Below are 60,948 nucleotides of genomic sequence, written 5' to 3' on the forward strand. Positions count from 1 at the left end.
TCCCCCCAAACTCCTGCACCTATCACCTTGAAACTTGCTGGGCTTTGTGGCCTCACCAGGGGCCACCACCCCTGCAGTTTTGACCCCACTGTGGCTTAACACATACACGACATGAGCTTTGCTTTCAAGAATTTGGGGTGCAGTTCCCCCCAAACCCCTGCACCAATCTTCTTGAAACTTGGCAGGCTTCGTGGCCTCAGCAGGGGCTAGCAAGCCGGCAGTTTTGACCCTACCATGTCTTAACACATACACGTGACACAAGTTTTGCTCTCAAGATTTTGGGGTGCAGTTTCTCCAAACCCCTTGCATCTATCTTCTTGAAAATTGGCATGTATTTTGCCCTCAGAAGGGGCTACCATTCCTGCAAGTTTCATCCACATCTGGCCAGAAATGACAAGGTATAGCCTGTTTCAACCTTCCCCATTATATCCTTCGGGCAAAACGTCGAAACAGGGTCGAAACAGCAAAATGCTTCGACGGAACAAAATGGAACAGCCATTTTGACTCAAAACAAAAGTCAAAACGAAACACTGTTCTGTCAAAATGTCAAAACCCTGGTCAAAAGCGAACATTTCCATTTTGCACAGCCCTAATGTTCACCAACTGGTACAAGAGCTGTTAGATAATGTCAAGGATGTGGCATGCTGTGCAGAACAAGCAGGTTTCATCTCCCGGCCCCAGGTGATAAGGCGGGCCAGAGGAAGAGTTGGTAGCTCTGTTCTATGCCCTCAGGTGTGGGAGCATAAGGGTAGCTGGGGCACAGATGAAGCCCTGTCTTGTGCCTATAGGACAGATGCATCCCCAGGAGGGGAATCTATGTGGACAAGCTGTCAATGCACCCAGAAACTGGCTCCAGATCTCCATCATCCCAGCCTGGGATCTTAACTACATGTGCTTTCCCACCACAGCTATTCTCTGGGATTCTAGTGGTACATCAAATTCCCTGAGGAAGGCCAGGAAGGGGCAGCATGGAAAGCTTAGAGGCCTGGCAATGCAAGGAATGTGGCCGTGTCCCTTCCCATCAGCTGCCCTGCAGATGTCGAGGGAAAGAAATCTTACAGCCCCTAGTTTGGGCACTATTGAGTGAACTGGGGCATTGAGTAACATGCCTTTCACTTACAATCCTGAGCCAACACCTAAGAAACCAAACCAACAATCACAGGAGCCAGTCTGACCTGCCTAGTACAGCCCTTACGTCACCAAGGATGCTATGAAGGCAACTTCATGAGCCTGAGCTGCTTAAGTATTGAGCTGTCTGTGCTGACATGCCTGTATCATTACGCACAAGTGACTCTTGCCTTATGTATTTATCATTTCCTTTTCCTTACACCAGTAAATAAATAAATAAATTGAACCACACTTACAGGACATCCTGTTCTTGGATCTGAGCCCAGACCAAGCAGGCAATAGGCCCTTCTCTCAGCACTGTGTATATGGGACATGGTCTAAAGCATGAGAAAAAAGGGAAGCTGGAAGATGAGACCTGGAAACAAAGCGGGATAATTGATCCAAAATACAACCACCCATGGGCAATGGAATGACTCCCATCATGTGTCAGTAAGGTTTAGAGAGGGTAAGATCAGACCCCGCACCATGAAATAAAAGGCAAGATTCCTGTGTGAAACACTAGCCTCTCCACTCCTGAACTGGCAAAAGGGCCAAGGAGTGCAGGTCCTTGGAAATCAGGAACATGGAGTAAGCCCAGTGATAAGCTGGTAGCAAATCTGATACACCAAAGAGAGGGAAAGTGCCTTGTGAGTGCAACTGAGTTGCAAATGCAGCCCCTTTTGTCCAATTTCCATCAGCCAGAAACAACTCCAGATGAAAGGCTAAAAAAGAACCCAGGTTATTTAGTCTGGAGAAGAAACGGCTGAGGGGGGATTTGATTACATTCTTCAAATGCCTGAAGGGCGATAACAGAAAAGATGGAAATGAGCTTTTCTCTGTGGGCATAGGGGACAGGACTAGGAGCAATGGCCTCAAAGTGCATCAGGGAGAACTGAGGCTGGAAATGAGGAACTTTCTGACTCAGCACTGGAACAGGCCCCTGGAGAGGTGGTGGAGTCTCCATCTGTGGGAATGCTCAAGAGCAGGCTGGACAGACACTGAGGCTGGGATGGTTTAGTCCCATCTTGACCCTCTAGAGGGCTGGACTATATGACTTCAGGAGGTTCCCTCCAGCCTAATTTTTCTATGATCTCCACTTTGTCTGGAGGCCTCAGCACTATTGAAATTCAGGCCTATAATATCACTGACAGTCAGACATCTTTGGGTCTGATCCCATCAGGCAGTCCCTGCACTGGAGGCAAAGAAGCCTATTTAACAGCTCTGCTTAAAGTGCATTCTGGATGCTGCCAGCCCAGCTCAGGAAGAACGCACGGACGCCATCCTGCCTGCAGCGAGCAGGAAGAGTGCGCAGGGTCAGTCACCCCCTTGCTCTTCCTGAAGGCTCAGCAAACAGGAGTGGAGGTGGGATGCTACCTACAATGGCAGGCAGATGTTCAAAGGTGCCCACATAGAACCGCATCAGGGCTGGGCAAAAAGGAAATGAGATCAGAGGGAGGCCGGGTTCAAGATGGAAGAATGCTCCACGGACATGATTAAACCCTGCCAAGGAAAAATTGAGATGCAAAACCACCAATAGCTTCCAACTACTGAAACAAGGGGAAAAAGCACAGAGAGGAACACTGTTCATCAGCCTCTTCCTCAATCTGGGGCAGACAAGGACTTGGGGTGTTTTTCAGGGAAAGGTTATGCTGTCACCTGAACTCTGCATGCCTTTCTCCAAGCACTAAAACCCTCACAGGACAAGACAAGCAAACTACCCCTTAGGGCCGCTCTTTTAAACCAGGTCAATGCTTTTGTGGTAGGATCAGACCAGCAGACCATGCCAGCACAGGGTTACAAGAAGATACAACTTGTACCAGCTGAACTACACTGTTGCTGGGACAGCTGATTCCAGTCACTCCCCGAGCAAAACAAAACCATACCAGTAAAACCAGAGTCTTCCAGTGCAACCACATTCACACTAGGGAGTTTTGCTGACACACCTATGCTGGTCACAGCTCCCCTCTGCACACACCTGCCTCCTACAATCAGGGATGGGATTATAGGGGTGCTTGTATACATTATCAGGTTTCTCTAGCTAAAGATATTCCCTAGGACACTGAGGTTTATAACAAACCCGGCAAACTTTTCCAGTCCTAAGTTGATGACAGAGCTAACACAGAAAGAGTTTGCAGGGCAGATCTAGGTTTGGCCACTTATCTTTTCACCGTGAGAATATTTTTTTCTCCCTAGGGCGTAGATCTAAAGTGCCTGGGCACCTCTTTCCCACCCAGCCCAGCCCTGATATAAAAGTTACACCCAATTTACTCCATTCTTCTTGTGCCACTCAAGCTCTTTTTATAGTTTAACACATGGATGACTCCTTGAAACTTGCCTGAGCCCTGGCAGGGAACAATACATTCCATTCAAGCTATTTCGGGCTTTGGTTCCATAGATCAGATAAAGCGTTTCCTTTGAGCAGACAATCAACAGACTTGCTGGCCCAAAAGGGCCTTTTCTTCAGCAACGAAGAATCTGGCCTTGCTGGGAACTGAACTCTTGGCACCAGAAGCAACAACATAATCACAAGCAAAAGAGAGCTTAAAAAGCAGCATAGCAATCATCCAAGCAACGCAGGGCAAGCCCTGGTACATATTTTTCTTCTGGTATCAAGCCTTAAGTACATACACAAATGCTGGCACAGTACATGCTTGGCACCCGCCTAGAACAGTATGTCCCTGCCCAGGAGCAAAACGCACTGAAACCTGAACGCCTGCCCTGTGTTGGGAACCAACTGACTGATTTTTTAATCATTACACTGGTCTCCCCTCACCCAATTGGAGAAATGCATGCATTCTTTCCCAGGCCCACTCTGCCACGTGTTTCGACACATCTATGAAACGGCCCTATCCCAGCCTCTGTCATTAAGGCAGGGGGAAGGTGTTGGTAGCGTGTTGTTGCTCCATCTGGCATCCAGTTTGGGTCATGCTCAGATCCTCTTGAGCTAAAATCAACAGGAATTTTGCCAGTTGTTCGACTTTCCAGGGGACTGGGTCAGTGCTCCCAGGAACACATGCACATAGTCATTAAATTAAACGAAGGAATATAAAACAATGATCTTAACACAGTAAGATCTGTGTTAAAAGGTACCTCTCCCATGGTATATTTGCATGAACCCACGTTGCCATAAAATTGACCATAAACCCGTCATGTTAGCCTGGCTTCAGCAAGCCATGTCAATGAACTGCCATGCTGGGACTTAGGGATAAGATCCAATCACAAAGGGAAGGAAATAGTTATTAAGCCTTCCAAAGCAAATCTGAGGGGTTCATTGCAGCTGCAGGAGGCTTGTTTCCCAGTCATGACCTCCATTGCATAAAAAGTGCCATTTACCAGGTCAGCCCATAGGTCCATCTTGCCAGAGTCAGGCAGCAAATGCTGAAAGGGAAAGAGAAACCTGGGTATAATCAGAGTTTTTCCCCCCACTGTTCCTCTCTCACTTGCAACCGCCAGCATTTAAGGTCTAGGAGCACAGTTATTTCATTAAATACACACAAAAAAGGAAGGGAAAAAAAAGTTAGATTCAGAGCAGCAGTGCTGCCAAACCACAGGGCACTACATGAATGGCTGGGACCTTGAGTCTCAAATACTTGCATTCCTCCAAGCCACAGCTCAGGAACCTCAGGGGAGGCCTAACTCACTGCCAGTCCGACCCAAGGAAGTTCTGGATGAGGCTTAGCTACTGCAAGTTGGAGATCTTGCTACCATCTCACGCTATGCTGAAAAACAGCAGATGTGTCCTGATAGATCAGACATGAGGCTGGTTTCTCCAGCAATCACCAGAAGGTCCATTAAATGGGCAAAAGGAACAATGCCCAAACCCACAAAATTCCAGCGAGATGGCCTTTGCTCCTGTACCATCCTGTACTGAACCAATTTAGCACTGCTGGATGAGTGTAAAAGGCATACCGCTACCCCCCAACCATTCCTCATTTATAGACACACAGGCCAAATTTCAATCGTGCATAAATAAAAGAAACCGAGAAGCACTGCAATCTGGCTACTCAAGGGTGACAGAAGAGAGACAGAAGAGACTGCAAATGCTGGCCCCAATCCTGCAGCTGTAACAGAAAAAGATGCCCGTGTGATGCTAGATAGCAAAGCAAACAATACGCTGCCATGCGTCAACCGATGCATCTCAAGCAAAACTTAAGGAAGTTATTCTCCCGCTCTACTTGGCATTGGTGAGGCTGTAGCTGGAGTACAGCATTTAGTTCTGGGCACCGCACTTCAAGGAGGATGTGGAGAAGCTTGAGAGTCCAGAGAAGAGCCACTCGTATGATTAGAGGCTTGCAGAGCAAGCCGTATGAGAAAAGGCTGACAGATAAGGAACTGTTCAGCCTAGAAAAGAGAAAACTTCAGGGGGATTTGGTGGCATCTTGCAAATATATCAGGGGTAGACGAACAACTATTCACCAAAACACCCCAGGGAAAACTAGGAACAAGTCATAAACGCCTAGGTTTCAGACTGGGTACAAGGAAAAACTTCTTCATGGTTTGTGTGACCAGACTCTGGAACAGACTCCCAGCACGGGTGGTGCAGGCACCTCCTCTGGAGATCTTCAAAAGGAGAGTGGACGGACACCTTGCTGGGGTTATTTGACCCCAGCAGTCTTTCCTGCCCAGAGCAGGGAGGCTGGACCCAATGATCTCATGAGGTCCCTTCCAGCCCTAAACTTCTGTGAATCCGCAAGATATGGCATCTGCATCTCATCCCCCACCCAGCACTTTACAAAAGCTAGCTCACACAGGCTCTTTCCATGCCAAAGCCTGCTACTGTGCCCTGCGCTAGGCCACGCTCTGGAGTTCAAGCTCTGCTAGGGCTGCAGAGACAGTGCTATGTTCTCTCGGACCAAACCCAATGCAAAAAAAACAAAAACCAAAACCCAGGTCTCAACACTTCCTTGCAGAAAACTGTGCATCTCCTGAAGAGGAGGTGGAAATTACACTTGGGGTCATTTTTGTCATCCGGTTTCACACAGACTTCGGGACTGCAAGTTCCTTTTTTTCCAACCCTCCGCAAGGGGAAGAACCAGACTCAAGACGAAGGACGGCTGCAAAGGTTAATGAAAGAAAAATGCAGGGATCAGCTATTAAAAACTCTCAGCAAAAGGTTTCTCTTTTAGTGCAGTTAAAGGTCATACTGGAAATAAGGAGACGAATTGTTTGGATGGAAGATTGCAGATGATTTCGGGAACATTTCTGCGGGCAACTGAAGGCAGGGTTTTGTTTACAGCTGGATACAGCGAACACTGAAAAGCTTCTTCTGCCCTCTGGCGCTCACAAGAAAAAACAACCCCCTGCCATCGCATTTCTCTATTTCACTGTTCCTGGCCCTCTTGGTACCTCTCCATGGCAAGTCCCATCCATTCCCCTGCCCCATGCATTCTGCTAGTGCAAAATGCTATCAGAAAGGCTAGTCAAGACCAAACCTTCAGGTATCTCCATCTCTTGCTGCCTTTGAGAAAGCCTTACTGAGACACAGGCAAGTCCAGATTGTTTTGGGTCCTTGCTTGTGTCCTGTCCACAACAAACTATGCTTTGAGTTCGAAGTCCTTCCCTTGCCCCCATCCAAGAAAGTGCCTCGGCTATGGTGGGGGGTGGGCATGGCCTGCCATTTCCAGCATGCCTGTAATGGATATTCCATCACAAACCATGACACAGCATCACCCTTTAAATATAGCAGCTTGGCTCAACAGGCTTTTGTTGCCACCACGAACAGCTGCTTTCAATGAAAAAAATAGAGGCTTCCTTGTGTTTTAAAAAAAAGAAAGCACAACAGTGTCTTTTCTGTTAGCTCACCCAGCCACCGATCATCAACATTTCAATCAGAAACATGTGCTGCTTCTTTATAGCCTGGGTAGGAAACTGCCAGCCATTTTAGGTAAGCTTTTCATGCCCTGCAACTTGGTATTGCGTACTTTATTTCTCCTTGGATGCCAACTAGTATACATACAAACTTCAAGGCAAGTTTAATTTGAGTTCTCTCCCTTTTATACCTTGATCCAGCACAGCCGAGCATAAGCAGTGATGTTAAAACTAGTGTTTAAGTGAACACCCCAGCCCCACAACCTGGAAAGCAGGACTGTGAAAACCCAGATCTAGCAAAGTCACCTGTGTCGTGGATCTGGGCCACTGTTCTTCCATTACTGGAGATTCTGCTCAGCTATCACTGTACACAAGTCATTTACTATGTTTTAGCTGCTCAGGTGGAAAGACTGGCCTATTAGTCATTTTGCTACCTCACAACATCCTAGGAAATGAATGGGAACACTGCACTATTCACCTTAGCCATGGATGAAAGACTGGACAAATGCAAAACGTTTAGTACTCGGATGCTAAAACCCACATACACATGCCCTTTACTGCATTAAGGCAATTCAGTTTCCTCTCCCAAACAAAAGGTTTCCAACCCCATCTTGCTAATGAGGTGGGTAGAGAGAGTATACAGTACAAACACAATCGTGCTTGTGTTTAACCCGGAGATCTGTTTCATCTTCAAGAAGGGAATTGTGACAAGAAGCAGAACCTTTGCATCCAAAGCGGACTTACTGCTCCTGTCCAATGGAGGTTGCCGCCTTCCTCCATCTCCATACTTCAGACAGCAGAACAAGGCAGGCCTTTGACATCTGCAGCGCAGCAGAGGTGATCTGGAAGGAAGCCACCATGAAGTACACAATGCTCCCTTTTCTATCTTTCCCCACTGATCTGGTTTTGTGGCACCAAACAAAAAGGACTTCAGTTCACATTTGAGACAAGATTCCTTTATTTCTTGGTAAAGCAACTATTCTTGCTGTTTTTCACCCAGTATTAGAAAGATCACTGCTTCCTCTTGTCTGTATAAATGCACTTGGTATTTCCTGAATCCTGAGCAAGGGTGGTGGGGAAAGCAGGTCAATGCACATTCATCTTCTGTTTCCCCTGTTTATCACATTTGCCCACAATCAGCAGCGTGAAGGCTTATTGGAGCAGCTGACAGGCAGCCAGCAATGCAGTAGTGTAAGGTTTTTCTTTTTTCCCCCTCCCCACTGCATAAAACAAAGCCTAGAACACTAGAAGATCAGAGAGATGAAGAAGATGTAAAAAATTATATATATATATATTTTTATATATACATATATATTTATATATATAGATATATATACACACACACACACACACACACATATATATATGTGTATATATATATATAGATATATATATATGATTCATATCTATTTACAATGCAGCTGGGACAAACAGTAGAACATTTGAGGAGATTATACAAGACACCATTAGCGTGCCCCCACCCAACTGTTCCCAGACTGCTTCAGAACCTGGATAGAAAGCATGAGACGGAGACTAAAAGCATGAAGTTGCGTGCTCACAAGATGGAGGGGGTCCCGCCATCTCCTTGTCACCCGAGATGACGCTCCTGTCACTGTGACAATAAAGTGGTTCTCTACAGCCTCAGAAACGTGGTTGTATATCGGCAAGATGTGTCCAGCTTGGGTACGGGGGTTAAGTCACTGCTCTTGGGAACACCCTGCCTAAAGCAGAAGCAATATCATGTTTTTCTTCCCACTGAAGGCTTAGCAGCAGCAGAGTATCATCAATTTACGGTGATCTCTGAACAGATCACTCGGCAATTCTCAGTCCTAAACTCAGAGCAGGAAACCTACAGTCTTTGCCAGATACAGAGCTTCAGATATCGTCACTGTTCACTGGGTTTTCTTCTGTAGTGAGATATTCCATAGCAGTGGGGGCCAGCCTTTTTGGCATGCATGCCACAAATTGAGCCCCACAGCCTCTCCAAGTGCCACTCCGGTCCCCTTCCTTGCCTGATCTGCTGCTCTGCTTGCTGCTCCCTGCCCCTCCCTGATCTGCCACATGCTGCAGGTTGGCCACCCCTGTCCAACAGAATAGAGATGCACAAGATTCCCCTACACACAGTTTCCAAGTTAACCCAGAGATTTAGGCTCACTCTTGATCCAGCAAGCTGACCCTTGAGACTTTAGAGTCACTGGTTCCAGCTACATGCCTTCTAAACCAACACAGTATTGCCTCTGTGACAAATATCCTTGGCTGAGATTACAAGCGCACTTTGATTCAGAGTCCCAGGTGAAACGCTGCTTTTCCTGTGTCGCGTGGAGACATACTGTACATGCATTATTGGCTGGGATCTTGCATTCCACAGGCTGCAGCCATGGCCTCAACAGTTTTTTTCAGGCCTGAAATAAAGACAAAGGCAAAGAAAGGGGAAGGCAGGGGTGGAAAGAAGGAAAAACAAACAAACAAACAAAAATACAGAGCTGTTGTGTCCTGCCATCGACTTGCAGTTTGTGTCCACTCCCATCCTCCATTCCCCATGGTGATTTTTAGCCCTGCACTCCTCTGTTTTTCTGTGGGTTCTGGAGAGTTGGAGCTGCTATTCACCTTTCTGAGCTACAATATAGAAACCTAACCCTTATACTTCCACCTCCCTAATCCTGCATGGCCTTAAACTTCTCTATGCCTCAGTTTCCCCAACTGCACAATAGGGCTAATGCTACCTCCCTGTTACAGGGGTGCTTGGAGGATTGATGCATTAAGAATTGTGAGCAACTTTGACGCAGCAGTAATAGGGCTGGAACAAAAGGCAATTTAAGTGCAGGAGCCAGCTCTCATTTAAGCAAAGCGGATGGCATAACACACCGATAGTCAGGAAGCATGGCTTCCTCTGAAAGTCTGGGGGAAGGAATACGAATGCCTTCTAATGACCCCTGCTGGACACACTGGTAAGTGTGAGCATGAAACAGTTTCCAAGGTGCTGACTTTTAAGAGCCATGATTCTGTCCAATTGCTTTCCAGAGTTTATTTATTAACCATTCAGGATCTCGACTGCTTCTTTAGCTCCCGGATCCATAAACATACCCCGTGGGCCCTGTCTGCCATCACTCTACTCCCAATTTCTTCTTCCACCACAAGTTTCTAGACACAGAATCTCTTCATACCCTGGATTTTGCAGGACATCAGTCCCAGGCTGTTTCAGAGCTACAAACAGCAGGCCACTCCCTTGGGGAAGTTTTCTGCTTTTAGGAAAGCTTCTTCCCTTTGCTAATGAGAAGGCAAAGTTCAAAGAGATGGGCTGGTTTAGACAGAGCTCAAGGAGAACTAGATGCAACCAGGTGAGAGTCCTGCCAGCCCAACATCTCAGATGCTAACTGCTTCTGCCAATGATGGGGTTTTAACCATATGCAAAGTAAGGCAGCAAACCAGCTTGATATGGGAAGGGACTAGTCAGCTCACTAAATCACCAGCCACACGCCCATGGTGATCCGCACATCTCACTTGCTTTTCTCTTTCTCTGTCCGTGCGAGTGCTGTGTTCAAATAATTAGGTTAATTCTGGTCACCCCAGCCCTATGATACAGTGAAGTTCAATCCATTTAACAACATCAACAAAAAAAATTAAATGAAAAAAACCATCAGGAGTGCAGGTTTACCCTGCTAGCTTGCTGGTTACAAGTGAGGACTTTCTCTGTGGGAGATCCTGGGGCGTTGGGATATGGTCTCCTGTCACCAAGTTCTTGTCTGGCCCCGCGCTTGGCAACTGCTTGTTCTTCATCTTTGCCTTGGCCATGTTGTAATCGCCAGAGTCAAAGTACTTTTGCTGAAAGAAGGACAGCGTTTGGGTTACTGCAAAGAGCCGTCAGGAAGCACACAACCTACAAATTTAGCTGGAAGATGCAAAACCAACCAGCCATGAACACACTCCCTTGATCCAACACCTCTAGAGTCAAGTCCTTGGCTCCTTTGTTTCTGCTACTCAGTTACTTATTACAAGGAAGGATCTGTTTCTCCCCATTCTGTCTTTCAGAAATGTGGCAGAATAAATGGTGCCTTGTACCACATGCAAGAAAATACAGCACCTTACCCACAGGTAGAAGTTCAGCTGTTCTAGCCACACGGGTATTTTGTCATCAGGGCTGCCATTTCATTCCAGGTTTGTGAAGAACCTGCACAATGGGGTTCTGGCCCCATACAAGGCCTGCTTGGATGGTACAACTCTCTCCACCTGGGCCCAGACCCTAATCACACCAATGAGATGAGCAGGAAGAATGCAGTCACACTTGAGCAAGTGCCTGAAAAACCATTCAAGATGAAGGTGGCTGGGTCTAGCCCTCCTCTCAGCTTCTTGTGACTCAGCCCTGAAGCAAAGATGGCAACAGGGGACAAAAGCAGATGCAGTAACAGGTTTTTGAGGACTCTAGCAACTGGTATGGGGAACACTTCTAGGTACCTAATAAGTGGATCTGGCCGTACACCTTCTGTTGGTCTAGCTAAGCCAGAGATTCTCAACCAGGGCACTGTGGACCCTGGGGTGCTGCAAGATCCTTTTAAAGGTGCCTGCACAGTATCAACACTGTGAATCACCTACACACAATTCACAAGATAAACCCAGAGATTTCCCGTAGGATCCCACAAGGTTGAAAACATTTCTGCCCTGTAGGGGCCTTTCCAAGTCCTTGGCAGGAGCAGAACTGCCATTATTTTTCCATACTCAAGAAACAAGTGAAAGCAAAGCTCTGGGATTTTCTGAGGCAGCAGAACAGCAGCTCACCAGGGAGCAGGTCTACAGCTCCCTGGAGTTTGCCAGGGAATTGGTCGAGGCCACATGCTCCTGGTGTATGGTTGTCATGGGAGACTAACTACCCAGACATCTCATGGGAGGAGCGCTCAGCCAAATCCGAGCGGTTGCAAAGCTCTCTCTCGTGAGTGGATGACCTCTATGTGACGCAGGAAGTCTATGGGCTGACAAGAAGTAAAGCACTGCTTGACCTCATACTGGCAACCGGGGATGACCTAATGAGCGACCTAATGATTGAAGGGGAGCTGGGTGACAGCGACCACGAGCCGATCACCTTCACCATCTGCCATAAAGCTGGCAAGTCAGTCAGTAATACAGAAGTCCCCGACTTCAGAAAAGCCAACTTTGAAAGCTAAGGATGCTTGTCAGAGGGGCCCTAAAACACCACAACCCAATGGAGAGGGGAGTTCAGGATGAGTGGTTGCTCCTAAAGGTAGCAATCCTGGATGTGCAAGCAAAGTCCCTCCCGTCTTGGAGGAAAGGCAGCAAAAGGGCACAGCAGCCCCCTTGGCTCTCCAGGGAACTGGTGGACCTCCTGCATCTTAAAAGGAAACCCTACAAAGGATAGAGGACTGGAACCGCCACCAAGGAGGAATACTCTGCTCTGGTCCAGACCTGCAGAGAGCAAACCAGGAAAGCCAAGGCTGCGATGGAACTCCAGCTAGCTACAACTATCAAGGAAAATAAAAAGTCCTTTTTTAGATATGTGGGGAGCTGGAGGAAAAGCAAAGGCAATACTGGACCCCTATTAAACCAGATGGGGCAACTGACAACTGACGCCCAGGAAAAAGCAAACTTGCTAAATGGGTACTTTGCGTCAGTTTTTCATCAGCTCCATGGGACAGCCCTGCCCACTATGGGTCAGAGAGGCCCAGGTGAGGGAGATTCCTTGCCCTCCATTGAAGCTGACCTCGTGAAGGAACACCTTGACAGGCTGGATACCTACAAGTCAGCTGGCCCCGATGGCTTACACCCAAGGGTACTCAGGGAGCTGGCGAGCATCATAGCTCAGCCCCTGGCACGGATCTTTGAGAGCTCTTGGTGCTTTGGTGTAGTGCCTGATGATCGGAAGAGGGCCAGTGTGGTGCCTATCTTCAAGAAAGGGAGGAAAGTAGATCTACAAGCCCATCAGCCTGACCTCTATCCTGGGGAAGGTCTTAGAAAAGATTATTAAAGAGGCCATCCTTAACAGACTAGCTGAAGGCAATATCCTGAGGGATACCCAGCATGGGTTTTTTGCGGGTGGTCTTGCTTGACCAATCTCATTTCCTTTTATGACCAGGTGACCTATCACCTGGACAAGGGAGAAGAGATTGATGTCGTATATCTTTACTTTAAAAAAAGCCTTTGATCTGGTATCCCATGATCACCTCTCAGCTAAACTGGCTAACTGCGGCCTCAACCTCACCATGATCTGCTGGTTGGGGAATTGGCTCCACGGTAGGACCGAGGGTGTGGTGGTTGATAAGAACCAATCGTCTTGGTGCGCTGTGACCAGTGGGGTCCCTCAAGGCTCTGTCCTAGGGTCTATACTATTTAACATCTTCATCAGCAATGTGGACATTGGTGTCCGAAGTGGACTGGTCAAGTTGGCTGACAACACCAAACTCTGAGGTAAAGCATCCACACCTGAGGACAGGAGGGCGATCCAGGCGGATTTTGACAGGCTCATGAAATGGGCAGACGAGAACCTGATGGTGTTCAACACCAAAAAATCCAAGGTTCTCCACCCTGGGAGGAAAAACTGCAGCATGCTTATAGGCTCAGTAGTGCTACACTGGTTAGCACTACAGATGAAAGGGACCTGGGGGTCATGGTTGACCACAAAATGAACATCAGCCTTCAGTGTGATACTGCGGCTAGTGAAGTAAGCAAAACGCTGGCTTGCATCCATAGATGCTTCTCAAGCAAATCCCAGGACGTCATTCTCCTGTTGTACTCGGCCTTGGTGAGGCCACAGCTGGAGTACTGCATCCAGTTTTGGGCTCCACAATTCAAAAAGGATGTGGAGAAGCTTAAGAGGGTGCAGATGAGAGCCACATGCATGATCAGACCTTATGATGAGAGGCTGAGAGCCATGGGGCTCTTCAGCCTGGAAAAGCACAGGCTCAGGGGTGATCTGGTGGCCACCTTTAAGTTTATTGGGGTGCTCATCAGGATCTGGGGGAACTTCTGTTCACCAGAGCCCCCCAAGGGATGACGAGATCGAAAAGTCACAAACTCCACTGCAACCAATTTAGGCTGGACATAAGAAAGAACTTCTTCACTGTCCAAGCCCCCAAGGTCTGGAATAGACTTCCGCCGGAGGCGGTTCAAGCACCCCTTTGAACACCTTCAAGGCACATTTGGATGAACAGTGATCTCAGTTTGAGCCACTGGCATTCAGATGCCTCATGTCAAAATAACTACACAAGTTTCAAGACAATGGGAAAAAAAAAAAGCAAAGCCCATAGCTTTGAGCACATCACTCAGGGCACTGGGACTGGGAAGTCTCCTGACTGCTGGCTGCTAAGGATACAGTCCTCATAGGCAAGACCCTGGTGCCACATGGGCTGGGGGCTTCAAGCACCAGCCTCACGTCTGGAATCCAGATCCCCCCCCAACCCAGGTCCCAAGGCGGATGGATAGAGACACTGGATGTAATAGTGACAGGGCCAAACCCATGCAGATGGCAATACCTGTTCTTAACAAGGCCACGACTAGACCAGCATGGGAGGACTCCGTTTGGAAGCAAGGCACAGCAGAGATGTCAACAGCGCACTGGGCATTGGTGAGGCCCATGGAAACCGCCAGTTGGCTTGGTAGAAATTCATGCTTAAGAGGGAATTTAGTGCCCATACAAAGGAAAGGCACTCTCAGGTCCACCCTATACCATGATATTGATCTGCCTAGTTCTCTGAGCAGCTCTGCCTGGCCACTGAAATATTTCCTTAAGGATTAAGTGGAAGGTAGTCAGGGAGGACTGCTCACAATTTGCTGGCATGCCAAAAGATACAGGTTTCTGGCCCAGTTTGGCCTGCAGATAGAGGCATGAATGCAGCTAAGCTTCCAGTTCAATCCAGACTCTCAGTGAGGGGACAGATCTCACTGATCTCCTTGGAGGGTTTCAAAACCCAGCTAGACAAAGCTTTGGGTGGGATGATCTAGATGGGGATGGTCCTGCTTTGAGTAGGGGGTTGGACTCCATGTGACCTCCTGAGGTTCCTTCCCACCCTAACTTTCTATGATTCTCTGACTAGTTTATGGGGTCCTGCCTATACCAAACTGCACTTCCCTTTATACCACCCAGTGTGGATATGTTGCTCCTAATACAAGAGCAATGAAAAAGTACCCCTTTCTGTAGCCTCTTCATGAGGAAGTCTGACCCTCCGGGCTTCTGTCCTAGGTTGGGATATTTGGCCTTTAGCTTTGCTTCTTCTGCCCTCTCAGGGATGACGGCTTCCTTCTCCTGTGTGTCCTGAAAAACAAAGAGCCACATCAAAGCCATTCTACCCAGCTGGCCTGTGTCTAATTAAGGTGTGGTTCCCTTCTCAGCTCAAACCTCCTTTGAGAACACAGTGAACCCTTTCAGAGCTGACCATGAGGAGTGTCTTGTACAACCTCTGCACATAAGGCAGGGAAACACATCCCACGAGGTGACAGGCACAGACAAGAAAGCATCAGCAGACAGGTCAGCAAGGAGTCAGTCCTGTCAACTCCCATTAGTCGGGTGTGGGAACATCCAACTTGAAATTTTTCATGCCATGGGGCCTGGGCTGACATCAACACACACCTGGAAATTCAACACATTACAAGCAACCCCACCAGGGGAATAATGGAGATCAAGCCCATCCAGCAGTAATTTCCAGCCCTGCTGCCTTGCACTGCTGGAATATAGTATAACCAGACCTCCTGATCAGCAAGTGTCAAGCATCTATGACACATTGCTAATCATGGACAGTTTAATAGATGCATGATGGATTTAAAGTGCCCCATACAAGAGATTTATTGTAAGAAGTGATCACAGGACAAAGGGCAAGTCAACGCTGCCCAGCACGGGGAATTCCAGGAAAACAGAAGGCAGTACACAGACTAGAAGTCCACCCTACCCACACAGCCAGAGTGCCGTCTGTGTTGGAGCCACCCGAGTGACATGCTGCAGAGGACAGCTTGGGGCAAGACACTATTTCACTGCCCCAGCCTCACTCTCTCTTTGCCCAAACAAGGCTGTTTCAACTGAACCCCACTCCCACTAGCCTCCTTCCTCATGCCACCCAGTGCATGTCCTAACGAGTTTGTTTCTAGCCGTATAAATGAGAGGACATGGCCCTGCCCCCTAATATTAATGCTGGCTGACTTGACATCAGTGGAAGCCACTTTGTCAGCACGGGGCGATGGAACATAGAGGTCTTCGTCAGCAGAAATTTGGTACTCTTTAAAGGGATGAGGTCTGGTGCAGAGTGACATCAAAGGGCCACACTTCAGCATGGAAACCAGCAACATCAGAGAGCCTGAGATGTGACTGACAGGCTGGTAACTGGACGGGGTGAAGGAGTTTGGGGACAGAGTTGGCTTGACTTCCCTACACTCCAGAGGAACTGGGAAGCAGAAGGGGCAGGAGAGGGTCAGAGCCTATTAGCTGTTTTCAGATGGCATGAGTCCCCTTGCCAGTGGCAGAGCTGGGCACATTTACATACAGCCCTGAGGTTGTTTGGAGCCCATCCATAATCAAAACAAGCAAGTGGTCAAAGTCACAGGTAAGAGCAGCTTTTGATGTGTCCAATATTGATGCTCTTTGCACAGACCCATTTCACTGCATTATCATGAAGGCTGCTATTACAATGTGAAAGGCCAGATCCTCATCACCCCCTACCAACAGCCCAGAAGCATCACGGGTCCTTCCTGCATAAAACAGAGTGCCTAGCCCCCTCACTTTGGGCTTGTCTATATTACCAAGCCTCTGCCAAGACAGCAATGCCACCAGAGGCCCCTAGCATAGACAGCACATGCTGAAATCAGAGGAGCTGGCTGGAAGGGACCTCCAAAGGTCATATCTAGTCCAACCCCCTGAGGCAGGATCAGCCCTATCCAAACCATCCCATACAAATCCACTGTCTAACCCGTTAGAAAACTATGTGGTCAATCCTGATACATGACAAGACATCATACCTGAAACTGCCACAGGTGAAGTAGGGGAATCAGTGGCCAATGTCCTGATGCTGCAAAGCTTGTTAAAGTATGCAGTGACACCACCTCCCCAAATGTTGTCAGCTCCAGGGTGCAATCCACCGCCTCCACCCTGAACAGCAAAGCACTGTAGCTTGCACTGAGCATTATTCTTGGAGTATATTTATTCCCCAGCAGTTCTCTTTGGTTTGCTGGAGAGTCCAGCAGACTCAGCAGATCCGACCACCATATCCGTCATTTCAGAACCTGTGAATAAGGCTTTGAACTTAGGGGCCCACAGCCTGAAACCCTGATAGCGCACATTACCGAATCTAGCGCGTCCCACTTTGTTAGGGCTTCATCGTTCATCGGACTTGAGGGTCAATAAACAGCGGCCAGCCAGAAATATAATGGTACAGCCTGTCCCAAGAAATCTTGCTACTCCATTATTTGTGGCAACTCTGCTGTCTCAGAGGCCACTGGCCCTGTTGATCCAGGCCTCGAAGATTTAGAACAGGGACCTGCTTAGGGTCTGGACTGAGAATGCTTAGAGTTTGGATCGGGTTTTCTCTGCGTATGGGAATAAACCAAGCTGTGTCAGCCATGACCCCTCCACCCACAGCACTGACTACAACCCACTGGTCACTCTCTTCACCAGCCACAGACAAGCTAACCTGTGCCTTAAAGATTCTGGATAATGTGGGTGCCCTCTGAGCATATCTGCCATCTTTACTTTCTGGTCTCTCAAGTCCTAGGTGTTATAGAGAAGAATACAGGTGAAGTGACAGTGCTAGAAGCATTGCTGGTTAACAGATCAATCAGAAGCCAGATGTGTCCATAATACAGAAATCCCACGATCAGGCTTCCATCACTGGCTTTTTCACCAACTGAGATGGCCAGAGCTGCTGAAATCACGCAGCTCCAAGCATCGCGCTAAGTCCAACACTGTTCGATGGAGGCAGCTCAACCTGCTCTCACCCCTGGCACGGTCAAGGGGGTGTCTTGGGGTCTATAGTCCATGCCATGTGAGGAAAGGGGAGATCCCTCCCCACACTTTTGACACCCATGAGTCGTCTGAACTGTGACCCTGAACAGCTGCCTGGAGGTTCATTGCGGAGCTCTAGTCACTAGTGTCCATCCAGCCAGACGTTTTACCCATCAGCATCGAGTCCAAGGGGGCTGGAAGAGCTATTTCCCATCTGGTCTTATCAGTGTGCTCTCATTCAGGGATAAAGATGGAAGGAGACTGATACAATTCTGCTCTGGGATACAACAGGAGTTTACTGGCAGACAGTCCAGGTGACAAGCCTGGTTTGAGAACAGCTGTCATCCAGACCCCAACCTGATCCCACCTGCTGCCATCAGGCATTTCTAAGCCACATCTCCACATGCAGCTGGGACCCTGCTTTCCTTCCCTTACTCAGGCCCAGAACTAATGGCTTTGCTGAAGTTTCTAAAATAAGATCAAAGGCCAACTTCCAGCTAGGATTATTAATATCACCGAGCACTTCGGGGTGGCACCACTGTGGAAGCAAGTGGCTGCAAATGGACAGAGTAATCCTACTTGACAAAGCATGATGTAACCTGCAATTCCTACTGGGGGGAGACTCGAGCTACCAGTCCCCACAAGAAAGCTGCATCTTGCCCCAGAGCTGAGCTATACCCAGGGACTTGGAACCTCCTTGCCTTCATGCCAAAGGAGCTTAATTCCCATCTCTGCAGTTTGTCCTAACCCATACTAAGGAGAACCAGGCCCAAGACTCCCTTTTAGTGAACAGCAAGGTGGATAAAAATCAACTATTTAAAAAAAGAAAAACAAAATCAGTTTTAAAATTTGAATCAGATTTTTTATTTTTTTTTATTTTTAAGATGCTAAATAAAACCTATATAAAAGGATGGATTTAAGATATCTTTGAGCTTTAACAGATCATGGAATAGGGATTATAACTTCTAACTATATACTATTTTGAGACAATATATTCATGTAACCTTTTTAGAAAAGTTTTATAAATAGGTCACAACAGGCCATGGATTATATTATAAACCCCCTCTTACGGGGTTCCCAGAGGCTCCTCTATAGATTATTAAAAATTAAAGAAAACCACTCTACCCAATGGGACTCAGTGCTCAGTCTAGAAGTTCCCATAAAGTATCTCTGTGCTGCTTAGTGTCCGTTTTCAAACTCTGGATTTGTGTCTCCAGAGATCATAGGAGGACCAGGTGCTTTGGATACATGTGATATCTTTTATTAGACCAACTAAATAGCTGGAAAAAGTGTTCTTTGCAAGCTTTCAGGCACATATGCCCTTCTTCAGGCATAGGGAGTGTTTGTCCTCTGCAGAGGAAACATCCTTGTTAACAGCTGTTTAGGGAAGCAAGAGAACAGACTTGATTACCCACCCATTAGCCCTCTCCTCCCTCTGCAAGCTTGTGTGCACACAATCAACCCCTTACGCCACTCTAGAAGTACAAAAAGTTTCAAGAAGATAAATGAATACAGGATATTAAACAACAAGAAAGCACTTTTGTAGAAAATGATGATTAAATTGCAGCTTCCCAACCAGTGATTTAAATCAATTTGATTTAAAATCAAATCCACCCTGGTGAGCAGGATGCACACAGCTTGGCTTCCCCCCACCCAACACCTTTAAATAAAGCCAGCCTTGGCAACACCCACAGCACATTTGTTCTGTTGCAGGCATATGGCCTGGTCGTTAATCCTTTGCTGACTTCATCAGCGCACAGAATTAACAGCACCAGGGCTGCCAGGCTTCCTGGGGGACCTGTATCACTCAACATTTGCACACAGGTGGCCATGACACTTCAGCTGCACCCATGTTCATTTGCAATCAAGGAGGCTCGGCAGATTGGTGCCCAACCAGCAGCCCCCTCTGCTCCCACCCACATGTACCCTGCTCAATCCCACGGCTTGTATCCAGCAGAGCCTCTTCAAGCATTAAAGCCAAACAGGCTTCTCACAATCTTCATCTGACACTCTCACTCCCCAGCTGTCAGGACTGAGTGGGAGTTTGGATCTGGGTGCTACCTGGGGTCCCAAGACTCCTTTCAAGCAAGCTTTGCCAGCCTTCTTCCAGTCTTGGCTCAGGCTGTGGGAAGTGAGGGCTGCACCCCTCAGAACCGCCTGCAACATGCTGAGGAGTAAAAATTGCCTGCGTGATAAGAACTCAGAAGCCCCAAACCTGTGATCTAGCAGCTGTCCTTCAAACTGCAATAACCAAACAGAGTGGTCTACTGGAGTGTCGTAATCAATGTAACATGCAAAGACATCTGCTCTGGGCAGCACATCACAGTGTGAGAACCGGACAGCTTCCAGTAAGGCCCCAAACAGGGAAGGACTCGCAGCCTCCAAAGCTAAAAAGCACCTCCCACCAAACTGGCTGCAGCAGGGCTCAGGCCCAAGTTTAGGTTTTTGGATCAGAACACCACTCAAAAGCCGCATGGGGCTATGCTACAAGCTGGGCTTTCATTTCATGCTGACCCCAACCTACTGTTCTTAAAAAAAAGACACCCGTGGAAGTTTTAGCAGGAAGGATTTTCCCCGGGGTTAAAAACCAAGAGCTTCTGCGTTTTGCTGGTTGCCACTTGGGGCTCGGAAAGAATCCCAGCCCCCCCGACCTCACAGTCGCTAAAAATGTTACAGTAGTTTCTCCTCCTTCCTTACAAGCACTGAGTGTTGGTTGCAGCCCAGGCTGAGGACTACAATCAGGCTGTGCTGATGCTCCTGGTGGGACTCGAACCTGGAGGTTCCTGGCTAGAACGTCTTGCCCCTCCACTCAGGGTCAGACCATTGCCACACTGCGGTCAGGAAGGAATTTTACCCCCTGGTCAGGCTGGTATGGATCAGGCAGAGGGGGCTGTCTTCCTTTGCAGCAGGGAGCACAGCCTTCTTCATGGATCACTAGAGTGCATTTGACAACTCTTGCAGCAGCAGGATAGTGCCAGCCTTCATCCCCCAGATTTACCTGGGGCAGGTTCAGGGGCTCTGGGCCTTGTAAAAGGACAGCAGGGTTGATTATGTAGTCTTAGGACTAGGTTAAACAAGGACCCACATGGGATGGGTTGGATAGGGATGATCCTGCCTGGAACACAGGCTCAATGACCACGGAAGTCCCTTCGAGCTAGACTTTTCTAAAAGAAAAAAATCATTTACTTGAAAACAAAAATCCCCCAGTACAATGTGGGCACTGCCACTATACAAGATGGAAACATCAGGGCATTTCTGAAGAGAAAGTAGAATTCCCCGCTCTCTCTCTCTGCAGCTACCGCCTCCTCTCTCCTTCATCTCTTCTCTCTTGTTACCATGCACTTGGAGAAGCACAAAGAAAAGAACAATGTGAAAGACAATGCCGCTTTGATAAGCCCCGGTCTTTAAATTAAATAAGACTCTGCTCATGACACCATGGGCATCACTGTGAGAAAGCTGATGACTCAGGGAAGCTGCTAAGACATTCAAAACAAAAGGCAGAAGAATTGTGCAGGATAATTTTAACTCAGCACAGGGAGGCGGTGTCAGTACAACCCCCCTACCACAGGTATAAAGCTCCCTCTTCTCAGTGCCTGCAACCTTCTGCCAGCTCAGCCCCCTCAGTTCTGCTCAGATAAACTCAACAGCTTGCATGCCAAACTTTCCATGCAGCCCTTGCCACCATGCTAACTTTGTCACCCAAAGGCCCATATGTGGGTAGCTGTTATTTTGCAAGCCTAGACTGGTCTTTTGGGACAAGTATCCCAGCCATGTTTGTCTTTGCATTCCTCCTTCCGAAGCCCCCAATCTCATCTCCATCTCACTTCAATCTGGTCTCATCATGAAATATTTATGGAAAAGTCAAGTCATCAAACAGAGGGCAACTGAACTGACCTCTACTGAAGAAACTAAGCCTGGCCCTTCCCTGCATTGTTAGTACTCCTCTTACCTCCCACTGGGTTGGGCATCAAAAGGGAGACAGGCACTCATTACAAGGCATTTTGCATATATGCAAAATGTGATTTTAACAATGACACAAACCTCAGATTCAGGCAGGACATTGTTTATGCTCTCACTCCCTTTCCAGAGAGGCAATGCTAGTCTCTGGCTTTCCAGCGATCCAAGAAATGTATATTTTTAACACCTTCCAACCAGGATATACCCCCAGGAACTCCTAGGGTTTCCTGCTGTTTGTACCATCACTTATTCAATATTTGTTTAAACAGATTAAAAACACATCTGCTGTTTACTTCAGGCCAGAACTTAAGACACCCTCAGCTGTTTCTAAGTCTCCTCCTCCCCTCTCCAACGATCCAGGCTTGTTTTTCTTACCCAAGCAAACCTGTGGGAAAGATCGTGCATGTCATAATAACTGACAGGCTATAATGACTAAACATTAATTTAGAATGAGAAGGTGCCAGCTTGGTTGGCCTCTGGTAAACAGGTGGGGCATCGACACGTGCTCCATTCCCAAGCCAACAATAGCACCCTCTTCAGAAGCAACAAAAAGCTGCAATGTTCCTGGCAAATGAAGTCAGATTTCTTTATAGGACAGGCACAGGCAGGGCAAGCTTCTCACATGCGTTTCCAGGCCTGCCAACGTGCTCAAGCCTTCCCCCGAAGGAATCTGCTTCCAAGAGGAGGGGCGGTCCCGTTACAGGCATTAGGTTCCTGAGCTGGGCAGGAGACAAACAGAAGGGGATGAGAGAGGTCGAAGGATCTTGGGGTTGACCCCAGGGCTTTCTGCTACCTGAAAAAAGTAGGATTACAGGGACTCTATGTGAAAATCCACCCACCCACAAGGAAGCAGACTGCAACCAGCACTCCTTTCACGCATGCTAACAGACATCCATGTCATCAGCACTCAGTTGACTCCCGGCCTGTGGTCCAGAACTAGAAAACTTTCTGCTGCCGTCCACCACCACAGCACAGCCCAAGGCTCCCCGGCCTGGTCCCCCACTTGACCTGCTGCAGACCAGCAGAGAAGGCCTTCATCTTTGGGGGGGGGGGGGAGTAGCAGGAATTCCCCTCACAGCTGTCAAATCTCTTGTAACTGTCTCCATCCCAAACCCACCAGCAGCTGTGAAAAGCCACATATATCCCATATTGCCCTGCCACAGTCTGCCTACCTCAGGGGTGGGCAAAATACAGCCTGCAGGCTGGGTGTGGCCAGCCAGGCCATTCTATCCAGCCCCCAGGGCCCCTAAAAAATTTAAAAGATTCATATTTGTCTGCCCCTAGCTGCCTGTCATGTGGCCCTCGACAGGCTTGTCAAAACTCAGTAAGTAGCCCTCTGCCAGAAATAATTGCCCGCCTCTGCCTGCCCTGGATTCTAGAGCCCCCCACTACCCCACAATCTCCCTCCCCTCCTAGGTTTACACCCAGAACACAGGATTCCCTCACCCCCACTATCCCACAATCCCCCTCCCCTCCCAGGTCTGCACCCAGGCCACAGGGCTCCTACACCCCCACGATCCCACAATCCCCCACCCCACCCCCACCCCCACCACAGAAGCCCATCTACACCACCAATAACCCCCGGAAGTTCCACCCCGCCAGGCCGACAGCCAATGAACGAGCGGGATTACCAAGAGCGACGGGTCACTGACCAATCAGGGCGCAGCGCCGAGCGGAGCGACAGCCGGCGGGCCAATGGAAGCCTGGCGCGGGCCGGCCCAGGTTTAGCACCTCACCTGTTTCTCGTCGCCCGCGTCTCCGGAGCGGCTCTCGGGGCCCAATTTGTCCGACATGGCGGGCGGGCGGGGAGAGGACAGCAGCGCAGAGGGGCGAACGGGGCCAGGGACCGCTGCTCGCTCTCTCCCCAGCGCCCGTCACTTTCACTGTGAAGCCAAAATGGCCGCCACCGCCCCCCTTACGTCTCCGCCTGGAGATGGACAAGCAGCATGCCCAATGACAATGCGCAGGAGGCAGGGGTGACATCATACCTACCCAACCAGAGCCCTCCGGGGGCGGGGCACGAGGGGGGACGACAGAGGGGGAGGGCAAGGGGCCAATGGGAAGTGAGGCAGACGCATAGTGGGCAGAGCCGGCCTTGGCAGGTGACGAGCGCTTCCCCCAGCCAGTAGAAAGCCGCGGGGCTCAATATGGCGGCGGCCTACAGGAGGAGGTGCTCGGGCGGGACCAGCCAGCGCCCCCTTTCGGGTGGAGGGGCCGGGGCCGGGGCCGGGGCCGAGGCGCCTCGGGAGTCCTAGCCCCTCTCCTTGGGCATCCCAGGAGCCCCTGTCCTGCTGTAGGAGCCGGGGCACAGCCGGCCTAGGCCCTATGTGCTGCCTGGAGAGCAGCTACCATGGGCGCATGCCCCCCAGGGGTCCTGGCCACCCCTGGCCCCTGTTCCCAGGACTAGCCAAGCCCAGGCTTCCTCCCCTGGAAAGCTCCCGGAGGCGAGGCAGGGCCGGTCCTGTTTGCTGCATTTGTGCAGCGCCCGGCGCCACGGCAGCTACCCCAGGGCAGCTCTGCCAGGACAGATCCCCCCAGGAGGGCATAGCTTGAGCATCGGAGCTTCTTCGGGGCCTGGTGGATCTGCCCCCCGTCACTCAACCTCTCTGCTGCCTGCTGGAGCTCCCAGCTGGCGAACACACCTTGAGGAGTCCCCACAAAACCTGGCTGCCCCGTTTGAAACCCACTTTGAACCGGAAATTGGGAGACAAGAACTGAGTTAACTCTGGGGGCTCTTTCATTCCAAGGGGTTTACTGCTTGTTCACTCATCTCTCCTAGCGCTCCCCCCAGCCCCCCCCCCTTTTCTTTCCCTCCCAACCCGGATGTGTTTTATATTGTCATTTCTCTTTTCTCACGTACTGCATTTGCATCACGTGGGAAAGTCGGGCTGGAAAGGACTTTAGGAAGTCATCTAGTCCAGCCCCTGGTCAGGGCAGAATCATCCTTCCAAAGATAGCATCCCATGAAACCGAGCTTCTTCTCACGAAACCTCATGCTGTATATTGTACACACACATGTACATACATGCATATATCCGTACATATACATACTCGCATAAATACACGTGTGTTTGTGATATACATATACATGCACATGTGTAGACAAAGATGTACGTAAACATATATGCATACCCACAAATGTACACACACACATGTACGCACACACCATCATCATCAAAATCATCATAGAGAAGTAAGGCTGGAAGAGACCTCAAGAAATCATTTAGTCCAACCAGGGATCATATATACATATGTATATGTATACACATATATATATATGTGTGTATGTATATATATATGTATGTATGTGTGTATATATATATATGTGTGTGTGTATTTATCTATATCTGCTTTGGTTAGTCTGTAAAGTGCAAATCTACCCTGCCTTCCACTTGCCCCAGCCTGATGGTCTCCTGGTTTAATGTGACATGCCATGGCACTAGATGGCGGCATTGGCACACGTTCCACGATCTCTTCACTAGAAGGGGGTTCCTTGCTCTGGGATCCTGTGCACAGAGGAGCATCCCCTGGCCAGGCTTTCCCCTCCCCTACAGGAGACAGAAAACCGCTCCCCCATTTTGCCGTGAACTTTAAACCCCGGCTCCCACCAGCCTGGCAGCAGCAGCAAAGCTCCCAGGGCTAGATGTGAAGTCACCTGTAAGATGGTGACAGTGGTGGGGGGACCCATGGAGCTGGTGCCATGCTCACACGCAAAGGTGTGAGCAGAGCCACGCAGTGAAACACTGTGTGGGGGCTGGGAGAACTGGCCCCTTCCCATACTCTCACCTTCACGGGCTTCATCCTTGTATTGGCATCAACCCACTGCTGACCCCTCCGGAGGTCTTGCAAACAACCACAGACCCTTGGAAAGATGCGGCTGCCCCCGGGTGGTGACAGATGCCCCAAGCCCCTGTCCTCCCCCTTCAGCAAACACTTACCTACTGCAGAGGCACTCAGTGGAACTCACCGCTGCAGGAGACCAGGAAGCTCAACGTAGTGCCTGGGATTAAATCACTAGAGCTGGCATCACCCAGGGCTCAGGAGGAAACCTGGCATCTTGTTTCAGGGCACTACCCTAATGTGCCCCACCACACAGCTCCCCACCCCGGGCATTTTGGGATGGCTTTTACCTCATTGGAGGCCTCCAAGTCACCTGGTCACCACCATGTAGATACAAAAATCTCACTGCTACAGAGCCATGGGCCTCAGGTATTAAGCGCCTCCTCTACCTCTGTGCATGGGGTCTTGGCTTCTGAACCTCCAGGGGACACAGCCAAGCCCCAGGTTCGTAATCCCAGAGAAAGGAACGCCCTGCAGCTCGCGGTGTGACCCTTCCTTCAAGGAGATCCTAGAGTCTGGCTGCTACTACTGCCTGCTGGCATTTCTGCTCAGGGCAGGAGCCTGGAGTGAGTGGGCTGCTTCCCTCCCTGGCTTCCTAATGAGAAGCTCACCTGCGTTTCCCAATGACTCATTTCAATCTGGACAAGAGTTGGGGGAAACAAAAGAAATGTCCATTGTTGCCCCATGCAGTGAGCCACAGAGCTGGCTAAACAACTGTCCTCCTTTTGGATTTTAAGGAGGAAAATATTATACACATGCACACATATATATACCCTCAATTTTCCCTCTCTGATCAGGCTGTTTTGGCCCACCCCAGAAGCAGTGCAGTCTTGCAGCACGCTGCAGAGAGCAGAGCAGAGCTGGGGGATCCAGTGCTTTGTTCCATTTAGCTCAACATGAATGATCAGCACCTGGAGTCAGTGGCTTCACGGAGAGATCATGTCATGGGAGCATAACAGACTCACCCATGCTCCCAGGCCCTCGCACCACTCTCCAGACATCATCTCCCCCATCCTGGCTTCATTTTTCCCCCTTACCTGCCTTTGGTAGCATCTGATATTTTCCACCTGGAGGAAGGCAGCTCTTTCCCAGTCAAACCAGTACAGACCCTTGGTGTCAAGTGCTGTTGGCCTAAAGCTGCTCTAAAACCATGACAGAACGAGCCAGGCTGCTACAGGGCACTTGACGCTGCCTCCACGCCAGGGGCTGTACATGGAGCAGGATGATTTCAATTCAAAATCCCAGCCCGGGGATCCCAGCTCCGCATGCAGCCGTTTCCTGCTGCTCTCAGCATCCAGCTGGGCCCCATTGCCCGCAGGGTCCCACCTCCCTCCCTCCTTGTGGAAATGAACCCACAGAGCCGGGAGGTTTATGTCAATAAAGGACATTTACTTTGTGTGTAACATCACCACGACCAGGGACAGTATGAGGTATCCGAGAAAAACCTGTGGTATAAAATGGACACGTCTTTCCAATGCTTTTACAGGCCAAGAGACTTTGGTTGGGGGGCTGGGGCGGGGGGTAGCACAGTCACCAAACAAAGGAGGAACATTCAAGTGAAGAGGGAATAATGTACTGCCCATCAAACAGGGTCTCAGAGCACCGGGTTGGGCTGGGGGGACCGGCTTTTTTCCAGATTGAGAGCCACGGAGAGGAGGGGGAAAGGATCCCGAATGATTTTGCTCGTGTTTCTCCCCAGGGATGCGGCCTCTGGGTGGCTGGGGCATCGCACCATCGAGGGGTGAGGAACAGTGCCACAGGCTTGCAGGGAGCAGGAGAAGGAAGCAGCTGGGGGTGTGCCTGGAAAGCCAGAGATGGTGCCATGAAGCACTGGAGACCCTCCAGCGTACAGCACACAACAGCCATCGCTGCCTCAGGGGTCTGGGGAGCAGAGGACACCCCAGCCCTGTGCCCTCCAGCCCCTGCTCCACCCCACACCAGCTCCCTTCCCACCCCAGGTCCCCCACGGGGAGAAGGGAGGCCTCCCCTGTGCCAGCCCCTTCCCCGCAGCCAGCATCCTCCCCAGGCAGGGTGGAGAGGGCAGATGGCAGAGGGGGAGGTATCTCCCTCGGCCCCAGGCACAGGGCTGGGCAGATGGGGGCACGGAGGGCCACGCTGGCAGCCGTGGGGACAGTATCTGGCAGGGAGCAGATGGACAGACCCCGGCTCTCCCTTCTTCTTGCACCTGGGCACTGGGCACCCCAGCAGAGTCCAGCACCACCCATCAAACCTCCTGGACCTCATGAGGGTGCAACTGAGGAAGGATTATCTCCCCCCTGCCCTGCAAACCCCTGGGCTTGGCCCTCAGGCTGAGGTTGCAGCTGGCAGCCAGGAAAAGCAGCACCCCTTCCTCCCGCAGCTCTGGGGAAGGAAGAAACCAGCAGAAAATAAAAGCACTGAGCAAACAGCTCTTTTTTTTTCTTTTTCTTTTTTTCTTTTTTTTTTTTTGGGGGGTGGGGTTGTAAAACAGCCTCATAAATGGAGCTGCCGAGGGGTGGAGGCAAGAGACACAGAGCAGGCCCTGCTGGAGTAGCTCTCGAAGAGAGCTGCTCTCCAGAGCAGAACGGCACTTAACCATCACGCAGCCTCTGCTTTGTCCCCGCCATGCTGGGACCCCGGCCTCTCGGCCAGTGGCTCCTTCCACTAAAGTGCATTATATTCTGGGCAGACACATCACAGGGCTGGGGTGGGATGGGAGAGGCAGGGAAGGTCACCGAATCCTTCTCGGGGAGTACAGGGGACGCATTTAGGTCACTTCACTATTCCAGCAGGCGCGGGGAGGAGGCCACGGCCCCATCCCCTGCCCCCCGGGAGCTCCACAGGATGCAGCACTTAAGAGACAGAGAGAGAAAGAGATACAAGCCATGCAAAAAATAGAGATCGATATCTAGGGAGGCACATCCACGGACACGCACACACACACGGAGACGCCTTGCAAAAATCTTTGGTATCTTTGGTGCAAGAGACAAAGTGAGGTAGAAGTTTCCCGCTGCCAGACAGAGTTAGAGACTGGGCGACAAGTAGCTACGGGGCAGGTGGGGGATGGCGGGGGTGGAAAATGGGGCTGTTTCTCTCCCCTGGGAGCAGTGGGGTTCAGCGGCGAGGGGAGCGCAGCACCCGACGGATCCAGGCAGGGGCTGAGTCTCTGCTGGGCAGGACTCCCCGGGACACGGCACCCCTGTGGGGATGACCCCCGAGATGCCCCGGCTTTTCCAAGGGGCAGAGGGTGGCTGGGTCCGAGTGCAGGCTGCTCTTTGTGGGTCGCTCTGATCTCCTGACGGGCTCGGTCTCCCTCCACGCCGCCCGCCTGGCCTGGCTACCCCTGGCACTGCGCCCGGCCTGGGGAGGGAAAGTCACAGGCAACTTCAAAGCCTGGAGCTCCCGGAGGGCTCAGATGTGCAGACAGATGCAGGTCCGGTCCGAGGAGAGGCCCTGATCCTGAACCCAGGGGGCTCCGCTGGGGTGGGGAGGCTTGGCTGTTATCCCCCAAGGGAAGGTGGCTCACAAGGCCAAGGCCAAGCCTGGGACAAAGATAAAGCCAAGGCCTGGTGGGTTTTGCCAACAGCCTTCCAGAGCCCCAGATGGGGGCCAGGGGAAAGGAGTTTGTCTTAATCTGGATTAAAGGAGGAGGCTGCTTAAAGCAGGGGTCTGTTCTAGAGTCATTCCACATGCCAGCAAGCCCTGATTGGTGAACAGAAGTGCCTATCAGAGATGGGAGGGGCCTGTGAACCGCATAGTTACCCCGATCCCACCTTTGAAACCTCCACCCCGAGCCCCCAGAGCAACGTGGAGGGGTCCAGACCCTCTGTCACCATGAGAAGGGCTCAAGCAGCCTCCTGCCCAGTGAATTGTAAAGTGCCTTAGCCCCATGCATTACAGGTGGGGAAACTGAGGCACGGGGCAAGGAGGGGCTATGCACCGTGGAAGCTGCAAAGGAACAGGGTGGGGGCTCTTAGCCCTCACCGGGGGGGGGCGCCCTACTCTGCAAGGCGGACACAGCCCCAGGCAGGGGCAGGACCCAGGCGTCCGGGGCTCCCTGCTCATCGCTCTGTCCCCTCAACCGTGCTTCCCCTCCCAGAGCCCAGCACCGAACCCAGGAGTCCTGCCCCTGCGCCCCCACAGCTGTGACCACTGGGCCTCATGCCCAGCTCGAGGCAAGAGCCAAGCCCCGGCTCCAACCGCTGGATGACGCAGCCCCCCCACGCCCCTCCCCAGACAAGGGCACAACCCAGACCTCCGGGCTCTTCACCAGGCAGCACCTCTGGGATGGGGAAACACCTGGCTCGTGCAGGGCCGCACCCCCCACTTTTTGCCCAGCTGGGCACTTCCACAGGGACCCAGTCACCCTGCTGGCACCAGCTCACTGCTGATTTACATCCTCCGAGGGGCCAAATCCTCAGCAGGCCTCACGGGGTATAAATCAGGCCCAGGGCCCAGGCAGAGGATGCATCCTGACCCCCTTCGCGCCCCCCCCCCCAGCTCCAGGCCCCCTGTTTCCCATCATGCTTTGGTGCAGGCCACAGCAGTGCCAGGGGCGTGGGCGGGCGCAGCGGGGGTCCGGCCGTCCTCCATCCACTTGTCCAGGCTGCGGCGCCGGGCATTCATGAAGAAGTTGCTGACGGTGGAGAGCTCGAGGCCCAGCTGCTGGGCGATGGTGAGCTGCAGTTCCTTGGAGGGGCGCTGGTTCTCGTGGAAGATAGCGTGCAGCGTGCGGCGCTGGATGTCCGTGAAGACCAGGCGGTGTCGCTTAGGTGCGTGGCTTCGCTCGGCCTTGCTTTGCTCTTGCTCTTTCCGCTTGCAGGCTGCAGGGTCAGGGGTAGAGCAAGACAGGTCAGACATGCAGGGGGCTGGGGAGCAGAGGGGCAGAAACCCCCTGCCCTGGGGAATCTGCCCCCTCCTGGGGTCCATTCTTGTCTCATGGACCACCCTCCCCCCCGCCCCGAGCCCTCTGGATGGGATCAGCCAGGCTGCATCAGGTCCCATCCTGCCCCCGGAGGAGGGGAGTGCCCCACGGCAGCATCCCAGTTGCTTTTCCCACCGCTGTCTCAGGTGCCTTCACCCCATGCCAGGCCCCAGGGAGAGTGTGGACCCCTCCCCACCACCCCACTCCGGGGACTGTACAGATACCTGCTGCACAGAGCTCTCCATCTGGGGACAGTGGGAGGGGAAACTGAGGCATGTGGAGGCGGGGGGCAAAAGGATAAGGCCAAGGTTTCCTGGCAGGGTGGTGGCAGAACTGGGTGTGCTGACTGCCGGGCAGGGGGCAGGCAATGAAACCCAGGAGTCCTTGCTCTCCCCCCACCCCCTCCAGACTAGAGTAGGACCCAGGTATCCTGCCCCCCCAGCTGTAATCACTACACCGCACCCCTTTCCCTGAGCAAGGGGCTTCTAGTCTCTGCCCTCCCTGCTCTACCCATTGCACCCTGCTGCAGGGGGACAATGCTGACATCACCGCACTGGCCAGACGACAGCTGACCACAGCCGCGAGGTCCCAGCATCCTCCCAGATCAGCACATTGGTGCAGGCAGCCAGGAAATGCACTTGGCTGCAGAGCTGGGCTGCAGCCCGGACGCCTGGGGTCTCTTGCTGGGGGGTATGGTGTGTGTGGGGGCGGGGAAGCAGGACACCTGGGTGCTATTATCCAACCCACGGTGTGGGCCTGGGCAAGGCCCTCGGGGGGAGAGTCCCTGGGGAGTTTCCAGGAAGGCACCTCGGAGGTGAATGGGAAAGCGGTTGCCTAAATCCCCTAGATTTAACCCTTCTCCCCTAGGTTTAACCTAGGTCTAAATCCCCTAGGTCTAACCCTTTAACCCTACACCGCACTCCAGGGCAGCAAGTCGGCTTCAAGATGCAGAGGCCACAAGATAGGAAGTGAGATCAGGCGCCTGACTTCCCTAAGATGCATCTCTCTGCCCCGGGAGCCTGCCCGGGGTGAGGGGATTCAAAGCCAAACCCCATTCACACTGCCAGACTCCTGGGTCCCAGTCCCACATGGCCTCCCACTCACTATGGGCTCAGCCCACCCCCAGGCACATGTCTCTCTGGAGATGTCTAAACCCCCTGGGCTCCACCCAGCCCGGCCAGAGACCTCAGTTTCCTCAGACAGTTTTTCCCACGAGTTGCACAACCACAAATAACAGCAGTATTCCCCCGCCCCATCCAAGCTGCTAGTAGCTGCAGTTGATATTGCACCCGGAGTTGGGGTAATCTGGGGGTCCCTGGGCTGCCCCTTAACTCTTTGCTTCCTGGATCAACCATGGGGCTGGCAGGGGCCTCTGGGGCTTCATACAGTCCAGGCTGGATCCGCTGGGGGTCCCAGCAAACCCTGTCACTTGCCCGGCCTCCACGGGCCCCCCATGAGACAGCAAGCCCTACTCCCAAGCCCTTAGGCCCAAGGCTTCCTTCACCACCAAGACGCACAGCTCCTGGCGCAGGCCATGCCAGCACCAGGGGACCTGCCCCAGGGGGAAGCAGTGGGAAGCACCTGCCTCCGCCAGGCACCGTGAGAACAACCCCCTGTCCAGATGTGGCACTGCTTTTTATCACTGTGATCTATGGGTCTGTCTTGGCGCGGAGACACGAGCGCCCAGCCTGCCCCCTCCCCATCCTCCCGCCCCGCGCTGCGCCTGATAGAAAATATTGATCAGAGCTGAGCGCAGCCAGCAACAGCAGCCGGTTTCATGTTAACCCTTGCCAGGCTGGGCCGAAGGAGATGTTGGGGGGAGCACAGGCTGCAGCTATAACCCAGGCCCTGAGCTGGACACCCCCCACCAACACACAGCTCCAGCCCTTGATTAGCCCCGCCACTGCACTCTGGCCCCACCCCCTTCCCCCGTGGTGGCAGCAGGATTGGCTGGAGAGCAAGGGCTTCAGGCTCTCTCCATACTCAGGCAGGCACCGGACCATCCTTTGTTCAGACACCGGCTTCTGCAGGGGGTTCAGCTCCTGGGCTGGATTTCACCCCAGAGCCAGCTGCATTCAGCCCGATCTGCAGCTTTCAGGGACCCCCACTGCACCGTCACAGGGCCCTCAGCGATCCTGGGGGGTGGCAGTGGTGCCATGACAGGGGTTATCCAAATAGTCCCAGGGGGCACCCGCAGGTCTCTGCAGTTTGTTTAGAGTCAGGTGCCCTGGTCTCACCCTGGCCTGGGCAGTACCAGGGCCCTGTGGACATCAGTGGGTCCCTGCCCATTACCGGGGCATTCAGAGCTGTGAGTTCAAACAGGCAGCCCAAGGGATTTAGGTGCTTGGATCCCTTCCACAGCTGCTCCCCAGGGATCCCAGGCCTGGAGCCGCAGGCTGGAAACCCGGTGGAAGTCTGCCATGTCACTGCCACTGCCATGGCAGGTGACATCACGGCCAGGACAGGGGTTGCTATAGCAATGCCACCAGTGCTGGGGGGAGTGGGTGGAGGGGCACAAGACCACCCATTCTTCCTCTTGGACCCGAGGGTGCAGGTTGCCCCTTTAAGGTTGCTAGGAGGCTGGATGATGGGTGACATCACCCCCAGCGGGCCTGATTCTCCCAGATCCCGGCCCCGCGTCAAGGCGCCAGCACAGAGTGAAGGGGCCTAACGCACGCTGCAGACTTGGCCCTGGCTTGGCCTAGATGACACGGGGTGGGGGGAGCAGGAAGAGCAGCTAATTTTGGCAAATCCAAAATCGATGCTTCCCGGGCAGAAAAGCCCCTGGGGCCAGGGGTGCAGGGGATTGTGGGTAGCTTGCTACCAGCCTGCGACTGTCACTGCCCATGCGGGGAAGGAGGGGGGGGAAGAAATCGATGGCTTCTCTTAAACGAAGCACCCCGAGATAGCAGGGGGCACACTGAGAGGTCACCCCTGCCCCCACCGCCTGCCTCCAGCATGGGGCTCTGACAGCCGTCGCCCCCCTCCCGCAGCCCCCAACTGGGGTGGAGCCCAGGGGTCCAGGCTGGCAGGCCCAGGCACCTCTCCAGAGCGCCCCCCCCGGCCCAGGCATCTAAGCACTGGGCCACATGCGCCTCTTGCTGCAAAGAAGGAGCACCCAGAAGTCCAGCGCACATCACACAGGCCACATCCTCCCTGGAGCAGGATCCATCCTCAGCTCCAGCTGTTCCCGTGTGTGCAGCCACAAACACCCCCCACAACCCCACCAAGGCACCTGGCTGGGTGCTGTAGGGAGATGGCTCGGGGACTGTCCAAGTCCCTAAAGCCTTTGGGCGCTGATAGACATCCCAGCCTGAAATTGTAGGGCCGAGGCGCCCCAAGCGGTGTCCCACCTCACAGTCACCCCTGTTCCAAGCACTAGAGCATGGGCACAGCACCCAGGAGTCCTGGCGCCCCAGTCCCAATACATTCACCTCACCTTTGCAAAACCCAGGAGTCCCTCCTGCTGTAACCAGTGCTCCCTGCTGCCTTGTGTCCCCAGGGCAGTGTGGGTGGAGGGGGGAAAGGTGATTCCCATAAATCTCCCCATCGCTCTACCTCCTGCAAAGGGCCTTGAGCAGGCAGAGCGGGATGATGATTTGAACTCCTCATCCTCCATGCCCCAACCGCTGCACTGCTCCATTCCTCCCTAGCACCCACAATCCCCACAGCCAAGGCCCAGTGCAGACACACGATGTATTGACCCTGGAATAAATTGTCCTGACACTGAAATACCAGGAGATTGGACACCTGCCGCACCATCTCACCCCACTAGAAGGTCAGTCTCGCGCCAGTATAAGTTGCCCTGGCGGACGGCAGGATACGCTGGTATGAGTTCTCCCAGGGTAACGGCCGTCTGTCTGCTCGACTTCACCCTGAATTAGCCCTCTGCTCAGGGCAACCGGCTCCACTGCCTCCTCATGGCCAGGTGCTGCAACAGCATCCTGCTGAGCCACAGACGAGTGTCCGCTCCTTCCTCTGGTTACTTTGGAGTAAGCTTCCAGACCAGGTTGTGCCAGGACCTGGGTGATTTGGGTGATGCCTCTGAGCCAAGCCCAGGTCAGGATGGGGCATTCGCCACCCTCCCCACCATCCCCTGCAAATGATCATTTTGAAGTCTCCCCAGAGCTTTGATTGCCCCGGGCAGTTCTCACCCTCTGCGTCTGGACAGGGCCTGTTGCCCTACAGCAGCCAGAGCAATTGGGTATCCTTGTCCCCCCAGGAATGACACAGCAGGGGTGCGAGGAAATCCCCCAGAAGACGGTCAAAAGCCAGGCGCTAGGTTCTCTGCACACCAAAGGGACCTGGGCACAGAGACAGGGGCTGGCTGGGGCATAGGGGTGGGGCAGAAATGCCAGCACCAACTCACCCTGGGCTCTTGCACTGCTTAGAGCAGCCCTGGGGCTGCTCCTGTCTGTGCTCTGGTCCCCTGTGTCCAAAGCAAGTGCGGGATAGCCCAATGCAGCACACTGCAACCAGGCTGGGCCCAAGCTTCCCCAGGAAGCCAGGCCACCGGGCAGACCTTTACCCAGGCAGCAAGCAGCACCCTGCAGCGGCTGCCCTCTGGGCTGTGATGAGTTACAGGGACTCAACCCTGAGTCCCATGTGTCCAGCCTGGATCTAGCCAGGGGGGTGGGCACAGGCAGACAGAGTGGTGCCCCCACAGAGCACTTCACTGCCTGCTGCAGAGTGCCCCATGCTCAAGGGGTTTCCATCACTCCCTCCCATCCCTGCAGGATCAGGCCCCTTGGGCTTCCCCCTTCCCAGCAGCCTGGGTCCCCACAGCCTGGGTCACAGCGGTTGCAGCCATCCCCTAGCTCCCTGAGGCTCCTGGATTCTCCCTCTGCCAGTGTGTTGTCTGGAGGCAGCTACTGCAAGGGAATGTGGTGCCAATCCTGGAGGGCTGGGGTGGGCACGGTGAGTCTGGGCAGTGCCCAGAATGGCTGCCCTGAGCTTGGGGTCTCTCAGCAGCAGCCCAAGTGCCCCCAGCCTGCTGGGGCTGGCCAGGACATACCAAACACCTCCCCGTACATCACAGCTTTGAGCTGGATGCAGCCCTGTGTATACTGGGGATCACAGGATATGTCACAGCCCAGGGGCTGCTTGTCTTGTGGCTGCTGATGGGGGTTTTGAGTGTGTCCCTTGAAGAGGGAACAGCCAGCCCTCCTGAAGGAGCCCGTTCATCGCTGTGTTTGCCCACTAGTGACGGGTGTGCAAGGGTGATCACAAGAGCCAAGCCACAGACAATCACACAGGACAGCATTTGCCCTGTTTCACGCCAGGCCCAGGAGCCGCCAGACCAGAGACATGGAAGGGCAAGACGAGGTGCAGGGAAGCAGAGCGATGCACAGGGAGAGCAGCAGCCCCACAGCCTATCCTGCATGATCTCCAAGCAGGGGTCTGCTGCCTCGGTGCAGAGAGGAGTTGGGGGGCAAGAGGTTCAAGGAGACCCCAATTTATCCACCCCAAAGCAAAGCAACCATCCCTGGGCCTGGAGAGGGGACCTGCCTACCCCGTGTCCACCCACCAGCCCTTTCCTGCCCTCCTGGGCTTCACTCTCAGCTGCCTCCTGCCAGGAGCACAGAGCTGGGGTGCAGCTTTGCAGGACCCAGGGGGCTGGATCAGACCTGATCGGGCTGATGCCAAGGGGCTGGAGTGACGGGAGTTACTGCCAGGGCTAGGCTGGACCTAGCTTGTGGGGAGAAGGGCCCTGTCCCTACACCAACACTTTTAAGAACCAGAGCCACCCACGGGGTCCCCACCCTCCCCAGCCAGCAGCTCACCATGGGCAGGCAGCCCATCCCATCACCATCTGAACCCGCGGCTGGGCCAGGGCCTGAGCTCACCATGGACAGGCTGGCTCCTTCCCTCCTGACCCTGCTATGTGGGAACATCCTCTTCCTTCCCCTGCTGCTGTCTGAATATTGCCCCTGCCTGCTGTCAAGCCCCCATCATCTGGCATAAAACATGAGACCCCCCCGACACCTTCCCAGGGGAGAGGACCAGGCTGGACTCCAGTCCCAACCCTTCCCTGGGGTCCACAGAGCCCCCAGAGTCAGGTGGGGAAGGAGTGAGGGGCCTCGTCTGCAGAGATTCAAGGGAGATAAATCTGGCTAAGCTCTCAGCTGCCTGCAGCTGGATGTAAGAGCCCAGCTCGGCCGTGGGGCCAGGCAGGAAGGGTGGCCAAAGCCCTCCAAGCCCATGGGGGGGAGGAAGGGATGAGTGGCACTGACTTCTGTCCCACCCGTCTTCAAAGGCATAATGTGGCTGCATCACTGTGCTCCCCCCGCCACACAACAGCGGGGGTGGCTCTGGCCACGAGCTAGACTCGAACCCCAGGTCCACCACAAGATGGTTTCACTGCTCTACAGCCCCTCTGTGCTTGGCATGGCCTGGGATGGAGACAGTCCTCCCCCACATCCAAACCCATCCAGAAGCCCACGAGGACATCTAAGCCACTGGGACTTAGGCACCTGCCAGGATCTGCCGGTGTCTGGTTTCGAGCCAGTCTAAAGAGGCTGAGCATTGCACAGTCACCCCCAGCTCAGCACGGGGCCCTCATGTCTTCCCATGAACAATTTACCCCCCACAATCTCATCTGGGGGCACTGATTCCTTTGATGCATGTGGGACCCCACAGGGCCTGGCCCAGGCCCTCGAGGACTGGAGAGATCACATTCAACCCAGAGCAGCAAAGGATGGGGAGATTTTTGCCGGGAGGGGAGGGGAAAGGCATAAGCCCCTTTAACATCATAACGGGGAGTGAGCGGATGCTAGTACCCCCCCAGCAACAATCCAGGGCAAAGCTGGAGAGAGACACTGCGTTGCCCAGAGGCTACTGGTGCAACCCGCAGTCTCTGTGCATGCGGCTGCAGCCGGAGAGCCAATCCGCGGCTCCAATGCACCTCCTTACTCGCGCCCCCGGTGGCTTTATCCAGGGCTCGCCTTCTGCAATGACATGAGAGGCCTGGTCTTTGCCATTGGTGACTCTCACCAGATCCATCCCTGGCTCGCCCTGTATCGTCCCTGGCTGGCTGCCTGCCCAGGCCGGGGTTGGGGGGAATAAAAGATCTTACCTTCTAACCTTAGAGCAGCCATCCGCTGGAACTCGGGCTCCTGCAGCCATCGCCACATCCTCTTGAAGGTCTCCCGCCCGGACTTGAGCTTGCTCCAGGGTTTCGGGTTTCTGAGAAGGTCCGACAAGGTGCCCTGGGATCGGCACAGCACCCGCTCGGCAAAGATGGCCTGGGGGATGCTGTAGCGCTTGAGCTCAGCAATGATGCGCTGAGCCACCTCCTTGGTGTTGATCTCCTCCAGCTGGCTGGACAGTACAGCTGTCTGGGTGGACAGGGGTGGGTTGGGCCGGGAGCTGGCATCTGCCCGGGGGTGCCCATAGTGGGGCTGGCTGATGCTGCCAGGGGAGCTAAGGGCCGAGCTCTGGGAAGGTGATATCTCCCGCGAGAAGGGCTGGTCCATGCGGGCGAACATGGCAGAGTGGGCGTCAAAGCCATTGGCGCCCACCATCTTCTCGCCGCCCAAGTGTCCGGCCGAATGGGCGTAGCTGTGCATGGGCGGCAGGTTGGGGCTGGGCAGGGAGCCGAGGCCCTGCCCCATGCCCAGATCCTTGTGGTAGGGGCTGTAGAAGTTACCCCCCGAGCCCAGGCCCCGCTCCTCCCTCATCAGCGTGAAGCTCCCGATGACGTTGCCCACGGGCAGGCACTGGTGTGGGTGGTGCTGATGGTGGAACTTCTCGTGCAGCGGCTGCAGAGGCGTCAGCGTCGTGTAGCTGCTGGGGCTGCCCGTGGGCGAGTCACCCCCAAAACCCAGCCCAGGGTGCAGCGAGGAGGCCAGGGGGTGCTCAGCCCGGTGGTACTCGCTGCCCTCCAGCACCGAGGCCACCAGCGAGGGCCTGGGAAGCGCGGCATGCAGGGCTCGGCCTTGACTCTGCATGAGTTCCTGCTCCTGGGCCGACAGGTCCCCGGTGTTCTCCAAGCCCAGCTGGACATTCATGGCTCCGGGCTAGTGCATCCTCTCTTTATTCGCTTGGGCAGTCATTAATCTCTGGCCTCTTGAGCGCGGGGAAGGGCCAGCAGGGTTGTCAGGGGCTGGGAGGGGACGTCTCTTTGCCTTGAACCAGCGGGGAGGGGAAAAGAGGGGAGACATCTAGTAGCAGTGGGGCTGTGGACTGGCAAAGCCACCCACCCAGCTCTTTGGGGATGGGAGACCAAAACAGACAGCGGGCAAAATGCCAACCCTGAGGAGAGGGAACTTCACTGTACCACCCCAAGCCCCCGAACAACCTGTTTATCTGGGATCGGGGATATTTCCCCTCAAGTGGCTCGAGGGGAGGAGATGGAGTCTAGCTTGGGTAGATCAATGCCCTCCTCTTAGCCCCCCAAACCAGAAAGGAAGTGAAGGCAGAATGCAGCTTACCTAGTGCTGGCAGCGGGAGCCCCTAGACATGCTTGCAAGGCGGAGAGCCTAGAAAACACATAGACAACAGACAAATCAATCGCAATGCAAAGGCCGGCGCTGCCTGAAGTCTTCAGAGAGTCCCTCGCCTAAGGCAGGGAGCTGCACCTGGCAGTCACTGGGCTTCAGGAACCGGCTGCTACCCACGATCTAAGGAAGCTGGAAGGCTGGGACCCAGCTCAGGGTCTCCTTGCTCAGTGCCATCATCTTTGTGTCTCCTGCACGCACAAACGCCCTCCCACGCACTTGCCCCCCAGCTCCAGCCAGCAGATCTGTGCATCGATTGCCCAAGCAAACCCATCGCTTGCCTGACAGATGTGCGAGCAGCTGCCAACCTCCTGTAACCCCTTCGGCCCCAGCGCTCAGGGGGCTGGTGGGGGGGGGGGTCTCACATGGGAGCTGGGGGTTTTGAAGGGAGGGGGATCCAGATTGATTTTGCAGCTTGCTGTCTTAAGTCGTGAGCCAGGGAACTCTGGACCCCCTTATACCTGCTCCCTCAGCACCTCATCCCCTGCATCTGCTCATCACCGCGGCTTCCCAGTACATCCAAGAGCAGCAGCACAGCCCAGTCCAGCTGACTGCATCTCCTCCCTAGGCTGTTTACAGTCTCCCCCTTCCTTCTGCAGGAGACCACAAATCAATCTCTATACAGTCTCTCTATACATTAACCTATAAAGACCCGGCGAAGTGAGATCAGTGCCAGCAGAGAGGAAACATCTATACAAAGCCACGGGCATTTCACAAACACCCACTCAGATGAGATATAGGTATGGATAACATACCTACATCCAAATGATATCCCTATTAGGTATAGATACTATAGGTCTATCCAATGAGCTCTAGAAAATAGACATACCCAATGATATACCTATATCAAGTGATATACCTGTAATATATATATAATATAGACATATCCAGTGAGATACAGATGTAGATAATGTAGGTATATCCAATGACTTGCCTATATTCAATGATATCCCTATTAGTTATAGAATTATAGATATTATAAGTCTATCCAATGAGTTATAAATCATAGACATACCCAATGGTATACCTATATCAAATGACATACCTATTAAATATAGGTAACGGGGTATCCAATGAGATATAAATGTAGATAATGTAGGTATATCCAATAATATCCCTATTACATACCAATAATACAGGTTTAGCCAACAGATAATATAGACATAACCATGATATACCTACATTGAATTAGGTATATTAGATATATATAATACAGATGTATCTAATGAGATGTAGGTATAGATAATGTAGGTATATCCAATTATATACCAATATCAAATGATATACCTATTAAGTATATATAATATAGATATATCCAATGAGATTTAGATGTACAAAATGTAGGCATATCCAATGATATACCTATATCCAACTAAATCCCCTATTAGATACAGAATTATAGATTGTATAGATCTATCCAATGAGATATAAATCATAGACATACCCAAAAACATACCTACATCAAATGATATGCCTACTAAATATAGATAATATAAGTGTATCCAATGAGATATAAATGTAGATAATGCAGGTATATCCAAGTATATCCCTAGTACATATCAATAATATTGGTCTATCCAATAGCTAATATAGACACATCCAATGATATACCTATGTCAAATGATATATCCATTAGGTAAATCTACCCAATGCGATGTAGCTATGGATACTATCCAAAGACCTATATCCAATGATATCCCTATTAGATTTAGATAATATAGGCATATCCCATGCTATACCTACGCGTAGGTACCCTAGGTATACAGGGAAATCAATACCAATGATTATATTCTTTCTATCTATCTATCGCTGCAGTTACGTCTCGATGTCTATCTACCATTTCAGTTCCAGTGTATATACAATATATAAGCGCGTTATAAAACATAACAGAACGGTCTATAACGCCGTGCCTCACCTGCCCCCAGGATACATACGTACCTGCCTGACATCTGCTCACCTACCTACCTCTCTGCAGCGCGGGCCGGACTCGTCCGCCCGCGCCTGCCTCGGTCCCTCCGTGCAGCCGCGCCCGGGTCCGGGGGGCCGCGAGCCGGCAGGGTCCCAGCCCCGCCCCGCCCCGGCCCGCAGCCCCGATCCCGCGCTGTGCGGGGCCGCCGCCGCCTCCCGCCCCGGGCGCGGAGCAGGCGCCGCCCCGCCCCGCCCCGCCCGCCAGCGCGGCCCCCGGGCCCGAGCGGCTCCGCCGCCCCGAGCCCCGAGCCCGCGGGGAGCGCCGGGGAGCCAGCGGGCTCTGCGTGCGTGCGTGCGTGTGTGTATGCATGCGTGTGCACGGGCGTGTGTGTATACACGTGTGCGTGTGCGTGCGAGTGTGATTTCTGTGCGTGTGTATACATGTGTGTGAAGCCTGTGTCCCTGCGCGCACGTGCGCGTGTGTATACATGTGTGGGATGCCTGCGTGTGCGCTGTGCATGTGCGCCTGTGTGATGTCTGTGTGCATGTGTGCGCGTGTCCACAGGTGTGTGCGCGCGCGCGCGTATGCATGTGTGCTATGTGTGGGCGTGTGTTGCGCGTGTGCTTGCGTGTATGTGTGTGCTGTGTATGCATGTGTGCTGTGTGCGCGCGCGCGAGCTCTGTGTGTGTGCGCGTCCGTATGCGTGAGTTGTGCCGCGTGTGTGCACGTGTGTTGGGTATGCGTGTGCGCGGCGTTGTGTGTGCGCGTGTATCCGGGTGTGCACGGGTGGGTTGGGTGCGTGCACTGTCTGGTGCCTCCACGGAGCCCCCGGGCGCCCCCAGGGGCATCTCCGTGCCCGGCCCCTCCGCACCTACCGCCGCCGCCCGGGCCGGCACCCGCGGGGGGAGGCGCTGCGGGGTAGCGGGGCCCCCGTCTCCGTCTCCGTCTCCGTCTCCGTCTCCGTCTCCAATGCGCGCACACAAGTACGCACACGCACGTGTGCATCCACACTCACCTTCATTCACCCGTACACTCACACGCGCACTTTCACGTACACATTCACACACACACACACTGAGCAACTGGAATCGGTGCGGGACCCAGTTCCCCCCGGGCTGCCCGCGCCCGCGCCCGCGCCCGGGGCTCCTGGGAGCCGGAACCCGGGGCCCCCCCGCGGGCCCGGCACCGCCCGCAGCGCCCCGCACCCGCCCCGCTCGTGCTGCCGTCATCGCCGCCGTCATCACCACGGCCACTAGCGGCACTCCTGCCACTGCCCCCGACGGGCACTGCCGGCACCGCGCTGGTGCTGTCCGCGTCCCCGTCGCCGCTACCGCTACCGTCCGGCTGTCATCATCGCTGCTGCCGCCAGTGCCGCTGCCACTCGCCACCGGCTCCTCATTCCCATGACCAGCGCCACGACGCTCAGTATTGTCACTGCTCCTGAGTACTGTCGTTCCCACGACTAGTATCGGCAGCGCGGCTACTAGCTGGCGCGCACTCCTGGGATAAGAATGACTGTTATCATTAGTATTACTGCTGGTTCCCATTATTTCTGTGGTCATCATGACTCTTATTATTGTTGCGACTTCTACTACGCTATTATTGCCATCATCACTAGTATCAGTCTTATTACTGCTAGGTTATCTTTAATTACTATGATCTTCATCGTTACTATCATTAGTGTTACTACAACTATGTTATCACCACCACTGCTAGTATCATTAGTCTTACCACTACTTTATCATTACTATGATCATCAACATTACTATTACTGTTACTACGACTACATTATTACTAGTATAATGTCACTACCACTTTGTCATTATTAGTACTAGCATTACCATTACTATCAGTAGTATTGCTACAACTATACTATTATTGCTGTCACCACTAGTAGTGTCAATAGTGTTACCACTACTTTATCATTATTAGCCTGAGCATTGCTATTATTATTATTCCTCATTACTATTTTCACTAGTGTTAGTACAAGTTTTTCATTATTCCTATAACCATTACAATTATTATTACTACTATATTATTATTACTATCATCATTACTAGTATCATGAATGCTACTTATCATTATTCCTACCATCAGCGCCATTATTATACTACTATATTATTATTACTATCATCACCATTACTATTATCACTAGTGGTACTACTATTATATTATCACCACTACTACTACTACTATGAGCAGTAGCACCACTATTATTATTATTCATCATTACTAGTATCACAGGGGTTACTACTTTTTCATTATTTCTGTGATCATCACTATTATTATTACTACTACTATATTATTATTGCTAACATCATTACTAGTATCACTATTAAAATTACTACATTATCATTATTGCTATGATCATCATCACTATTGTTACTACTATATCTTCACCATTACTGTTACTACATTATTACTACTATCATCTCCATTACTATGAGTGTTATTCCTACTACTATACCATTAGTGTGATCATCACCATTACTATTATCATTAGTGTTACTATTATATTATTACCATCACCATCACCATTATTATTAGTGTTACTACTACTTATTATGACTACTATCATCATCCTTATTATTACCATAATTATTGCTGCTACCCCTATTAGACTAGATCACTATATTATTATTGCTACTACTACTATTTTTGGCAGGCTCGCTCCTTGCCATCGAGATCCAACTCCCTTATTCTGATTCTATTTACAAATATGCGATTTTCTCGAGGGTTTTCCTCCCTCCTCCCCCTTGGAAGAAACGGGATTTGATTTCTGCAGCTCGGAGTTGGGTTTGCAGTGAGCGAGGGGCGGGATGGGGTCGAGCTCAGAGTCCTCCAGCAGCTCAGCTACACGAAGTCCGCAGGCAGCAGATGGGGGGAATTTAGAAGGTATTTCCAGTAATAACATGGGAAAACGGTTTTGGTTTTTTTGCTGATTTTTTTTGGTAGAGGAGGCGAACACTAGACGCAAACCCTCTACAGAAAGACGCCAAAATTCCGCTTCCAATTTCTATTGGAATCACGAAAAACAACCAACCCCCCCCGCCAAAATATGTCCGTCTCTACCAAAAATGCAGCATCCGCGCCCCAAAAGAAGAATCGTTCTCAATCTCTGTGCGTAGGGCGGATTTCGGAGACTGTAACAAGAGAGGCAAAACCCATTTAAATCCCAGGCAGACAAGGGTCTTTGGGGAAATGTGATCTCTTTTATTAGACCAAATAAATAGTTGGGGAAAAAATCTGTTATTAGACCAAAAGAACATTTTCCCAACTATTCAGTTGGTCTAATAAAAGAAATCCTATTTACCCAAGGAACCTTGTCTATGTCCTTAGATCAACACGGTTACAACCAACGCTCTCTAAATATCTGGGACACCTGAAAAAAATATCTACATCGAAATCCTGAAATGCCGTAACTGGGATGATCTACCTGGGGCTGTTCGGGGATGTGACCTCCTGACTGAGGTCCCTTCCAACTTTCATTTTTTATGATTGGAAAATTCTCATGCGCCCAAATGAATACAAAGGACCCGATCAATAGGCGTTGCAATGGGGACAAATGTTGGTATAGTTCATATTCCAATTAAACCTAATTATGAAATAGCAGCTTGCTCCTGAACACCTCCTGTGAAACCGCATCGGGCGTCTACAGAAACACTTAGAGGCATTTCTCTCATCAATTCGGATTTTAGCTCTACCGAACAGAGTTTAAAACACCATTTAGTTGATTAATTGCTTTTTATTGATCAATTGGCTGTTTGGCAGGCACATTGGCCCCTTCGCTGAATATATTTAAATACATTTCCCAGGCCATTAAAAGACACAAAATACTTTTAAAACACAAACGCGCGCACACACTTCGGTTGGCTCCCTCTTTATCCTATGATGAACAGATCAAAGGCAGCAATTACGAGCTGTTTTTGCGATCATTCACGAGGAGGAAATTAAATTGCGTTTAATACGATTTAGCCCCTTAAAAAAAAAAGAAAGGAAAATTGCATTACATAAATGTCATATTTCTCTCCCTTTAGGGCTTTTCAAAACAGCTTCAGGACTGTTAATGAAATGCCAGCCAAGTTTCTCCTGCTGCTCATCATGGAAGAAGGCTGCTATCCCTTAAATGAAGCTCTGGTACGTATATTTGGGGAGCTTATTTCGCTACCAATATGGGCATGTAAAAAAAATAAGGGAAAGACAGGGGGAAAATATAGGTTTAAATAAAAGTAATTTCACCTCGGAAGTAAACGCCGATCCAAAAACAATGGGGAAAGGACCGTTTAGGAGATGAAATAAAAATGCCCTTCTCCAAATAACTGGAATTTAATATTTTAGAGTCAACGGCATGAAGTTTCAGGTATTTATGCGCTCTGATCCAGGCGTCTGACGAATTGCCTTACACACCTGCCTTCGGATACAGCGGGTGCAGACAGAAGTGACAATTTCCCCCAAGATCTGGCCACAAAAAGCGGTGTAAAGCCGTGACCAGACACAGGTGCAGGGCGGCAACCCGCTTCCACAGTGGTGATGGTGACGGATGGTGCAAGCCCTGACTGCCAGCCTTGCAGTGCTCACTGGATCGTGTGCACACTCCACACACACTCGGGGGACACGTGTCCCTGCAGTCACACGCAGACGTGGTGATATTGACAAGATGTCAATCCCAAGTGACATTGACATGAAAAGCTGGGGGGGGGGATCCCTTCCCCCAAACCTCTCTAAATAATGTATAATGCAAAGTCCCTTCCTCTGCGTCTTGTTTCTCTGAGCATGCAGGTGCAGTCAGCCTCCCACCTCCCTGAAAAGAAGCTACGTTTTCAAATGAATTTTCCCCGGACATCTCAGGGGGGTTGGACTCGATGATCTTTTAAGGTCCCTTCCAGCCCTTAATTTCTATGATTTCTATGATCTCAGTGAACAGATCTGCTAGACGCAGGACAGGCTAGGTTGGTATCGCGGGGGGCTCGGGGAGGGGAAGGCGGAGATTTCCAAATAAAGAAGCCTGAGGGACGAGCGCAAAGTTTTAGAGAATATTTCAGGGCAGACTGCGAATACTGTATAGAAATCAATGAGCCCTGAATCGCCCGCCCCTGGGAGACACCGGTCGATATTAGAAGCAGAAATAGGGACCCGATTGCCCCGGGTTAATCGCGCTGCCGTGAAGCCGAAGGCAGTTAGTTCCCCTGGGTCTACAGCGGAGCAAGCCCGCTCCAAATCCGGCCCCTCCTTTTGCGTCTAGACTCCAAATCAGAGACAAAAAAGGGAGGGGGGGCAGCGGGGTGGTAAAGCCGAGCCAGCAAACGGGACCCATTGAAAACGCCGCGGATTTTCTGCGAGGAGGCAGACGACGGCGTCAATAGGAAAAGCCGAAGTGTTTGTAATTGCGCTGCCGCTCTGGGCATCTGGATGCGGAGGCGTTTCTATAGATACCTGAGCAATCAATGGGTGCGCGTGTACATCTGGGTGTGCGTGCGGACGTGTGGGGGGAGGGGCGTGCACGTCTGTCTGAGTGTGTGTGCCCATGTGAATGTGTGTGTGGAGGGTGTCCGCACGTGTCTATGTATGTATGTTTGTGCGCGCGCCGCATTATTTATATACTTAAAGTGCGACGAGTTAAATCATCTCTGCATATGCAAGTGTAGAAATTATATATATGTGTATAATATAAACTATACATATATTATTATATATAATAATATATATTACACACACACATATATATACACACATACATACATACAGTGTGTCTGTGTATATTATTTACACACTGAAGCGACGAGTTCTTTAAGGAATAATCGTTTAAATGTATAACATAATATATAAATAATATATGTATAATAGACACACAGAGACATACATACATACATGTATATTATTTATATACTTAACATACGACGAGTTCTTTAAATAACCATCTCTCTATGCATGCAAGTGTATAAATTATATATATGTGTATAATACATACACAGACATACATATAGTGTGCGTATATATTATTTACGCACTTAAAAAGCAACACAGAGTTCTTTAAATAATCATCTCTGTATTTGCAAGTGTATAAATAATATATATATAATAGAGAGAGAGAGAAAGAGAGAGACAGAGTGAGAAATGTGTCTGTATGTATATATATGACACATGCCTGTGTATATGTGCGGCATATATGTATGTTTGCGTGTATATGTAACATGTACCTCTGTGTCTGTGTGTATATGTGACAAATATGTGTCTATATATGTGTGTGTGTGTGTGTGTGACATGTCTGTCTATGAGTATGTATATTATTAATATACTTAAAATGTGACAAGTTCTTTAAATAATCATCTCTCTATATGCAAGTTATACACACACGTATGTATGTATATGTATGATGCACACAGAGAGACAGACATAGGATGTAGACGTAATATCTGTATCTCTGAGTACGGAACATGGATGTCTCTCTTGCTCTCTGTGTATCATATAGTTAAAATGCAAGGAGCTGTGTGAAGGAGCGAGGGCCCTGGCCCCGGCCCAGCTCTCCTCTCCTCTCCTCTCCGGCAGCCCCGGATCTCTCCGCTCGGCGAGGCCGGGCTGGGATCCACCTGGGATCCTTCTAAGGCAACTGGAGTCTCCCGCGACACCGCGATAAAGACAAGAGGAAAAATAAAGCCCCGAGGGGACACAGGACCCGGCCCCTTCCTCTCCATTTCTAGCCCCTAATGAAAAGCCGAGGGAATGAGCTACAAATCGGATCAGCCTGGGCCGAGGACCCGGGCTGGGAGGAGGAGGAGGCAGAGGCAGTAACTCGATTTCGCGGTTGACGTTATTCCCCGGGCTCCTCCGGGAAGTGCACCCACAGCGAGAGGAAGCAGCGAGGGGAAATCGGATTAGGCCGCTCTCCTCTGCAGCAGGATCAGCGCCCGGCGCGGCTCGGCTCGCACCGGGGAGCGGCTTCGGAGCCCCCATCGAGCCCGGCCCTTCCCTGCAAGCGGCTGACCTCTGCCTTCCCGCCACCTGGGCTGCCGCTGCTTTTTAACCCCCCCCCCACACACACACACACACACCCCTTGAGCCTTGTGTCCCGATCCACTCGATCCGCACCCCTCCCCCCGGGATCTCCCGGGACAGCCGGAGCTCACCCAGCCCTGGAGAAGGCTCGCGCTGCGGGCACGGGCACGGGCACGGGGTGTCCCCCCCACCCCCCCGTCCTGTCTGTAGTACCTGGAGTCAGCGACACCCCCGGCGCTCCCGGGTGCCCTGGGCCGGCTGTGGTGGGCGGGAGTGCTCCCCCCGGGACAGGGGTATATACACAGGGGCACACACACACACACACACGCGTAGATCATTCACACACACACCTATTATTTCATCGTGTGTGTGCGTTTTAAGGTACAGTGTGCGTGTGTGTACGTATGTGTGCGAATTTCAAGGCACTCGTGTGTACGTCCCTGTATTAGGTCTGCCTACATGAATGCGTGCGCGTGTGTGGGTGTGAGTTTTAAGGCACTATGTGTCTGTGTGTGCGTATATGCATGCGCGCATGTGTATTTTAAGGCAGTGTGTGTACGGGTGTATAAATGATCCGTGTGTATAGATATAAAATGATCTGTACCTTGGACACCCCCCCCACACACACACCATACCAGTGGATGCGTGTATACATACGTGATCTGTATCTATAGCCAACAACCTGTATGTGGGAGGTGTGTGTGTGTGTGTGTGCGCGTGTGTGTGTGTAAAGCTCAAGGTCCCGATCATTTTTTCAACCCTTGTGACCAGCAGGTCCCGTCTTTCCCACCCTCCCTCCCCCAGCCTGGGCTCTGCAGGTAACGGAGTTAATTAACAGCAGCAACAACACGAGGCTCCCCCGAGACGCGAAACCCGGCGGCGCAAAAGCCCCGCAAGGATCCGCGCGGAGCCCGGGGGGCTTCCCTCGCCCAGCCCCGGCCGCGGATGAGAGCAACCCGGGGGCAGGCGGTGCCGCTAAAAGAAGAAAAGCAATGAAAGAAAAGGAAAATACAGCAACATAAAGCGTAAGAGTAAAAACAGATCAAGGGAAAAGAAAAGAAAACAGAACCCTACAAATAAAGACAGAGCTAAAATAAATAATAAACACACACAATCAACCGGACAACATCAAGATAAAGGAAAACATAAAAATAAAGGCAAACACTACAAATAAAGATACAGATCGCTTCAAATCAAATACTACAAAATAAAGATAAAGTGAGAACGCAGACTGAATGAAAAGAGAAAAAATAGATACGGATAAATTCAAATAAAATTAAACTATGCAAACCAGGTACAATAAGACGACTTGAGATAAACGATCGAGACGACCCCGCGCCGCAGCCAGGCGCAGCCCCGCGGGCCCGATCCTGCCCCCGCCCTCGCCGCGGCCCTGGGGCTCGGCCCGGCCCCCCGCCCCAGCAAAGGTCCCCGGGGTCGCGAGCGTTTCGGGGAGGGAGCTGAGAGAGACACTGGGGTCCCCTGTGACCCTGTCCCCCCCGGGCACCCCCGAGCCAGTCCCCCCCAAACCCCCCGCTGGTTCCTCCCCAGACCAGCCGCCTCCTGCCCTCCGCGCCCAGCACACTGGTGGGGCTCCTAGCTCCCCCTTCCCAGGCCGCAGATGCCCCCCACTCCACCCTCCAGACCCCCCACTATCTTTACCCCCTAAAGAAGGGACCAGCCACCCCCATCCCCTCCCTTGCTGCCCACCCCCTTGGGCACTTCTTTGCTGTGGGGGGAGGAGGGAGATCACCTGCCTTTGGGGGTCTTCTCTGGGGGGGTGTTATGGGTGTGGGGCTGTTCCTGGCTAATCAACACATTAATAAGATTTTAATCAGGAGAGTCTAACAGGGAGACAGGAATGGTCACACACACACACACACACACACACACTCCCCCCCCACACACACCCCCATCAAATAATGAAAACAAATCATTATTGCAGGTTAATTTGACAACCCAATTTAATTAGCCCCAAACCAGAGCTGAGCCTTTCCAGGTCCAGCTAGAAGGAGATGTCTTTGATGGCATGTTGCAGAGAGATGCTTCTCACCCCCCTCACTCCCCTCCTCTGGGCTGGCTTTGATGTCTGCAGTCAGTGCCCCTTTTTGCAGGCTGGGGGCCAGCTGGAAAGCAGCGGGGTTAATTTTGTGTTGGTGGGTGCTGCATTCAGGCACTCAGATGTGTGTACATTCACACTCAGGTCGTGACAAACTACAGAGCAAGGAGCAGGAACCTGGATCCCTTTTGATTTCTTTCCCCCCCACCTCCCTCCATAGGTTTCCTGCCTGGAGTTTATTCTCCTGGCCTCCAAGGGATAAGGTCATATGGAAACGCAGAGAAATCTCAGAGTAGTTCAAAAGAAAAAGGGGGAAAGGCAGCTGGTGAGAGGAGCCGCCATGGAAGAGATCCCTCTCCCCTCCGCTCAGATTGCTGCCCTTCAACTGTGATCCCCACAGAAGAGAAGCGATGGAGGAGATGGGGATGATTTAAAGCACGGTACAGGATGGATGAAGGTGGGCACCAACACAGGGCAGTGCTCAGTACCGCGAGGCCCAGCTGTGGGCTGCCCTGATAGAAACGATTCATTACAAGCAGCATTGGCATAATTTCCCTCGCTTTTCACCCAAGAAAAAAATACAACAGGTGGGGGGAGGGATATTCTGTGCAGCTGAATTTTGCTCAGCTGTCAGATAAAGCACCGAGGAAAAATAAACCTCAGCAGCATCATGACAAGCCAGAGCAGGGGAGAGCTGCCAGCTCCCAGCAGCAAAGCAGAGGAAAGGAGGGGCGTTCGCACGCACATGGAAGAGGAGGCACCCGTTCCCAGGGCCCATTGGAAATCCATGCAGATCAGCTTCTGCTTCCAATGTCCGATGCAGAGGCCCGAATGATTTCCTGGCCTAGATTTAGCCTGTGAAGCCTTTTGACCTGGAGCAAATTATTTCCAGCTAGAAGTGCTGAGCTTTAGGCTTATTCTAGGGGAAACTGAGTAACACTCGGGGAAGCCCTCCAGGGATAAGAGCCCTCCCAGGGACCCAGGAGACCTGGCTTGATATCCCTAGCTCAGCCCCGAACTTCTGGTAGCATTTTAGGTGAGCCCCTTTTCCTCCCTGCCTCCGCTACTGTGTTCACTGTGCGGCCTGGATCCCCAACAACAGGCACCGGCTGCCACTGGTTTCAATTCCAGGTTCACGTCCCCTTGAAGACCGGCCTCAGCACCGAGGGAGATGGGCTTTGACTGCTGCAGGCAACCTGGCCTGTAGCAGCAGAACAAAGCTGGTCAGACCAGCAGGCTCGCCATGAGCCACTAAGTTAACCACAAGCCACTGAGTTATCCACCGAGCTAGCCATGAGCCACTGAGTTAATTGAAAGGGAGGTTTGCCGGGGCAGCAACTTTGAAACATAGCATCCCAGAGCAGTGATGCTGGAAGGGAGCTCCAGAGGTCACATTGAGCCCAGCCCCTGCCTGAGGCGGGATCAGCCCCCTCCAATGCACCCCAGACAAACCCACTGTCTAAACTCTTAGTAAAACTATGGTCAGCCTGGTTGCAGCCAGCACCCAATGCTCCTGAAAATGGCTTAAGAAAACCCCAGGCACATGTAGCATCAGGAAGGGAAACTAAATTCCTTGCCAGCCCCATGGGGCAACCAGTCAGTTAGGCCCACCCTGTGCTTAAAACACTGGAAAACGTTAAAAACAGGAGGAACGCAGGGCGTGGGACTAGAAGGAGCCCTAAGAGATACCCAGTACAGTCCACTATTATTCCAGCCTCCCCATACTGCATTAGCCCAATCATCTGCTCTCCAAGATCCATCTTAAAACCAGTTGGGCTGGGGTTTCTTGCCTCCCCTGTGGAGGCCTAGAAACCTCTGTGGCTTCAAGGCTGCCTTTCCAGCCTAAATTATGGGAAATATTTTCCCCAGCCTAAAATAGAACAGCTTTAAACAAGTCCCTGCAGGGCTGAGAAGTGTTTCTTGCTGGCACCCGCCTTCCCCGCAATCTTCTCCGTCAGCGCTAGCTTTCACTGGGCCCTGGCGCAGATATGGACTGGATCAGGTCTGTGCAATCAATGAGGGTAACCTCCCCGTCCAAGAAAGAGCCCCCATGCCAATCCCCTGACAGAAATATCATCCCGTCTTAATAAGCCAACATTAAAGCCAAGACTCCTCCTCTCCTGGTTCGCCAGTCGCCCTTATTCTAACCAGGGTTATTAGCTCTGCTTTCATCCCAGGCCTCATTTATGGTCCTTGAGAGAGTCCCAGGGAATCCCCCTGTGTGAGCCGAGGGGTCGGGGAGGAGACACTAACATCCTTGGATCCAGTCCATCTATCTAGAGGAGCGGAGCTAATTGATGGAGGTGTTGAATCCCTGGTGGAAATTAATAGGCGCTTAACTGTTTGAGAGCTCTGCCGAATCCGGGCGATGTGGTCTGTTCCCAGAGATGATGCCACGGTGATAAAGAGAGTGGAGCCAGGGGGCTCTGAAGTCTACTGTCACGTTCTCGTCCCCAGAGGGAAGTGACGGGCTGTCCAGATATGCTCAATACCCCCCGTTCCCACTAACTGCTATGGGTCCCACTGGGTTTTTAGTGAGGTTAAAAATCTGGGGGCAATAATCCCCCGAAGAGGCCTGGTGTGGGTGAGGGACCCCTCCCTGCAGCAGCAAGCCAGGACTAGACCTCAGAGGTCCTGGAGATTAAACCTGGAAAAGCCCTTGAAAAATGCTCCCGGGGCCAAGCCAAGGCCCTTGTGCACAGGATCTTGATGAGAGCTAATGTTCGGGTGGTTCTCAGGGTCCTCACAACTCCTTCGGGTGACGCTCATAGTCAGAGAGTCAGGATCTAGGGCATGTGGACCTGGGTCCCGATGCAGGGGAGAGACCTGTAAATGCCTCCCCTGAGCACCAGTCGGGGTCCCGAGCACTGGGGGGACAGGAGGGAACAGCAGAGACCTTCAGGCCTGGCCCTGGGCGCCTGTCCATGCTGCACCATTCAGCCCTGTCCCTTCTGGGATCAGTGATGGACAAGGGCTGGCACAGGAGGCCACAGCCTGTTGGCTCATCAGAAATCAAAGCCCTGGGACCCACGCAGCTGCAGCTGGTGCCAGGGGCAGAGTCACAGGCAGGGGTTTCCACTGCATCCCTCCAAGCGCACTGGTGCCAGCACCTCATTGCAGAGGCCTTGTCTACGCTATCCCCAGGCTGTGCCAGGGGCAGAGTAATGGTGCACACTCCTCCCACCCCCACTGCTCTGTGCATACTAGAGCCAGGAAGATGAGGCGATGGAGCTGTTCGGTGCCACCCAGGGCTTGTACCCAGACCCCTGAGGCCTCAGTGCTCCCATCCAGCTCAGCTCAGATGCCTGCCAATGACTAGCAGCAGACAGCACTCTCCTTTGGCTTGCCTGCCAGGATCTCCAAAAGCTTTGCAAAGACAGCAACACCACCGGCCCCGTAACACAGATGGGGAAACTGAGGCACAACAATGTCACTGCATGCCCCAAGTCATTTTGCAGAGCTGAGATGTCATGTGGGCAGAGCTCAGCACACGGGCGGCACTTACCAATGCCCTCACCCCCTGCTTCCTCCATCTCCCTCAAGACTCGCATCCACTGGGAACCCAAGACCCCAAATAGCTCCCACCTGGGAGCTTCACAGAGCAGCCCCCGGGGAAACCCGTCCTGGCTTTTACCCCAGCCCAATGCAAAGAGACGAGGCCCTGGATTCCCTGGAGCAGGTTGCAGGGGCCTGGAGGGGGCAAGATCCACTGCACATCCACCCCCCACCCCTTTGCCACAGATCCCAGGATCGCGGTCCTGTCTCCCTGGGGACACACGGGACCCTGGCTCCAGGCACTTACCAGTCAAATGAGCCGATCTAGCTTGGGACAGGAAGTGAATCCAGTGGGACCAAATGCCGCTGCCCCCAGTGGCAGCCTGGAAAACATCCCAGGGTCTTGGGCTGTCACCGGCTGGGCCCTGGGCCTGGTGCCGCGAGCAGGGATCCCTCGGGCCAAGACCCCCGTCCTCCGGCCAGGCTGCTGCAGCGCACAGGGATTTAGCAGAGTCACCGTGCAAGGAGGGACCTGCCTGCCGGCGGCAAAGCATTACTGGAAATCGCAGCTCGGCGCAGTTGGCAGCTGGAGCCGGAGAGAAGCCGCCAAGTGCTGGAGGTGCAGAGGCAAGCGGCTGCCAGCTCTTCCGGCTCCATCACTCTCTCTCTCTCTATCTGGCAAGCCCCAGAGTCCAGAGAGGCCCTCGGCTTGCTATTAAAGCAGAGCCTGAGCCCCAGGCAGGCAGGGACCCGACCAGCCGGGACCTTCGTGTCAAAGCTGATCTCAAGGAATTAGGGGCAGGATCCCTCCGTCTCTTGCCTGGTGCTGTCCTGGCAAGTAAGGTCCCGACGCCTCCTTCCTGGTGCTGCCTTGGCTGGGAAACTGTTTGCTCTGGGCCCACGCTTTGCAAGGGGCCGTGTCAGGCTGGGGTGGGCAGGGAACCCAGGTGTCCTGTGTCATAGGCCTGTACCTCGCCATTCACTGGTGCGTGGCCTGGCGATGGGCACAGCCACGCGGCCACGGCTGGGCACTGCCCAGCATTGGCTCCTCTCTCCTCTCCCCAGAGGCTGAGCCAAAGTTTCCAGGCAACACCCAGTGAGTGGTGGGAAGACAGATCTGGGTCCAGAGCTCTCCTGGGGTCACTGACTTGCAGCCGGGGGGGCACCCCCACACTCCACCCGCCAGCCTAGCCTCAGCCCCAGCCCTGGTCTGTTCAAAACCCCTTCCCCAGCCCTGGCTGCGGTGACCTCTGCCCTCCCAGCTGCTTCCCCCATCTCCTAGCCCCCTCCCCACACACCCCTGTGGTCGATGCTGGAGTCTCTTAGCAACTGCATCTGACCCGGCATCTCGGCGAGCAGCCTATCGATTGGGCAGATAATAGATGGGCCTCGGCCACGCGCTGGTCCCCAGCCGGCCAGACTCTTCCGCCTGGGTCCTGAATGGATCCCCGCTCCCAGCCTCCGGGAAGGTGATGGGGTTAAATCTTTGGGCACTGGGGTAGAGGTCGCCTGGGTGTGACAGGTCACTGGACCCAGAGGGGCCTTTTCACCCCCGGGTGCAAATCAGCAGCATCGTCACACAGGGCAGCAGGGCCTGACCTTCAGCATCACAGCACCGGCTCCAGGCTGTCCCTGCAGAGGTTGGGAGTGACGTGGCCCCTGCTGGCAGTCACTTGGGGGAGCTTGTCAGGGGAGGAAGGGCTTCTACCAGCGCTTCACAGGCATGGTTTGGACAGGGCTGATCCTGCCTCTGGCTGGGGTGGGACTGTGTGACCCCTGCAGGTCCCTTCCAGCCCCAGTGCTCTCCGTGTGGAGGGAGTCCAGCAGCCGGTGACCCCTTGGCCAGGCCAGACGGATCTGGCACCAAGCTCCTGCAGCGTGGCAGCCGAGTGAGCAAGGGGTGCTCCGGGCTGGGGACACCTCCCCAGGCTCTGCTGGGCTCTGGGGAACTGAACCAGCATCAGCATGGCCCTCTCCTTCCCCAGAGGTGCCCAGTCCGGGCTCCACTCACAGAAGCACAGAGCAGCAGGGCTGGAAGGGACCTTGCAGAGGTCACATCTAGTGCAAACCCTGCCTGAAGCAGGATCAAACCGTCCCAGACAAACCCACTGTCTAACCCCTTAGTAAGACTATCCGCAACCCTGACATGATGTGGGCCTCACACCTGCAGGGAAAGCAGGGGGCCCGTGGCAGCTGACATCCGGCATGTGAAAGGTTGTTACTAGACACTCAAGAGACCCCAGGCAGAGGCCATGGCCCCACTGCAGAGGGAGGCACCCCCGCCCTGCCCCCAAGTCTGCACCTATCTGACCAGAGGGCAAAAATTTCTTCCTGATCTCAAACAGGCATTGGTCTGACCCTGAGCAGAGGAGGCAAGATGCTCCAGCCAGGGACAAACCAGCCTCTGCTACTGGCACAGGTAGAGATGGTCTTGCCCTGATCCCCACTGTGTGCTCCAGATTCCTGCCTCCCCCCTGGTCCTGCCCGACCTTGCCAGGCCTCCCCTTTTGCCTGCACAGATCTGCCCCAGCCCTGCCTGGGAAGGGGATCAGGAAACCTGTGCCAACAGGCCAAAGCTGGGGGAAGAAGTCACAGATTCAGTTCGAGGGCATTCTTTCCAGACAAATGGTGGGAGAGAACGGGTCCAGCCCCGCAGGAGTTTCACCGTCTAATTTCTCTTGTGTGCACGCAGTAGAAACCAAAAGCTTCAGTCCATCAGGAATGGGAAAAACACCCCGTTCCCTCATTCTCTGATGCTCCAGCAGGCCCAGAGGCATTGGCCTCTGGGACTGAAGACGTCACAGGTGGAAGGAAATGTGGAGAGACAGTGCCAAGTTTTTTAAAACCCTTTCTGCTTACAGCCTGGCAGACTCATGCCCCCCCAGCAAGCGCTTGAGCTGCGTGGACTTGATCCCCACTGTCCTTTCACGTGCAGCACAGCATGGCCACTAGATGGCTCCGTGTGCTGTGCCTGGTAAACAAGGGGCACCAGGCTGGAGCCGAGCTGGGTGCAAACCCAGGCTCACTTTTAGCACTTGTTTTCTGTAACAAACCTTCCCACTTAGGAGACAGGGGAACCTTCAACCTGGGCACAGGCGAAGGAGGAGCCTGTGGTTCGGCCACTCTCAATACCAGGCTCAGGGCATGCAAACCTGGACGCCACGTGGCACAACCCCATCATGGAGCCTCTGCCTGCTGCTGCGTCTACCCAACCCAACCTGCCCTGCCGCACCCTGTGCCCACAGCCCTGATGGCAAAGGAGACTTTCTTAAAAAGAGGAGCCTTACCCCGCCTCCTGTTTCCATGGCTACCCCTGATGTATTGGGCTATTGATCACAACGTCGGCTGTCCACGCCAGCTTTGCTGTGCTGGCACATTTTTCTTCCTAACCATAGGCCGAAATCAATAGCAGACACTGTTTATTCCTGATGACTCTCCCCCCCCGCCAACCCCTTCATGCTCCTGACAGCTGCATCGGCTTCTCCAGAGGCAAAACACTCACGCCAGGGAGCTTTTGGATCCCGGCTACCCACGAGTGTCTGTCCTGATCCTGCCCCTGCCTGATCTTCCAGGGCTTGAGGCTGCATTGCGCTGGGATTTGGTATGGATGAGAGCTGAGATGCTCCCAGGCTGGGGGCAGAGGAGGGTTGCCACCACCTCCGTGTGTCAGAATGGCCTGGGAATGCAGCCACTTCTGGGGGGGCACAGCACCATGGCACCCCCCCTCCCAGGGAAGCCCTGGCTCCGTACTGACATGCGGCTGCCTCTGGGGTGGGAACGCAGCTCCTGTCTCAGCTGTGCAATGAGAGGCAGCGAAAAGCAGGGGATTGCTGGGGGTGACAGGAAAGAATTGCCCCCAGCCTGAGCTTGGCGCTCCCTAATGCAGGGGGTACAGGGGCATCGCCTGGCGCCCCGGGGGGATGAGCTAACACCACCCTGCTGACACCAGCAGCTGAGGCCCACGGACCCAGGGCCCCCCAAGCATGCCCACGGCAACCTCTCAGTCCTCCATCAGCCCCTGGCCCCTGGCTCACCTGCCTCTGGATGCCACGGCCTGCACGGTGCCGGGGCCATGCAGCTCCCACACGGGGGAGAAACAGGATCACCCACATGGAACAGCCCCCGCCTGGCTCCTCTGCTTGGCTCCGGCAGCTCCTGCTGCCCCCAGCCCCAGCCCCGGCTCCGTGAGATTCCCTCCCGCCCGGCGTGCGCCAGTGAATCCGCCAGCCCCAGAAACATATTGCACAGTGACATTGATTTTCCGCTCCCCCCCCACCCCCCCGCCCTGCTCCTCTTCCCCTCCCCCCGGCCCCTCATCTTCCAGCGGATCAATGCAGCCCCAATCGATATGCTGAGAGGGAGATTCACCCAGGTGGCGTGTGCAGGCGTGTGTGTGTGCATGCATGTGTGCATGTAGGGCTGGGAGCTACCAGTGGAGCTCAGGGGGCATTATACACACATGTATGCGCACACACGCATGCACACACTGATTCACGTGCATGCACACATGCACACCCTGGCCCTGCCTGTGTCTGTGGTGCTCTGACCCCCTGCAGCCACTCCTGACAGGTGGCTCTTCTGAAGTATTTGTAGGAGCCAGGGGTTAGGGAAGGCCAAGCCACCAGCTCCATTGTACAGATGGGAAAACTGAGGCTGCAGGGCAGTGGTGTGTGTCCACCCACCTTGCCCTAACCCTGCCTGCAGAAGCCAGATGACATGCCTGAGGCTGCATAGGCCAGGAGCAGATACAACCAGCTCTCAGCCGCCGCTGTGCCCATTTCCCAGACCCTGATGCTGCACCAGGCTCCGCCCACAGACCTGCTTCTGGCCTCCAGACTTCCCCATGGCAGGCTCTGTGGTCCAAGGGGCCACAGCCAGGGCCTCATGTGGCCTCCGGGCACCCCCTTTCTCCTGCCCCAGTCTGGCCTTCCCGGAGCAGGGCCCCATCCTCATCATCCCGGCAGCAGAGGAGGCCTGTGTGCCCCTTCCCAGTTGCCATGGCGCCGGCACAGCTCCACGGTATCGACGGGCGCATTGATCGGCTGCTGCTGCCATTGTTCTCCCCGCGCCGACAGACGCTGGTCGATACCGCACCGGCCGCACTGCACAGGGATGCGGGGCCTGGCTGCCCCGACGGCCTCGTGCCTCCTGGCCCCTTCCCTGCCCATCCTCCTTCTGCCTGCCTGCTTCTCCCCTTGCTTTGCCTGCCCGGACGCAGCAAAGTAACCTGTGCCCCCATGCAGGAGAGCTGGAAGTGTGTGTGTGCATGTGTGTGTACAAGTGTGTGAGCATGTGTATCTTCCACGTGTTAAACCTCTTCATGTCCATGTTACCCCTCTGCATTTGTGCATGTGATCCCTTTGTGTGTGTTAACTGTGTGTACGTGTTAACTGCATGTGCATGTAGGTGTGTATGTTAACTGTGTGTGTGCCTGTGTGTTAACCATGTGTGCCTGTGAACCCAGGCCAAACTGCTGGGTTTAGGACCAAGTCCCCTTTGCTTCCAGAGGGAGTGAGGTTTGTACAGCACTGTGCACCGGAAGAGCTGTCGGAGAGACAGCCTTGCAGCATGATATGACCCCCAGCTCCACAACAGACCCAAGCCAAGCCCCTTCTGCCCTCTAAGCCTGAGTGTCCCCACCTGTGAAGTGGGAACCCCGCAGTGCTCCCCTCTCCAGGCAGCCTGTCATAAGCACGTACACGTGACATGTGCAACAAAGGCCAAAGGCTAGTCTTGGGGCCAAAACTCCTGCAGGGGTAACCAATGAAAGAGGGACTGGGATCCCCGGCATTTAACCCCTGCTTCTCCAGACCATGCATCATGCTTCCCAAACCCTGCAGGCCTCCCCATCACTTATAAGCCACTCACAGCACCTGTGAGGTCCTGTGTGAAGTCACAGGGTCAGCCCGAAGCAATTCCACTGGGCCGCACTCCTCTCCCAGAAACGCCAGAATCACACCCATGGGGCCCGATCCTGCAGCATTGGAGAGGCGCTGAGCTGCTGGCTGCAACCACCAGCCCCTCTGGACATCAGCTGCCGAGGCAGAACCCAGGCGTCCAGCTCCCAACCCCACAACCCCAGCCAGGCTCTGCTTCCTGCTCAGCCCCACAGACGTGTCCGGGGATGTTCATGCCCCACCCAAAGCCCCTGGAGCCAAGGTCAGGAGGGGTTTTTTCCACAACCACCCCTGGACTCTGGACAAGGGACCATGACAGAGAAGCAAGGAGCAGCGTGGGGCTCCCAGCTGCAGGCCTACCTGCCCAGCCCAGCCAATCAGGACAACTCCCTGGGGGAGATTTGTGTTTTGCATCTCAATTCCAGCTGTGCTCTTCAGCCTCCCCCAAAGTGCAGTGAAGCCTGAGTATGTTGAGAGCCTGAACTGGCAGCTCCCCAGCACTGTCCTGCCCCCCCTTCAGGCCTACCTGCTCCCAGCAGCAGCCTCAGGTTGGTCGGTCCCAATTACACTCAACCAAGTGGCTCCCAGGCCTCCTTAACCCACTCCTGGCTGGCTCAAGCCCCATGTGTATTTGCATTCATTTTTTCCCCCAGCACCCACAAATCCCCAGCGCCACACAGCCCCAATGATCCCATTTCCTCTGGCAAGGGGAGTCAAAATGGGGCAGCTGAAACATCCCAGCACTGCCAGGGCCAGTGGGACTGAGGGGCAGGCAGCTCCTCACTGCCCCACTGCAGCTGCCCACAGCCCAGCCTGCCCCCACTTAGGCCTCAGGGGTAGAAAAACTCAGGCCCAGATAGTTAAGGGTTAGATGGGGGCAGGGGGAACAGGGAGCAGCCAGGGGCCTGGGCACTTCCCTACCCAAGGTCTATCGCAGGGGCAGACAATTGTTTCGGGCGGAGGGCTGCTTACTGCGTTTTGGCAAGCCATTGAGGGCTGCATGACAGGCAGCCAGGGCAGATATATATTAATTTTCTAAATTTTTTAGGGGCACTGCAGGCCAGAAAGAGTGGCCCGGCAGGTCAGTATTTTGCCCACCCCTGGTCTATGGGGTCAGAGCAATGCCATAGCTGTGATGGGCCAGGGTCTCCCTACTGGCATCATGTGGCTGGTTTCTACTGGTTCTTCCTGGTTTACACAGGAAGAGCCAAGTCTTCCCTACCTCAGGGAGAGGGCAAATCCAGAAGTTTGAATCCAAATCTTTATTTAACCCCCCACCCTGCTCCCCATCCCAGCTCTCCATCGTGGCTTCTTTTCAGTTGCTTTCCCAACCCCACCACAAGGAAGGGACCTGATGTGAGGAGCTGAGTGGAGACTCAGCAAACTCATCACACCCACCAGCCCCCTAAGATGCAGAGCTCTGTGCTGTGGTGGTGATCTGGGCCAGACCCCCAGGACTCCTGGGTCCCAGGCTGCTGTGTGGGGCTTTGGAGGAGCCTCGGGTGCCTTGTTGGGGCAGCACGGTTCTCCCTTCGGGTGCAGACTCATGCTG

The 60,948-nt window shown here is 53.2% G+C and overlaps 2 protein-coding genes across 2 annotated transcripts; both read right to left on the reverse strand.

Moving 5' to 3' along the window:
- Positions 1-7,855: 7,855 nt before the first annotated feature.
- Positions 7,856-23,700, reverse strand: ENSA (endosulfine alpha). Its single transcript, XM_090052049.1, has 4 exons — positions 23,539-23,700; positions 15,047-15,172; positions 10,571-10,737; positions 7,856-9,317 (listed from the first exon to the last, which is right to left on the reverse strand). Exons 1-4 carry the CDS (start codon positions 23,593-23,595, stop codon positions 9,299-9,301), a joined length of 369 nt encoding a protein of 122 aa, XP_089908175.1. The 5' UTR covers positions 23,596-23,700; the 3' UTR covers positions 7,856-9,298.
- Positions 23,701-30,142: 6,442 nt separating this feature from the next.
- On the reverse strand, positions 30,143-38,554 carry LOC149861223 (hepatocyte nuclear factor 6-like). The gene is made up of 2 exons (XM_090053730.1): positions 37,621-38,554; positions 30,143-30,444 (listed from the first exon to the last, which is right to left on the reverse strand). Exons 1-2 carry the CDS (start codon positions 38,552-38,554, stop codon positions 30,143-30,145), a joined length of 1,236 nt encoding a protein of 411 aa, XP_089909856.1.
- Positions 38,555-60,948: the final 22,394 nt, after the last annotated feature.

This window comes from Crocodylus siamensis, chromosome 6 (assembly GCF_052110815.1).
Source record: "Crocodylus siamensis isolate JL-2025a chromosome 6, ASM5211081v1, whole genome shotgun sequence".
Taxonomy (NCBI): domain Eukaryota; kingdom Metazoa; phylum Chordata; order Crocodylia; family Crocodylidae; genus Crocodylus; species Crocodylus siamensis.

Coding starts and splice junctions, on each gene's coding strand:
- ENSA (XM_090052049.1), bottom strand. CDS start 23,595: ATGTCGGACAAATTGGGCCCCGAGAGCCGCTCCGGAGACGCGGGCGAC. Junction 15,173..23,538: donor ACGCGGGCGACGAGAAACAG/GTGAGGTGCTAA, acceptor TTTGTTTTTCAG/GACACACAGGAGAAGGAAGC. Junction 10,738..15,046: donor TGAAGAGGCTACAGAAAGGG/GTACTTTTTCAT, acceptor TCCTTCTTTCAG/CAAAAGTACTTTGACTCTGG.
- LOC149861223 (XM_090053730.1), bottom strand. CDS start 38,554: ATGAATGTCCAGCTGGGCTTGGAGAACACCGGGGACCTGTCGGCCCAG. Junction 30,445..37,620: donor GGCTGCTCTAAGGTTAGAAG/GTAAGATCTTTT, acceptor CTGACCCTGCAG/CCTGCAAGCGGAAAGAGCAA.